At 31.7% G+C, this 60,948-nt stretch overlaps 1 protein-coding gene and 1 pseudogene across 13 annotated transcripts; both read right to left on the reverse strand.

Annotated features, from left to right (window-relative positions):
* Positions 1-13,533: 13,533 nt before the first annotated feature.
* On the reverse strand, positions 13,534-19,604 carry LOC107893825 (U11/U12 small nuclear ribonucleoprotein 48 kDa protein). 13 transcript variants are annotated; one of them, XM_041085091.1, is made up of 7 exons: positions 19,091-19,555; positions 18,145-18,949; positions 17,734-17,848; positions 16,054-16,161; positions 14,832-15,617; positions 14,697-14,730; positions 13,534-13,744 (listed from the first exon to the last, which is right to left on the reverse strand). In XM_041085091.1, the coding sequence occupies exons 2-5, from the start codon at positions 18,762-18,764 to the stop codon at positions 14,916-14,918; spliced, it is 1,545 nt and encodes a 514-aa protein (XP_040941025.1). In that variant the 5' UTR covers positions 18,765-18,949; positions 19,091-19,555; the 3' UTR covers positions 13,534-13,744; positions 14,697-14,730; positions 14,832-14,915. The 13 variants fall into 13 exon arrangements, with proteins under 13 accessions (XP_040941025.1, XP_040941026.1, XP_040941023.1 ...); XM_041085092.1 differs by lacking the exon at positions 14,697-14,730 and having other exon boundaries at positions 14,850-15,617; XM_041085089.1 differs by having other exon boundaries at positions 13,534-14,730; positions 14,850-15,617.
* Positions 19,605-37,292: 17,688 nt separating this feature from the next.
* LOC121212438 (ribulose bisphosphate carboxylase large chain-like) lies at positions 37,293-38,573 on the reverse strand (annotated as a pseudogene).
* Between the last annotated feature and the right edge of the window lie 22,375 nt (positions 38,574-60,948).

Consider the following 60,948-nt stretch of genomic DNA (forward strand, 5'->3'; position numbering starts at 1 on the left):
TAGACCGTATTTAGATCAATTTGTTGTTGTATTTATTGATGACATATTGATTTATTCTCGTGATGAATCCGAACATGCCGAGCATTTGAGATTAGTGCTACACATTTTGCGAGATAAGAAGTTGTATGCGAAATTCAGTAAATGTGAGTTCTGGTTACGGGAAGTTGGTTTCCTGGATCATATTGTATCAGCATCTGGTATCCGGGTTGATCCGAGCAAAATTTCAGCTATTTTAGATTGAAAACCTCTGAGGAATATCTTTGAAATCTGTAGTTTTCTGAGACTTGCCGGTTATTATAGAAGATTTGTGAAAGGTTTTTCGATGATTGCGACTCCGTTAACAAAACTGCTACAGAAAGATGTGAAGTTTGAGTGGCCCGAAAAATGTCAGAACAGCTTTGATCAGTTGAAGACTTTGTTAACTAAAGCTCCAGTGTTGATACAACCTGAATCGAGTAAAGAATTTGTAATTTACAATGATGCTTCATTGATTGGTCTGGGATGTGTTTTGATGCAAGAAAGCAAAGTCATTGCTTATGTTTCGAGACAGTTGAAGCTGCACGAAAAGAACTGTCCAACACACGATCTTAAGTTAGCTGCGATTGTGTTTGCTCTAAAAATTTGGCGCCACTACTCGTTCGGTGAGAAATGTCACGTATACTCGGATCATAAGAGTTTAAAGTATTTGATGACTCAGAAAGATCTGAATCTATGCCAGAGAATATGGTTAGAACTGCTAAAAGACTATGAACTTGTGATTGATTATCATCCAAGAAAAGCTAATATTGTTGCTGATCCTTGAGTCAAAAATCATTGTTTGTTTTGCATGCGATGAATACTCATTTGGTTCTATCCAGTGATGGTTCAGTTTTAGCTGAATTGAAAGCAAGACCTTTGTTTTTACAACAGATTATCGAAGCTCAGAAGATTGATAATGAGATTTTAGCTAAACAAACTCAGTGTGATGTAGAGTCTGATTCAGAATTTAGAGTTGACAAAGACGATTGTTTGAGATTTTGAAATTGAATTTGTGTTCCGAAAAATTTAGAGCTAATTCAGATGATTTTGAACGAAGCTCATAATAGTCAGTTATCTGTGCATCTGGGTAGTACAAAAATGTATACTGATTTGAAACAGTGTTATTGGTGGTTCGGAATGAAAAGAGATATTTCTGACTTTGTTTCTAAATGTTTGATCTGTCAGCAAGTTAAAGCGAAACATCAAGTGCCATTGAGATTGTTACAACCGATTATGGTTCTAGAGTGGAAATAGGATCGAGTGACCATGGACTTTGTTTCGGGTTTGCCCTTATCTCCGAGAAAGAAAGATGCAATTTGGGCTGTAGTTGATCATTTGATGAAATCAGCTCATTTTATTCCAGTTCGATCCGATTACTCGCTTGATAAATTAGCTGAGTTATTTATTTCTAATATTGTGAGATTGCATGGTGTGCCATTGTCTATAGTATCAGACAGATATTCGAGATTCACATCACGATTCTGGAAGAAGTTGCAAGATGCTCTAGGTACTAAATTGCACTTCAGTACTGCTTTTCATCCGCAAATGGACGGTCAATCCGAGCGGATTATCCAGATACTCGAGGATATGTTGAGATGTTACATTCTTGAGTTTGAAGGTATGTGGGAACAATACCTACCTTTAATTGACTTCGCTTATAATAACAGTTTTCACTCCAGCATTAAAATGGCACCCTACAAAGCTTTATATGGTCGCAAATGTCGTACACCTTTGTATTGGATGGAGCTCAGCGAAAATAAGATTCACGGGGTTGATTAGATAAAAGAAACTGAGCAGAAAGTTAAAGTGATCTGAGATAGTTTGAAAGCAGCTTCTGATCGTCAGAAATCATATGTGGATTTGAAAAGAAAAGACATTGAGTTTGAGATCCGCGATAAAGTGTTTTTGAAAGTGTCTCCGTGGAAGAAAGTGCTTCGGTTCAGTAGAAAAAGCAAACTGAGTCTGAGGTTCATCGGGCCGTATGAGATTATCGAGCGTATTGGGTCAGTAGCATATAAATAGTTATTGCCACCAGAGTTAGAAAAGATTCATAATGTGTTTCATGTATTGATGCTTCGATGATACAGATCCGATCCTTCACATATGATTCCTCCGTCTGAAATAGAGATTCAGTCTGATATGACTAACGAAGAAAAACCAATCTGTATTTTAGCTCGTGAGGTTAAAGAACTGCGAAATAAGAAAATTTCGTTAGTTAAAGTGATGTGGTAGTGACATGGTATCAAAGAGGCCACGTGGGAGCCTGAAGATATTATGAAACAATTATATATGAATCTATTCAATGGTAAGATTTTCAAGGACGAAAATCTCTCAGGGGGAGAATTGTAACAGTCCAGTTTTGACCCTAGTCGGAATAGTGGTTTCAAGACCACAAATCTGAGTTAAAAAATATTTTAATATTATTTTTTGTGCTTATTATAAGTGAATTGACATGTGTGAAAGTCCTGTGTGAAAATTTAGCTGTTTGTATGCTTGATTTGCAAAAAGGACATAATCACATAAATGTAAAAGCTGTGTGCTAGATGTTAAAAGTGCCTATTTGACTTGGCTTTATAATTGTGAGGTCTTTATGTGGTTATTTGACCAAAGTTATGATTAAATGACATTAGTAGACATTAGTTGATGGCATATTAATGTTTTAATGCAAGGGTAATATGGTAAAACAATATTTAAATTAATTATAACTAAGACAAAACATGAAAAATAGGCATTATATGTTGTTGGTGCCGAAGATTTAAGAATAAAAGAAAAGAAAAAGAGTTTTAGGGTTTCAGTTAGTTCAAAGCTTAATTGAGGTATGTTTTTGTTTCGATTTTTGATAATTTTTGCGTTTTTGTGATCGTTGTTAAGTGCTCTAGCTAGCCCATGCTTAAATTCATGAAATTGTTGATGATTTGATGAGATGCCATTGATGAATTCATGAGTTTTGTGATGTTAGTTGATGAATTATGAAAGCTTGATGTTGGGTTTACATGTCTTGTCTTTGGATTTTTGATGAAATTGAGTATTTTGGGCTAAATTGTAAAAATGTTATTTTGAAGGACTAAAATGTAAAATAAATAAAATGTATGGACTTGTATGAGAACTAGGAGAATTCGGTCAAGCATGAGTATAAGCAAATTATGTATATTTTGTGATTTTGTGATTTTGTGATTTAGGGACTAAAGTGTCAAAATGTGAAAATGTGAGGGCTATTTTGTAAAATACCCTAAATATGTGTATATAGATTGTTTTTAATTATTTGGTGAATAAAAGGGTTAATTTTGAATACATATAGATCAAGAAAAGAGGAATTCAGACTTAGACCAAGGGAAGTCAAATATTGTAGAGTAAACAGTCCGAGTCGACAATTCAGAGTACGAGGTAAGTTCGTACTTAAAACATGATGTTAAGTATATTTTGATGATTTGATTATATATACATTGTATATATGTTTGGTTTGGATGAATACGATGATAAACTGATGGTAATTGGCACTAAGTGTGCGATTTAAACTAGCTTCGGCTATAGGAGGCACTAAGTGTCCGATACCGACTAAGCTTCGGTTAATTGAGATGGCACAAAGTGTGCGGAATCATTCTAGCTTTTATATGTTATCAATTTAGTTAAAAATTTTGCATTCGAGGATGGCTTAAACGGGCGTGTGACCTTTGAAAAGTTAAAAATTTTTATAAGTTCTGAAACTTTTATATGTTATCAATTTAGTTCCGAATGCACGTTTAAATATCATATGCTCTATTTTATGTTATTAATGAATGTGAATGAATGAAATTTATTGTAATGATTTGATATTTGATATACGAATATTATGAATTGTCTTGTGGGTTAAGTAATGCCTCCTAACCTATTCCGGTGACGGTTACGGGTTAGGAGTGTTACAGACTGTCTTTTTAAGTGTCTCTATTCTTTGAGTTTGTGTGCATGCATACACCTGCATAAATTAAATGATTTTGGGTGAGTTTATGAAGAGAAGGGAGTCTGATTCTGATCTGATCTAGCAGTTTTACTGCATCATATTGTACGGTGATTTATCGCACTGTACTACGTGTGCGTCAACTGTGCTACGTACTATTATCTAATCTGGCAGTATAACTGCAACAGGACTGTATAAGGATTACTGCATTGCTCTGTACATCACATACGCCAGCTCTGCTGCGTATTAACTTCTGAGTGGCTTCGTCCACATATATGGTGTGTCGGGTTGGATGGGTCTTTCTAGGTCCTAAGTGGTGTGTTTTGGTTGGATGAGCTTAAACAACTCTTATGGGGTGTGATTGGGGGATGGAGAGGTATGTTGGCTGGATAGGTGAGTTTTATCACTTGACTGCATTTCGTACGCATCTGTCTATGAGATCTGACTGTAAGATTGGTTGTCTGTATTTTGTTTGTCTGCACAGAACTTGTGTTGAGTTTCAGTGTGCTCTGATTGTTGTGTTTTGTTGGGACGTTAGTCCCAAGTATGCTTTCTGACTCTATGAGTATTTGAGGATCTGTTGAGCTACTGATTGGAATTTCGTTTTTCTTTTGTCTCTTGTTTTTGTTTCGAACTCACACCGAGCTCGAGTAGCTCACCCCCTCTTAGTGTTTCCTTTTCAGGTATCTTCTCAGAATTTTAACGCTAAACTCAGTGTGCGGGTCTTGGACAGTCTTGGTGAAAATTCAATATAAGTTATACCTTCAATTTTATTTGTCATTCAGTTTCGAAATGTAAATTTTTATAAAACTGTGGTACAAATTCTGATTTAAGTTTTATTCGTTTTATTTTAAGTTTTATTCCGCTTATATATACGATATTAACTGTAATTTTTCTGACTGGTTATTAAATGATTAAAAATCACGATTTGACGTATCAGTTGTTTTGTAAAAATTTACCTACGAGCACTTCTGTGATCAATGTGACATCTGGGATTCGGTCTAAACTTCTAGGTTAGGTTTAGGGTGTTACATTTAGTGGTATCAGACCAGGTTTGCAAAAACTCGGTCTGTGTTTTTATGTATCCGTATACGCACATGTTTGTTTTAAAAAGGAATTTTGAGAAACTTTACCACAGTCAATTGAAATTATTTTTATTTCGGGAAATCTTTTACGAAAATGAACTGTCTGAGACTCCGATGTTGGTCCAGGTAGAAATTTGAAACCGTAAGATTAGAAATGTGGATTCTTGTACTTATTTTGTGTTTGCTTTCTGAAAGTGTAGATATCCTAAGTTAGCCACATGACTGATATGGATTCTGAAGGTAAGCAAGGTTGTGAGGAGCTGTTTATTTCTCCGAGACATGTGTCTGTTCAGGAGTTGGAGGACAATTCAATTCTGCCAACTTCAGGTAGCGATAACCCAGAGCTTGGTACTGAGGCATTGACTCGGGTAGTGAGGGAAGTATTAGAGAAAGTGTTCGAGGCTAGGATAAGGGAGTCTAGTGAAATGCTTAAAGATAAGTGTGTGGATTGTGGAAAGAAGAGAGACCGTAGTCCTTTAAGGTTGGAGCTTCAGTCTGCGAAGCGTATAAGAACGCAGTTGGGTGTTGGTAAAGGTTGTGTGAATAGTTCTGGTCATTGGGCGAGCGTATCGATTTGTGGGCACTATAAGAAGCGCCATCCGAGCGACTGTTGGAAGAAGTTGGGGGTGTGTCTTAGATGCAGGTCCATGGAGCATCGAATTAGGGAGTGTCTGAGACGACATTGAGACATTAGTCCCAAGTATGCTTCCTGACTCTGTGAGTATTTGAGGATCTGTTGAGCTACTGATTGGAATTTTGTTTTTCTTCTGTCTCTTGTTTTGTTTCGAACTCACACCGAGCTCGAGTAGCTCACCCCCTCTTAGTGTTTCCTTTTTAGGTATCTTCTCAGAATTTTACCGCTGGACTCGGTGTACGGAGGTCTCGGACAATCTTGGTTAAATTCAGTATAACTTATATTTTAAGTTTCTATTTGTCATTCAGTTTCGAAACGTAAATTTTTAAAAAACTGTGGTACAAATTCTAATTTAAGTTTTATTCGTTTTATTTTACGTTTTATTCCGCTTATATATATACAATATTAACTGTAATTTTTCTAACTGGTTATTAAACGATTAAAAATCACGATTTGACGTATTAGTTGTTTTGTAAAAATTTACCTATGAGCACTTCGGTGATCAATGTGACATTCGGGATTCGCTCTAAACTTCTAAGCCAAGTTTAGGGTGTTACAATTTCTCTTTTTATAATTTTTATAAGTATTAGGGCATACTGATTTACATCCAAATTCCCATTCATTTTTTAGGACTTTTGTACATTGGTTATCACTTAGTTTATTTACTAACCTGTTTATAAGCCTTACTTTGGAAACAATAACTAGTTATTATTTCTTTTGCAAAATTAATCCTATTTCCTATAGAATCTATACTTTCTGAATCTACACCAAATTGCTACGTTTTTCTAAATAAGAACCGTATTTTTTTATACAAATCTTATCCTATGGTGGTGGTAATTTATGAAAATATTATTTTTTCCAAAAATCTATATTTTCATTTTTTTAGTTTTTGATATTCATGAAGAACTTTTTTTAAAAAATCTTCTAAATATTTAATGTCACATAATTTAATTTTTGACAGCACATAACTAGATAGGCTATCTTGATCTTTTTTATCAGCATAGCCACAAAATTATGTTTTTAAAATGTATGTTAATCCTTTTAATGCATCTTTGGGAGTTTGAATCCCGTTGATTAATTGTCCTTTTTTTTTCTTTTCCTTTTTCTTGTTCTTCACATCTTCTTAGGAATTGTAAAACATCTTCTTAAAATGTTCTAACAAAATAATTTAAAAAATTTTCTTTTGACCAAGTGTTGTTGTTTATAACTATAATCTTAGGCAATGCTCAATCATCTATAGTTTTTTCATAGTCTGCTATAGGAATATTTGTAAGATCTAAATATATTCCTTCTTAAGCAACATTTCTTTTATTTAGATCGTCTATTCTATATGGAACTGGTTGGGTAGACGACTCCTAAATTTTTAGATTTTATTTTATTAGTAGCAATATTTTCGGTTTGATTACAAAAAATTCTAGTTATATTTTCAACTTGTTCATTTTTTTTATTAAAGAATCTTAAATAATCATCTTTTAGAATATCTAAATTTAATTTCCTTTTTCCATTAGGATCTTGATCTGTTTGATCAGTTTCCATTAGTTCGGGTATGTTTATATTTTCATCTTCATCTGTTGAAGAATTTTCTTCATCAGATTTATAACTTGAACTTTTATATCTTCTAAGATTATAGAATTATTAGAACTACTACTACTATCTGTAGAATCATAGTTTAGCATATAATGATAATTAAATAATAGAAATAGATCTTTATGTTTTTCATAAAGTTATTCTATAAGTTTTAGATATTCTATTTTTTTTATTTTTATCAGATTTCTTAGTAAATTTATTCTTCAAATGTTCCATAAGTTGTTTATAAGATTGGAAGTCATATTTTTGTTGATAAGTAAAATTTCTTTTCTGTTTTTCAGTGTAACAGCCTGTTTTTAGGGTTAATCGAAACAGTAGTTTTAGGACCACAATTTGAGTTCTAAATATTTATTTTATCATTTTATTAAGGTTTACAGTATGATAGAATGTTTGTGTGAAAATTTCGTAAAGAAATTTTACTGTTTGAGTGGTTAATTTGGTAAAAAGGACTAAATCGCGTAGCGCGTAAAACTTGTGTTCTATTAGCTAAAAGTGTCAAATAGTTATAGAATATTAAAGTAAAGGTCCTTAAGTGATAAATAGGCCAATTATGGTTAGTGAATGATGATATCATGGCAAATGGTGTAATTTTTAATATTTTTAAAGGTTAATTTAGTAAATTGGTAAATAAGGTTAATAAAATAAAACAAAAATAATTTTAAGTTTATTTTCTCATCTCTTTCATCGAAATTGAACAAAGAAAACAACCATGGAAGAGTTCTTTGGTTCGGCACACTATTAGCTTGATTAAGGTACGATTTTAGCTCAATTTTTAATGATTTCTACGTTTTTGAATTCGTTGTAGCTTAATCTAGCTAGCCCGTACCTTCGTTTTCGAAACTGCTATAGATTTTGAATGATGCCATTGTTTAATGCTTGGTTTTTTAGATGTTTTATGATAGATTATTAATGTTTGAAGCTAGATTAACAAGTTTTATGAAGTGATTTTTGACGAAAATGTCAATTAAGGACTAAATTGAGAAAAGTGTAAAATTCATGGTTAGATGTGTGATTAAATTGAAAATATGGGCTGCTAGTAGTATGGGTAAAATTCGGCTAGCATGGATTGTCCTTAAATTGCATGAATTTGCAATTTTACGTGATAAAGACTAAATTGTAAAAATGTAAAACATTAGGGGAAAAAGAATAATTTTTCCAAAATGTGTATTATACGTTAAATTGAATAGTTTAGAAGTTAATATACTGAATTTGATACTATATCTAGATCAAGATAAGCAATTACCAGAACTAGATCGGGAAAAACGAAAAGTGGACGAATAACCAATAGTTTTATTCGAGCAACTCTAGGTAAGTTCGTATAGCTAGAACTGAATTATTAAATACATGTAATTGTTTAAAATGTATGTGTATAAGTTGAATGAATAATCCACTTGAAATTCGAATTACCGGTTATATGATTGTATTACTGTTTACATGAATAGAAGTGAAATGTCACAAATGTTATATAGGTTACATGGATTCGGTATGATCATATGCATTGAGTATGCAAATTGAGTATTTAAATGTATATATTTAATTGAATTGAATTGAATGTATATGATTTGATAAATTGAATTATTGATCATTAAATGTTTAAATGATGAAGTTGGATAATACTGAGCCTCGTTTGAACTTTAGAAAATCGTAGAATACGAGTGACATGTCACTAGGGTTACCGTTTTCGTCGATCTCCTGCATTTGTTGCGGACTCACCACAGCTCTTATGAGCTTACCAATATATCAGCTCGTAAGAGCTTACTGATTTCAGCTCATTGGAGCTTACCGTTTCAGCTTAATAGAGCTTACTGCTCATTAGCTCAAGAGGAGCTTACCGATCATGGCTCGAAAGAGCATAAATGATAATGAATTGACGAATTACCGATTAATACACTTAAAGTGTATCACCCGAGTATTCTTCGATATTCTAATAAGTTCAGCGGGCATAATTACTGTTACTGATCATATGAATAAGATATGTGTTTATATGGATGAATTACTGTTAATACGGATGAATTACTGTTATTACTGATAAACTACTATTTATACGGATGAACTACTGGTTATATGAATGAATTACAATTTATACGAATAGAAATAAGTTGCCATAATGTTATGTGAATTACATGGTATTGATGATTTTATATGCTTATGCATTTGGCAAAATTGGTTGGATTGTATTGAAATGGTAATATAGGTTATAATGATGTATGAACAAATGTTATATATGTGAATCGAGATATAGGTGGTTTAACCACATATATGCCCATTAGTGTACAAGATACAGAATATTTGATGTTATTTCCATGGTTCAACGGAGAAGATAACGGTACAAGAATACGTGACATGCTCGACAAGTAAGTGATATTTAATAATTTCATATGATATGTAAGGGAAAACCGATGAATACATACAGGAATTAACAGGTTCTTATTGTATTACATGTTGATTTTGATGGAGCTGATTTATATGTCCTCATGTTTCTCTAATTCTGAATTAACTGTTAAATTGTATATAGTACATACTAGTCATACGAGCTTACTAAGCTTATTAGCTTACTCTGTTTATTTTTCGTATTTTACAGTGATTTGAAAGCTCTCTCGGGTTGGAAGTTATTGAAGATTTCATCACACTATCCAAGAGTTGTTTTGGTATTTTTGAACTCTTTTAAATTGGAAATATGGCATGTATAGGCTAGTTGATGATATGATATGTATAAGTTATTTTAGCTATTGAAGCTTATATGCATTGATGTGTTTAAGCCATGTGATTTGACTTAACTTAGTTAAATATTGGTTATGTATATGTGTATTAAATATGGCATGTTTTGGCAAGTAGTTGATGAGATGAAGATATGCAAATTGTTTGAATTATTGAATATATTATATGCATATATTGGCTTGCAAGTCATATTGGTTTGGTATGTGTTTGATGGCACAAATGGTATTAACTTGAGCATATAGATGCTTGGATTTTTAAATGGCACATAATGTCTTTTTGAAATGGTTGTTTTGGCTGCCAAATTGAATGAGAGTATGGTGTTATATGTATTTTATAGGTGATTGAATTTGGGTGAGGAAAAGTGGCTTAAATAAGCCTATTTCTCGTCCACACGGTTGAGCACACGGGCGTGTGACTCGACCGTGTGTCTGCTGAAGCTTAGTTAAAATAAGTCAGTGAGTTACAGGGCCTAGACATACGGGCTTATCTATTGGCCATGTGTAGCACACGAGCTGACACACGGGCGTGTGGTCAGCCGTGTGACCCAAGTCAATATGTATGTCCTGTTTCCACACGGCCTATGACACGAGTGTGTCTGGTGGCCATATGATTGTATTGAATGACATATGTGTTAGAATGTTTAAATGCATGAGATATGTATATGTTATGATGTGATAGTTCAATAATACCTTATAACCCTATTTTGGTAACGGATACAAGTTTGGGGTGTTACATTCAGATTTTATATATCTTTTATTTTTAGTAGATGATTCTTCAGAGAAAGTGTCTTCTTCTTCTAACAAACTTAATATTATATTACTATTACCATAATATAAAGGACCTAAATCTATTTCTTGCTCTATATTTTTATTAATATGAACTTGTTCTAATTTATTATTAACTTTAGATAAAATATCTTTAGATTCATTGTTCAAATCTAATTCAGTTACTTCTCCTAAATTATTTATTTGTTGTTCTATTTTATTAACTTTATTATATAACTTATGAAAATATATAGAAGTAATATCTATTAAGCTATTAAAACATTTACTAAGGGTCCGTTTGTTTACATGTAAAAGGTTTTACGGAAAATATTTTTTGCATTTTCCTGTGTTTGTTTCACAGAAAATAGTTTGGTCAACAGAAAATGACTTACATGTCAAAGTAAAATAAGCCCTTTTTTCCTGTAAAATGACTTACCATTTTGAAAAGCGTAAGTCATTTTCCGGAAAAGAGCTCATCTATAGATAATTTTATTTTTATATAAAATTATTTTTAAAAATATTTAAAATATTATATTTTTCAATATTATTAAATATACATATTTAGTTATTTATATTTAGTCATATAATAAATTATTAATATAATAAATATAATTTATTATTTAAATAAATTATTTAATATTTCAATTTTATTTTAATAATAAATTTTAAAAATAATAATTTTAAATAATATTATTCACATATTATTGAAAATATTCAATATTAATATTTTAATAATAAATATTTATTACAATTATAAATATATTAATAATAAATGTTTTGTAGTATAAAGGTTAAAATATCTCATAAATCCATGTATACTTCACAAATTTGTAATTTAGTTTTTCTACTTTTATTTTCAAGAATTTAGCCCCTTTACTTTTCAAATTTAAAAATCAAGTTCAATTGTTGATATCATTAATTTTTTTTGTCAATTTTGTTGATGTCACATTTTTAAATAAAAATACTCACTTAGTAGTAATGTAATTAAAAAAATGACGTTGTAATGAATCTGAATTTAGCATAATATTTTTAATAAATGTAGAAACAATGTAAAATATAAAATTATAGATAAAAATAAATTCTATTAAACAATAAAAAAAATAAAATCTCAAATATATGTTTGTTTAATTGAAAACAACTTTTATGAAATATTTTTAAGAAATCTACCAAACAATAGAAAATATTTTACACAGATTCTTCCAAACACTAGAAAATATTAGCTTTTCTAGAAAAGTAAATCATTTTCCAGAAATCATTTTCCGAAAGTCATTTTCAGTGAAACAAACTGAGCCTAATTGATGAAATATTATTTTCGTTTTTAAAGTCAATATACATAGTATGAGTGCAACTTTTATCCTTCTATAAACAATCAGTTTCTTCCATGTAATTTATCTTAGGTATCTAAAACTGTACATTATCTATTAAGTTCTCTTACTTTAAAACGTCAATCATCTCAACTAGGACAAAAACAGGCAACAGTAAAGCAGAATAATAGACATATAAGTTTTAAGATAAATAATCCTAAAAAGAAACAGAAATAAAAATCAAGGATAGTTGAAATGGATTCTACAATCGAGACAATGGTTTTAAACGATGGCGCCCTCTTAGTTCATTGGCTTGAGATTGCATGAAACTTGTCAATGAGAGTAGGGTGATTGAAATACAAAGCATACATAAATAGAGGAATCGATGTGCAGATCATCTAGCTAACTTGGCACATGATCTTTTACTCGAGGGATATTCTTTTATCTGCAACTCCAAACAACTTATTGTCTTTGCTAAATAGAGCAGGCTAGTTGTTGTGATACTTTTCATTTTATACAAATAATAATAATAATAAAGTGTGATCGAAAAGAGAAATGTGTTGAAATTTGGAACATAATGAAATAATTACATCTAAATATTTTCACAATAAAACTTGGTAGATTTACATAACATACTTTCAAACTTTTTTTGTTTTTTTTATATATATAAATAGGGTACTTGTTATAAAATATATATCATATATAGCTACATTATAGAAAGAATAACATACTTTTTTGTCTAAACTTGACACCTAAATCCACTTTAATATTTTTACTTTTCATTTAATTTGATGACAATTAAATCCATTTTGGTCTATAAATTTAAATTTGATTAAAATTTGATAACGTAATTAAGTTAGTTGATTGAACCAATTGAACTAAGAAGGAATTGTTATATTAGTCCAAACAAAAAGAGTTAATCAATTTAATAAAAAACAACTCAAAATTGATAAAAATCAAGAACTGAAACAAAAACTAAAAGTTGAACAAATTGATCTTGGTTAATGATTTTTAGAAAATCTATGAATTTTTAATTATTTATTTAATATCTTCAAAAAATTATTAATTTAATTATTATTTGTTTAACGATTGAACCAATCAAATAAATTAAATTGAAAACTAATCTAACCAATTCCACTAATTATTTAAATATTATAAATCACACTCTAAAATTATAGTCATTACCTAAAATTTTATATAATTTTTTAATTTTCAAATGATGTGACACAATATCAAACTATCTAATCATTAAACTTTAATATTTTTCAAATTCAAGTATCAAAATGGATAAAAAAACATATAAGTCGAAGTAAATCCCTTTCAGAAATTACTCCCGAAAGAATACATTTGGAGAGAGAGAGTTAAAAGAGGATTGGCAACTTGGTCAAAGGATTAGGAATATGTGCAAAGGCATTTTACGACAACAGATTACCAACCCATTGTAATTTGAGAATAGTGGTCTGCCTGAAACTTCTTCAAACAAACAAGGTAATAAGTACATAAAATTAACATAAAAAAAATTGTACACAAGAATTTACACCAAAAACGAAAACAAAAAACTTTGTTGCTAGTTAAAATTCAGGTGCAAGTGGATTTTCATAGGCAAACAACGCAAAAGATTAAAAAAGAAAAGTAGATTTAATTTTCATTGTCAAATTTCATACTCTCCATCCGTAAGGGCCAATGTCATCCCTTGCCATCTACAAGTAAAGAACATCAAACAGTAAGAAGGCATCCTTTACAAACACCCTATACATGAATGAATGACAGCAATAATATACACATGAAAACATCACAAACACATATGACAACTATTACGATGAGAATGACATGGGAGTCTTTGCCCGAGAATTTAGCAAAATGATAGTTTGCGGCTATCATATACCATAACAAACCTGTAAAATCTTCAATTAGTATGCAACTAAGATACTTCTATGTTATTCAGCATTAGCCCAAAGACATGCATTGCAACCTTATCCTTCTGCTAGCTTTTTAAATATTTATGCTTTCTAAGTTTCAACCATAACACAACAGAAAGAAAAGAATGATCTCAATAGTAGAAAGCCATAAAATAAGTTCACAGCATAGCAACATTGCTAGCAACTTGAACCAGGCAATCAGCTATGTAGAATATGGTACCTGCAACATCCTGAATGTATAGCACAAAAATCGAAATTGACACTAACACAGAATATTTTGAGTTTCATTAACCCAATGCTAAAGACAGACAAGAGCTAGAACAATCATTTAAATCATATCATGTCTTCACCTTAAACCAGATATGAGTATAGTTAACAGTATTCTAAAATTCTTCGTAAGATCTTAAGAAAAAGTAATGCTAAGACTATAGATAAATTCTAAATACATAGCAACCTATAATGATAACAAGAAAATGAAGATATGAATAAAGCCATTAAATATGCTCTTAATGGCCCTCAAGAAAGTTCTAAGATGACATAACTCATGATATTGAAGATTTTAATGTCTCAGAGAAAAAGGATACTGAAAATGCTGAGGCCAAAATTAGGGCTCCTTTGTTACATCAGTTAAGAATCAGAAAAATCAAGAAGCACAGATCAAAAAGACAAAAACAAAAAGTGCCAGCGCTAAACTGGGAAAATAATATACAATAAAGGATACAAAGGAGGATACATATTGAGATATGCTGAAGCCTCATGACTTATTACTGCAAAGTGCAAAGTTATTGAAGTAACCATGTCAAAAACAAAACTATATATAAATAAAATCACTAGATCTGATCTAAAGGATGATAGCTGATAAACTCACCCAAGGAAAGGAACCTACTCAAGATTTGCCACATCAATAAGGATATAGTTCATTTGCAGAAAACCCGCAGCCACATCCATGATATCAATCTGGTCTGACATACTTGCCACCGAGTACATCATCAAACATGTCTTCAGATTCTAAAGGATTATATCTATCATCAAATCCATTTTGTGCACTGGAGCCTGAAGTTTGATTCTCATAGGAGCTCCTTCGATTCTGGTCTCTACTGTCCAACTTCAGGTAATTCTTTTTTTCATGAAAGTCATCAGAAGAATTAGAAACAGAATAAGATGATTTGTAATCCCTAAGTTTAGAAATACTAGATCGACTTCCTCTCTCATAGAGTGTGGCTCTTGTGGATTCTACATCATCACGCTCCCTTCTGTGGCTTCTTCGCCTGTCTGACCCCCCATGACTTCTGTGTCTTGAGGTTCTGGAATGGTCTTCTCTGTGTTTCTCTTCACCAATTCTTCTCCTTTGATCTTCAAGATCACAATGCCTTCTCGATTGCTCAAAATTGTTCAGTGAGTAATTTTCGAACCTTGAAGATCTACTATGCTGGTCATTGTGTGATCTTCTCCCATAATGGTCTGGGCTACCACTCACTGCTTCAGAAATATCACTGGTACTTTTTCTATGCTCACCAGCATTCACAGCATGATCATAAGGAACTGGTGATTCAGATGATAACAACCTTTCTTCATCTGCTCCTTTCACAAAGCAACCAATGCCACCAGCTTTCTTGATTTCCTCAGTGTATTCCTCTATTATATCCCTCATAACCTATAAAAATATATGGAAATAACTTAAAGCACTACTTAAGAACAAGAACCTTAAAATTTAACTGATCCTGCATTTACCTCATTTAAATCCCTTGTTAATAATGACTCCTAAAAGTTATCCTTCTACTAAGGCATATAATTTGAGGGAATATTTTGGAATTTCAACACAGGCACAAGGAATAAAATATTAAGAAATGGAAATTCCTTCGCTCTTTTGAGCACGCATGAAGGCATCTCAATCAGCTGTGTTGAAAGCTCTTTTCTTATAAACACACACACACACACACACACACACACACATATGCACACACAAACACACACTCTAAAGCAATAAAAAGAAAGGCTCATTCATGGTTGAAACATCAGTTAGCAAATATAATATAACAAATGGGGAGCAAAATCCCAGAAGGCAATTGCAGTTCAAAAAAACTTCAAACCTCCAATTTTGTCCGCTTCAATTTCTTCCCACGATATGACATTCTTCGCCTTTTGTAGTCTCTTTCTTCAGCCAATATCTCCTCTCTTGTTTTAGTCCTATTTGTTTCCTTATATAATCAAAAAAGGAATCGTGAGGAAATAAAGTAGTTGATGCAGTACAGTGATAAGCTAATTGAGGGGTAAGCTTACTTGAGATTTTATTTTGAAACTCTATTGTTTAGGGGCTAGTTGCAATATTTTATTGATCCAGAGCTATATTTTAGGCATTTTACAACTACATTAATGTTTAGTATCTTAGTGTCTTTTCCAATCCTATTAGGTTTTGTTTTTGAGTTGAGTTTACTATTTTACTAGAAGTCTTTGAAGTATTTCTTCCAAAGTCCTACTTAGGATCAGAATTCTAGATCTTTTAGGATTAGGCTTGGTAGTAGTATAGTAGCCTATATAATATCAATAAACTATTACATTTAGGGGAAAAATATAAGGATTATGAGAACTTTTTAGCATTATTGCTATTAGATCATGCAATGCAATCATCCTTAGGTGCAACTCCTAGGGGACCCTATGTGTGATGCTTAGGCTTTGTCAGCGTCATCAAGGGCGCTAGGCGCACTCAAAACGCATAGTCCTCTATATAGCCCGAGGCGCAAGGCGCAAAAAAAGCACTCGCCTGAGTAAAATAAGGCACATGCTTATACATATAAATATATATTACATTACATTAGGGTTGGTCTGTTAGTTAAAAAATCAAAAATTTTACATTGCTTTCAGGTCTTCAGCATTACAATAATGGTTAAGAAAAGGAAATATATCAATCTTTGCTCCAAAATTATTGAAAAGAAATTGCAATAGAAAAATAAAATCGAGGAGGAGAAAAAGAATTAAAAGAATAAGAAACAATAGAATAGATTGAAAATAAAGAAAACATGTTTACCTTTTGCTTGGTAGTGTCTGTATCTGGTTTTAACTAATAAAGCTGAGGAATAGTGGGTTTGCAATTAATAAAATAAAGAGAAATAATAATACTTTTGAGTTTTTAAATATAAAAATAAAAATAAAAAAAGTTAAAAGTCAGCTTAGGAATTAATAATATTTCAGTTTTTCTTTAGAAAATAAAAAAGAAAAAAGAAACTTAAAAGTTTATAGTGGGCTTCAATGAGTTTTTGGGTTTTCTGCTGAGTGGGTCTTTGAATTGAAAAAGAAAAAGTTAAAGTTGCCTCTCCACCACTTCACTCTAAATAGAAAAAAAAAAATCAACATTGGCTCACCACTTCACTCAAGCTAGCTAAAGCACAGTAAAAAGCACATTAAGGCGAGCGCCTAGTAAAATCACTTTGCCTGAGAATGTTAAAAACGTATTGGTGATTTTTCGCTGTACCTCAGCACCTAGGTGCGTGCCTTAACAACACTTTTGTTTCTTCCTGGTTGTGTAATTCAAAGAAGGAACCATAAGTGCGAAGCTTAGGTTATCTTTTCTTTTCTTCTTCTCTTATGTTTTTTCTTCTATATTAAACTTCCCTCTTTTGTTAAAAATTCCAAATTATAGTTATCATAAACCTTAGTACCCTAAGCTGTGCCGGTAGAATCAAGTGAAAGATGCTAGCCAATTTGAAAGAGCATAGCTTTAAATTCTAAAGCAAAGTGCAGCTCAAAACATTTTGCAAAATATGAAGTTGTACCTCATTAGATGATGCCTGCCGAGGAAGCCCATCATGATCAATTATGGGTCTATAGTTAGGACGTTTTTTCCTCTCTGCATCAGCTCTCTCTGAAACATAAGCATGCTCGGCCATCCTACACATCAAGGAGGCCTCTATTAGCATGTCACCATCAATTATCCTAACTAATGAGCAAGTCTGAGACAGTGATGCTTTTTAATTAACTAAAATATAATTAAGTTTATTTGTAAACATAAAACTAAGAGACATCATTATAAACAAAATAATAAAAAATAAAAATAATATCGGATTGCAAATGATACAGAACAATGAAAACAATGAAGAAGATAGCATAACGGGGTTATAAGAACCTTTGAGAAAACATAAGCACGCAGATTGTCTTAAGACAAAGAACTGAAAATGGTAACTAACCGCTCATATCTTGAAGGAGGTCGGGAAGCCTGTAAATGCTTTATTTTTCCTTCAAGGAAACACCTTTCATGCAATGCAGCAACTGCTGCTGCTACCTGGGATACAAGTATTGTCCCAACACCAATGCTTCCGTCAACTGTTTTAACTGGTTCATTACTTTGCTCAGTTGGCTCCTCAAGTTTAATTTCCTCAACACCATTAGTAAACAAACTTTGTGACTCTTGTCCCAAATTAAGTGAATTGATCACCTTTTCTTGCATGGGAAACAACAACAACCTTGATGCTCCTTCTAACACACATTGCTTGATCATATTAATTGCAAAGAATTTCCCATTTAATTCACCATACAAAACAGAAAGCTGAGAACCTAACCACATTAAAACTTGAAGCAAAACAGGACATTCAAACATTCTCCTCGCCAAATTCACATCCGATTCTTTCACCTTATCTTCTTTGTATTCCATCCCTGCTTCCACTAACGAGGTAGCTTCCCTCGCAACAGCTTTCAAACACAACCTAACCAGCAAAACGATATGATGCCCCATATACTCATCAATCACAATACCATATCGTGGTGAATTAGCAACCAACCATTTCCTCAAATCCCCTCCTTTCATCATTCTCGAACCCAATATCCCGCAAGCAATATTAAACGAATACGAAGCAGGGTAATCACCCCACCTCTCAACTTCCCTCCCAATGTCCCATAAACCCGAAGCTAAAACCCTTAAACCCTTCCTTTCACTAACCTCACTCTCTCTTTCATTAGAACCCTCAGAACTAACGCATTCAACCGATAAAAAAGCTGGTAAAGTAAACGTGGCTTTAGTGTTGTTATCAATATCAAACAAACTGACAGCACCAGGACAATTTTTGTAAAAGAAATGAGACCCAAAATCAGAAAAGTAATCATCTAAAGAGAGGCAAAGGTCCGAGCATTGCTTACCCTGAAAATAGAGTCTTGGGGATGTAAATGTAAAGCGGATTTGAGGGTATTACGGTAATTTGGGGGTGAAGGTCGATAGTTTGTGGGGAAGGGCAGTGCAGGAAATGGGAGAAAAGAGACCCTGGGGGAAGGAGATGGTTAGGGTTAGAAGGGCAAGTGACAAGGCCAGGGTTTAGGGATGTGGTGAGGGTAGAATGGGAGTCGAGGGTTCGGTGGGAGAGAGAGACGAGGGAGGTGAGGGAGCATAGAGCGGCGGAGAGGGATGGAGGGCAAACAGGATTAGGGTTGTGCGAGAGGGGAGGGAGTGGGAAATTAGGGTTAGGGTTTTGGGAAGGGAGAAAAGGTTGAATTGGAGAAGGATTCATGGAGTTCCTGAATTTGCAGTGACGGTGGAGCACTGCAAAGATTGAAGATTATACCTCTACTTCCTTTTCCCCATTTCACGATTTTGCAAAGTTGTCGATTTAATTTTAGTTTTTTTCTTTTTTAAAATTTTAATCCTATCCGTTAACTCAAATTTTATTAATTAAAATTTAAATAATAATAATTTCTATTTGACGTGGTTATAATTTATGATTTGTTACTATATTATTTTATAATTAATTAAAAGTAAATTCCTTATTTCATAAAAGAAATTCTTTAGTAATTGTATTTATAACTAAATAACAATAAATTATATTTTTAAATAAAACAAATTTTAACTTCAAAGTTCCGAGATTCTTTATTTCATTTTTTCTAAAAAAATATCTTTATCAATTATATTTGGTATTGATGGCTAAATTAGCATAAAATGCTATTTTTTTAATGAAGCCTTTAGGCCGTTTTAAATTTTAATTAAGGAAATAGTTCGTTTTTATGAGAGAAAAAGTAAAAGCACACCCTCAACGATAAAACAAAACGATTTTTTAACCATTGTCGCGCCAAATGGTAAAAAAAATAAAATCCCAATGGTAATATTATTTTTAACCTATAAATATCCCTAAATTTTTTTTTATTCACATCTTTCTCTCAAGCTCTCTCAACTCTCTCAAGCTTTTTATTCAATATTTATTTATTTTTTCATTTAAAAATATTATTTTTAATCATATTATATTGTATTTGTTTGGATCAATTTCTCGAGAATTGACGTCTCTCTAATTTGTTTCGACGACAATCATATTTTCACTGCCCAATTAACAATGGTAAGATAAATTTTAAAATTTTGTTATTTTTTATTATGTTGAAATTTAATTTTTTTTGTAAATCTAATTTTTTTATGTTACAAATATGAAGACAATTGTGAGCTGGAGGCATTCATACATAATACAGGGGAGCCTCCGATCCCTGAAATTAGTGGGTAACTGCAAGAGGTTGGATTCTTGCAGCATCTCGCATGCAAGGGGGCTACAAACTCGATCCCACAGTAATCAGTGCGTTGGTGGAAAGATGGAGACCCGAAACACATACTTTTCACCTTCCATACAGCGAGTGTATAATCACACTCGAGGACGTAGCATTACAGCTCAGTTTGCTGATGGATGTGTCAGTCATCACGGGATCAGTGGTGGTTTGGGGAAAGTGGACTTCTCTACATGACAATGTTGGGGAAAGTCCCAAACACGTTCGAAGGTGGTCGGATATCAATCAACTGGTTGGAGATAAATTTTGATAAGCTTCCCAACGACGCAATGGAGGAGGTCGTACAACAATACGCCCGAGCATTCATCATTAGATTAATCGGGGGCATTTTAGTGCCCGATAAATCTAGAAATTTGGTGTACGTAAGGTGGCTTCTACATCTAACAGATTTCAGTGAATGCACAAAACTAAGTTGGAGATCTATCGTGTTGTCCATGTTATACCAAAAGCTTTGTCGGGCAACGTAACCGGATAAGATATCGATCGATGGTTACCTGCGGTTATTGCAATCGTGAGCCTGATGGCAAATACCATTTCTAAGTCCCAAAGTGATCGACCCATACATGTTCCCGTTGCTGACGAGGTAAACATCATTTATCAATAAATATGTAGTTTGTATAGCAAATGTTTTTATTTATTATATGTTTCGACTAATATATCACTTGTATAAGTGGAACCACGGGCCGAGTTATGTGGGATTGTCTAACGAGTTGGAAGACGTCAGGCTGCTGTTAGATCAACGCTCAGAAAATGAGGTTAATTACCTATCCTTTTCGAACCTATATTAATTACGCAATGATTCATTAAAAAAATCTGTACGTAACGATATTTACAATTCTGCTTTTCAGTTTGAATGGATGTCGTATACCGATCTTGAGATTATATCTTGTATCCCGTCGAAAGTGTTGGCCAATCAGGAGATATGCGACACAAAGGTGTCGCTGATAGCGTATGCGATGGTAGAAATGCACGAATCGAACTGGGTTTTACGGTAGTTCAGGTATAGGCAACAAATTCCACCACCACTACGAGACCTGAAGGTACTAAACAATGTGGACATTCGAGAAAGAATGATGAGGATTAGGTAAAGAAGTACAAAGAGCACATCCAGGCTTGGGATCGTAGGATGAAATACATACCCACCCGCGAACCATTTTTCTCGACGGACACGGCGGCAGTTGATGATTACTTGACATGGTTTAGAGTCATCAGCAAGCCATAACTATTACCATCGGAGGCGAGGCATAAGCAAATTTGGCCGAAGAGGCAACGTTGATTGCCAAAGCAGCGTAAGAGGGAACGCGGTCGCACGACGGGTTCTTTATTGGCTCCAGCAGAAGATGCGCCATCAGTGGCTTCGCAATATTCGGGTCAGTTCGCTCTACTTATTCCCATTCAATTCACTAACCCCATGTTTTTCCACATGCACCACCAAACTACGGACTACCGCTGTACATGGTCGATTCTTTTATTCCTGTAGGTACATATTTTGGGGCATCAACATCCTCCGTATACTACAACCCCATGTCGATGTCGATGTCGATGCCGATGCCCAAGTCAAGATAGATGTCGGTGTATGCACTGCCACCAATGACGATACCGATGCAAATGCCCATACAGTAGTCGATGCCCAGGTTGATGCTGACGTTTCTTGGATTTGAGGCACTTTATGGTTACACGCCTATATTGACCCAAACACCACCTGTATCACTATTTTACCAGGATGGCTCATTGTCGTAACCACTTGAGCAAGAGTGCAGATACATGATAGTAGGCGAGAACGATGAAGCAATCGACCACGGAGGAAGATGATGATGCTGTCATACCCAAAGAAATGATTTCCTAGGGAACAATGCTAGGTACATATTTCAGCGACGATGATGATGAGAAGAAAGTCTACAGGCCCCCACCTCCTGATGCACCTCCGATTGAACCCCAGGTTGTACGCCTGGTTATACACAGAAATCCTCCACACGACCGTTGTTCACCGCTTTGCGGCACACATTCTCCCTAATGACACGATTGAGTATATTTTTTTTATAAATATTGCAATAAAATATAAATATGTTACAAATAAATCGAGGTTATTAATTCAAACAATACATTTGTCTTTGTTAGTATCTATCATGAGTTATGCGTAAGTTAACATTAAATAACAAATTGAACCAAAGGGAATACATGAAGCACGTTATTGAATATGAAATTTGGTAGAAAACAATGTTATCGACGTTGAGGCCCCAACGTATCCTTGTACAGAGAATATGTTGTCTTCGTATGCCCTGGGTTTCTACAATACCCGTATAATTTCTGTTGACCATCTCTTCCCTAAAAATCCATATCATTCTTTATCCAGGTGAAATTCGGGATGTGATGCAAATCCTTGTTTAGTGTCAACTCGAACGGCGCACTGGACACTGGCAGCCACATACTCTCATCTGGGATAGGTAGGAATTCAAGACTCCACACATTGTGAATGAGTTCTAGTTGGTAAATGTCATTGATGTAAGGTGCATACTCAATCTGTACATTCCCACATATATTGCAATTGCATGTGTGCATGGGAATCGAAGTGCTAAGAATTTCTGACAATCGTAAATCCCTTACGTTAGTTTCACACGATAGGATACATTTGACATTTTCTGGTCAGGCCTAGCATGCTCTATTGCCATAGATAATTATACAACCATCACACTCGATACTTGACGCCATTGCAATAGATAGTTATACAAACCATCCCAACTATGATGTAACTTTTCCATTACCTTCTGTTTTGCAACCCACACTTTATAGTACATTGGATTGTACTGGTATTGGCTACGTATGTCTACAATCAGCACCAATATTTGAATCCAGGGATTTTATTCTTTTATTTATATTCCGTTTACCTGACCAATTAACGTTTATATGAATATTAGGATAATTTCTTATGCTTTATTTCTATATTGCATGATTCAGTTATAGAATTGATTAATTAAGTAGATTAATTAACGGAAGAATAGGGGTTGATCATAGAATTAGCTGGCTTAAATTATGTGTACCTCAACCCTAGGATTGACGACCCTAGGAAGTAATCTAGGTTAAATAAGGTCGGGAGATAAGTTTATTGAGTAAATCATAATTTATCTCTGTGGAGAAAGTGAGGTTAGGAGATAAGCTAGTACCTGTCGATTAGTTAATTAGTAGAGGCTAGGAGGTAATACTAGTTAATTAATAACTAATTTCCTAAAAACAACCCGACTTCTAAAGTTAATTTTCTGCCTGTTAATTAAGATTTCTTAATCAATCATAGGCTAAAGGTTCCCATTGTTGACACTAGGAATAGCAAATTACATTAGGTTATTTTAGGTTAATTAATTTAATTAATTTAAATAATACTTTAATTAGGATTCACACTACTACTTCGTGACTCAATTAGATTAGTAATTATTTTCTGTAATAATTTAATAATAAGATTCTCTAATCTAAAGTCTGTAACGTCCCCAACTCGGCCTAGACATTATGGATGAATCGTGAGAATTACATTAGCCACTGAATAGCCCAAAAAAATCCAGATTCAATGTAATGGTTTTAAGTTGTAAAATCTCAAACTTATTTAGAAGAAGATATATATATTTAATATTCAACACTTTATAAAACTAATGAAGACCACTTTGTAGAAAAAAAATTATGCTTGATTTCCAAAAGTCGCATTTATAATTTTTAATACATTTTAAGAAATGCTAGTTTGTTTAATTATCTTGTTTATTTTGATTTTAGTTCCAAAGTTGTTAGGAAAATCATATTTGCACATTTCTAAAACAATTTAAAAATAAACTCTTATAAACCTTATTCAAATTTGAGTTTGTTATCAAAAGTGTATAATGTCAAATCCCCAATTCACACATCCAAATGAAGTATTAAAATCCATGCCACAGTTCGTTTTTAAACAATGTAATAATCAACAAAGTTTATAAAATGGAGTTTAAAAATACTTTTGAGTAAAAATTTGGTGACAGTGCTCCGAATGCAGAGTCCGAGCCCTAACCTCAACAGTTACCTAAAAAGATAGGAATAATTAAAAGGTGAGTTACAAAACTCAGTGTGGTCTTAACACCCAAGCAATAAGTAAATAAAACAATAATTATCAACACACAATTTTGCAATTTATAGTACATATCATATTATCAATTTCACAGTGATATCAGTAAGTATGCAGTATGAAAAAGTAACAGTAAAATTTTCCTACCCATCTATCCTTTACACTCTACAGTAAGAGTTCCTTAGAACCCGTCCAACCCTACACACCATAACAGTAGGAGCAAAAGCTCGAGTGGAAATACCACCAGTAGATATACGGATGAACCGCCAATAGATTTGCAGATGAATTACCAGTAGACATACGGATAAACTGCCAGTAGCACTTCTTCCTTCAACAACCCAAACCCTAATGCATAATATTACAGATTATGGATAACAGTAATGATAACAGTAGTAGTAATAATAACGGATTATTAATTAAGCAGTGACAGTAGTAATTTAATCAAACAATAGAGTCCAACACGAATTCACAAATTATCCACATTATACGGATAATTAAACAGATCACTAGTTTTAAGACAAATATGGTAACAGGGTCTCAATTGAGCTTACGAAAACTCTAAAACAACTTGAGTATTGTACAGGGACTAAACTGAAACATTTCACAAAAATTAAAGTAGAACTGTAAAATAGTGGTCACACGGTCGTGTGGTCAGGTCGTGTGGTCAATAACAAAATCCCCAATGATAGTTACATGGTTGTGTGTTTGGCCATGTAACTAGCTATGGTTGTGTGACATTAAAATACCCTAAAAATATAGTAGCATACAATTGTGTCGAGCACCCGTGTGGGATACACACCCATGTGACAGATCGTGTGACCCAAAAACCATACATGATTTACCACTGATTTTATGGCTAGGACACACACTTTCACCACAAGTTCGTTTGGCACTTCATAAATTCAGATATGATCTGATACCCCCAAATTCAATCCTTCAAATGACATATTCACACAAAATACGCAAGTTAGCAATCGGTATTAAGGCGTTCGGCATAAATCCAAAAGAGATCAGTTAAGCCAAATATAAAAAACAACATAATTCAATTGTACAATAGAAAATCGAGATTTAACCATTGAAATAGATCAGACTTACCACCCTACGACACAAGATAATGATGTTTTCATTGACGGATCTAAACACCAACGAAATTCGAATGAAATGAGGATGATTCAGTAAAGGAAAAGGATTCGACAGTTTAAGAAATTTAAGGTACAACTACAAATCAAGGATGGTTAATGAATACGATGGCTACAATGGTGTGACAGTCAAGAAAAAAGAAGAGAAAGAAGATAAGAGAAAGAGTGAAGAGGAGAAGAGAAAAGGTAGAGAAGGCGGCATAAGAAAGATTATGGAAAAAGAAAAGGAAAATAGTGGTTAGCCTAACTTATGTATGTATTTATATCTAGGGTTGACAGCACCATAGGGTTTTAAGCCTAGCAAGAGTAGCACATGAGAAAAATATAAGGAAGAGGGAATTGAGCTGTCAGATGCCCTTATCAGAAGGTTACAAACAGAAGCCCAACAATATAGCTAAACATAAAAATAAAATATTTTCAATATTTATGAATTTAATCTAGAAAAATTTACCCATACTTTGGGACGTGACACAATCCTTTAGGTATGATCCTTGGAATACTTACCAATGTTCCGTTGTAACACTTCTGTATACAATTTGATATGTTCACTTACAGATACTGCACTTAAATATTCATATTTTCATTTGCACGAGTTTTACTCTAAATGTTCGCACACTTAGAGGCAGTCATCATTATCATCCCATTGATATCAGCATCCAACTGAAATCCCAAACTCAAAAAAGTTGGTGAAGTCCCTTGTTAGTTTAATGGCATGTACCTAAGATAGTCTTTTATATTTTACAAAGTTCATGTTTGATCTTAATTATTGATATACTTGGTATGAAATATATGTGTATATATATACTTCATGCTTGAATCATATAACATAGTACATGAGTAGGATATGTTGTGTTGGCATAAAATTAGAAATTGGATAACTTATGAATGATGGTATAATGATAGTTATTTGAAGGTTAATTAGATAGATGACTAGTTAAAAAAAAGGGGCATGTTTTGATATGAAGATGTTGGTAAGCACTTATTGCTTGGTTAATTGATTGATTGGAGGTTGAATGAGCAAGTAGTATGCATATGATTATTTGTATGTGTATTGGATATGTTAAAGGCATGTAGGGTTCATTGAATTGGCAAGACTGAATGAGTTAATTGATTGGTTTGAATTAATTGGTCGAATGGATGATTTGAATTGGTATACTTGGTGCTATTGTGGCTTGTTGAATAAATATGTATTGTAGAAAGGAAATATGGTTAATTGATATGTATTTAAGCTTGTTTTGGTATGACTTGATAATGATGGATGATTTTGATGTTGCAAGTGTGATGTTTTGAGTTTATTATGCATGTTGAATGGCACTGAATAGGTTTTTAGCTAAGGTGGTAAAGTTTGAAAATTTGAGAATGAATATTGCAAAAATAGAGAGGAACATCGTGACGTCATTCAAACCTTGTTACAATAAGAAGGCCACGTTGCGAAGTCAAATGTAGGTCCTCGAAACGAAGTTGTGCTCTAGGTTACAACGCGATGCAAAACCCTATTGCCACGACGAGACCAAGACAGTGAGTCACGTCGTGATGAGGAACTCCCTCACGTTATAACATCGACCCTGAAATTTTAAATCTTTTCATTCTAGTCCTTTATTAATTTTGTTTTAACTTTAGAGCTTTAGTAAGCTTGTATAAAGCTCGATAATTATTATATTTCATGTTGAATATATATAAAAAAAATTTATTTAAGCATTAATTGCATATTTTAATTCTAAACTAATTGTAGTTGTTCCAGCAACGAATGTGACACACTGTAGCTTGGACCTGGTGGTTGGGTCGGGTATCAGAGTGTTATAGTTAAATAACCATTTTGGTCTTTTAGATCATTGTTATCTAGGTTATCAAGAATTTTTTAATTAAAACTCAATAAGGTTGGATTTTTACAATTTAGTCCTTTAACTTTAAATAATTATTTTCTTGGTTAAATTACTTAATCGAACATCAATATATTTTCATACTAACTTCCTCAATCTTTACTTTTGTCCTTACAGACTTGGTTTACAGAAATAAAGTTCTAAAAGCGCATTTTCTGACACTACCAAAATTTGGATTGTTACAAGTTCAATTTTGATTTTTATAATTAGGTCATTATGAATTACTTTTTAATTTTATGAATTACTTTTTACAAGCTCCAGCCACTAGTTGGACCGTCAGCCCAGTTTCATGCATAGGGTCTGGTTCAATTAGTTTTTAAGTTTTGATCCAATTTTTAAGTTCAATTACCCATTGGTGTAACACCCCTAACCCGTATCCATCGTCGAATTAATGTTACGGAGCATTACCAAACAATTAGAAACACTTAAACTTAATTTCATTCAACAACTTAAACAAATCATAAACCAATCATATGCATACATTCTATCCCTAAATCAAGCCCTCAAGGCCCTAAAAATAACTTATAAACAATCGGGACCAATCTGAAACAATTTGGAAAGTTTAACAAAAGTTACAAAAATTTGAAAACAGAGGTCACATGGCCGTGTGCCTCACACGGCTAAGACCCACGCCCGTGTCTAAGGCCATGTAACTTTCAAACTAGGAACACACAGCTTTGTCCCAACCCCTGTCCTCACCCGTGTAACTCTCTAATTAGGGTCACACGACCATGTCACACACCCGTGTGTCAAGCCGTGTAACACTCGAAATTGCCCCCACACGTCCGTGTGCTAGGCTGTGTGCTAGGCTATGTAACTCACAGACTTACACCACAAAGAACTCATCAGATGGCACATGACCGTGTCGCCAGCCCGTGTGTCTCACATGGCTGAGTCACACGCCCATGTCGTGTGAACAAAAAATGAACCTTGAACAACGAGTTTACCATTTCAAACTTATGTGGACTTTAAGTAATCTATTTACCAGCCAAAAAACCTATTCAATGTGACATTAAACAAGCCAAAAACATGCCAAATCAACATCCTAAGTGCCTAAACAATGTATCCTCATTGATACCAAAAATATATACAATTATACATAAAAAATGAATCATCAAACACAACTTATTAATTCACAAATTAAACATCTAACCAATGTGCCTATTATAAGCACCTCAAACACAACATTCCATTAACACATACCAAATATTTGCATTAAAACATCTTGCCTCATTCACATGTATCATATAAGTTATAAATTTGCACATAAGATCATACTTAGCAATTTACATATCCGAAACATTAGTAATAACATGCAAACCTATTACATGTCATATAATCCGAAATAAACGTTTCAAAAACTACCGAAATTTATGGATAGTGTGACTTGAGTGTCGATTCGATCGTTTAACCTTCCAAGTATCTACAAGAAAAGTAATTAACATAAGTAAGCTTAAAAATGCTTAGTAAGTTTGATGTATTAAAACGATAAATCTTACCAAAGTAAATACAACAAATCAAATAATAGTACAACCATTAATGTTCCCTACCATCCACAATCTTAACTGATAAATCATAAAATTTCAACTCAATACTCAAATATATGGCAAATCCATCAAAATCACTAAACAAGTTACCTTACCGAGATTTCCAATTCGATGAACGACTTATGGATAAGAGTACATCAACAATCCAACCAAAACACACCAGATGCTCATTAGAGCTAATCCATCCGAAACACACCAAATGCTCATAAGAGCTCATCCATCTGAAACACACCAAATGCTTATAAGAGCTAATCCATCCGAAACACACCAATGGCTCCGAAGAGCTAATCCAACCGAAACACACCAAAACAGAAAGTATAACACGAGAGTTCGTAAAAAATACTGAACCTCGGTCCACTCTGAAATAGTCTCCAAAACAATTTCCACTCCAATCCCCCATAACACACCATATCCCGATTGCACTCTACCCCACGTTCAATCCGATCCAAAAATTAAATTCAATAACATTTCTCAAATAACATTTCATCATCAATAATTAAATATATCTATTATACCATTTTATATTATTCAAAAATTCATACAGATGTTAAATTTTAAACCGTACAAACTTACCTAGACTAAATTGTAGTTGTTGTAGAAGTTCAAGGACTATTCCATAATTTTTTCTTTTCCACAAGTATCAACCAGGCCTTGATCTAAAATATAAAATTCTTCAATTATTAGCTTACATTTAACCTACAATTTATACCCTTTTATTTTTCAAAATTACACAATTACCCTTAACTTTTACAACTTTTGCAATTTAGTCCTTTAACCCGAAAATAATCAAATTAATCATTTTTCTCAAGCCAACAATTCATTTGAATATACTAGGCCCTTAAAAGTCCCTACTAAACATCAAATTCACTATCAAACCTTAAAATTTTAATATTTTCACAATTTAATCCCTAAATCAAAATCTAACAAAAATCACTTCACAAAATCACTAAATAACACAATCAAAGCTTCAAATACATAATTATCATCAAAAAAATTCAAGATTCATCAATGGAAACTTCTAAAATTTTTAACATATTCAAAAATGACGGTACAGACTAGTTGGACCTAGTTGCAATGATCTCAAAAACATAAAAATTAAAAGACACGGAATTCAAAAACTTACTCATGCAAGAGGGTGAACTAGTTGAACCTCCAAAACTAAGCTTTCGTGGTGTTTTCAGCTATGAAGAGAAGAAATGAAGAAGAATTGTCTTTTAATTCCTTTAATTTTTGTTTTGATTTTATAAAATTTACCATCTTGCCATTAAATAATGTAATATTTAATAATTTTCATCCATAATGTCGTCCAATGTTAATTCTAGGGAATATTTACTACACTGGTCCTTTATAATTTAATAATCAAGCTATTAAATCACTTAAATGCTATAATTACTATATTTTTCCTCTTTTTCAATTTAGTCATTTTCTTTAATTAGCTATCTAAACGATAAAATTTCTTTGCCAAAATTTAATAGAACTCTAATGACTCCGTAAATATTCTAAAAATAATATTTACGAGTCAACACGATGAAATTTTGTCGTCTCGAAATTGCTAATCTGTCACCATTGAGAATTGGGCTATTATAATTGGGCCCATTATCACTTGAAAATTAATTTCCAAAAATATCATATTTATTTTAATTAATTTTATTAATTTAATTTTACTTAATAAAAAATAAATTTCCCAAAAATCATTAACATTTTCCAAATTATTTTTGAAGAAAAATTCTTTAGTCAAATTCTCTAGTTGAACAATTCTCACAATTGCATAATTTAATTCCACATCAAATAAATCTAATCAAATAAATTATTTCCAAAGTTGTAATGTTTTCTTCCGATTCAAACGTAGTCCAATCAAGCTTTTTTTGAGCTAGCGGAGGCACTAATCGGACATATACAATTAGACTCGAGTAATTACAATCATGTCCAGAAGCATCATTCCGGTAATTCACAATTTATTTAATCATGAAGTTAGTCCACATGAAGTACCATGATTAAAAAACTCCTTATTGTATACTCTTTATGGAAACAATTCATCCAACTGCTTTATCCAATGACATCATCATCTATGTGTTACCCTCATATGATATCTTTGAGTCCTTTGAGTTAAACGCATTCAGTCAATACAATCCTATTTTATCTCATTGTCACCATTGTGTCTTTTTCATGATTAATATAACCACTGTCAACTAATGACTTTGATAAATTGCTCATTTGTGAACAAGCAACCGATGGTCGTATGCCATATTTATTAATCCACACAATGTCAATGAGAAGATATCGTTAACTCTTTAATCAATCTATAAATTCCATTGTTACTAGTAAAGTCATGTCATACACAAGTCATGTACCAAACAAATCGGCTATCGGCTCAATCATCTTTAGAGCATAAGTCTGCACTTATATTAAAGCACATGAGTTATATGTGCATGGTCAATGACTAACTCAGGATTTAGGTAAGTCACACTATGAATGTCACAAGTGAATTAATTCACAAACAGATTCAGAATTAATTCAACTTGGGTCCAGTTCAATGTATCGTTCTTTTAATGACTACATTTGTAACACCCTTATCCCATTTCCGTTGTCGGAATAGGATACAAGATGTTACTATTCAAGTTGGAACAGTTGATAACAATTTATATTCAATAATCAATTTAATTCCATAATCATAAGTAATATTCAATATGAAAGAGACCATTTAGTTCAGGCCTTAAATCGAGCTTTTGAAGCTATAAAAATACATTACGGACATTTAAGGACCAATTCAGAACAAATCAGAACATTTAGAAAGAAATTGAAAATTTTCAAGTCAGGGGTCACACGGCTGTTTGTCCAGGCCGTGTGACAGAGCCCAGCCCGTGTGGTAGAGCCTAGCCCTTGTGGCTCTAACATGGCTCTGCGACTATCCCACATGCCCATGTGTATGGACCGTGTAACTCTCTGATTTGGATCACACAGCCGTGTGTTAGCCCCTGTAACAATCGAAAAACTCTTACACAATCGTGTAGTGGGCCGTGTGTCTAATGGTGTGAAAATTGAATCTATAATACTTTTACACATGCTCTAGGCACATACTCGTGTCTTTGGTCGTGTGTGCCCCAAAATTTCCAATTCCAAACTCAATTTTCACCCATGTGCTTAAGTACCTAAACACATTCAATCACACAATTGCATAGACCAAAACCAACTTTAATCACACTCAAACATGTCAATATCTTAACCATTATGTCAACCAAAGTGTTATCATTAACATCTCAATACATTTCATCTCATTTCACTTCCAATTTGGAACTCAAGTACATTATAAATATGCATACCATAACAACCATTGCAATACAAACTTTTGAGTTATCACATAACCTAGCATTTCATGTATTTAACTATTAGTCCCATTTAGTAACATGTAGATTCTTACAAGTCATTCAAAACACATAATAGCATAACATCTTACTCAAACTAAGTAATTGACATAAGTTATTCATAGGGTCCTAATACATGCCATATACCAAAACTGAGAATCAAAATCTACCAAGGTTTCTAGATAGTGTGATCTTTGACGTTGACACGATCTTCTTAATCTTCAAATCATAGTTTACAAAATGAACCAAATACAGGTAAGCTTGAATGAAGCTTAGTAAGTTCATTTTATAATTCAATAAAACTTTCCAATCGAACATAACATAAACCAATATTAACATAGAGATTCCCATTATACGCAACTTATAACAATCATTACAACCAATTCAATAGTTCAGTATCCTCAGTGGACTTTGTTTGATTTAGCTTTATTTCAGTATATTTGTAGATTTTACTCGTTTGAGCTCCATTCAGTATAACAGTAGAATTTTCTCATTTAAGCTTCACTCAGTATAATAGTAAAATTTACTCGTTTTAGTAGAATCAGTAGGTATGGCTCGATAGAGCATACTTTTAGTATATAAATATTCAATAAGAGAATATTAATAAAGAATATTAACAGAGAATATAAATACTATTAGAAGCATAATTAGCAGAGAATATAAATACTATTAGAAGTATAAATAAATGTACGAACTTACTGTATTGATTTGTAGAAAATTCCAAAGTATAGGGACTACTCCGTAATTTTTCTTTGTCCACGATTACCGTCACGTTCTTGATCTAAACATAATAATTTCATTTCATTAATTAGAATAATAACACAATTTGATCCTTTCATGCAATTAAGTCCTTTTTAGAAATGTACCTAATTGTCCCTCAACTTTTCATTTTTATTCAATTAAGTCTTTAGGCCCTAATCATGCAAATTACCCATTTTTCCTCAACACTCATGATAGTCAAATGTTTTATAACTTCATATCAGCCCCTATTTGCAATAATTTCACCTCAAGTACAAGCAATTTATCATTTAATCAATTTAGTCCCTAACATTAAAAATCATCAAAAAAATCATTTTTCAAAGCAATCTAATCTATCAACAAAGTTTCATATTTCATCATAAGCCTTAAGAAATAACCCCATTCATCAATGACAACTTTCATAACATTTAACAATTTCACAAGTTTATCCCCAATTTAGCTAGATCAAGCTATTACGAATTCAAAAATATAAAAATTACTAAAAACATGCTAAAATTCACTTACCAAATCAAGCTTTCATTTTAAAAACATGAAACCTTAGCTTTTCCTATTCTTTCCGTGGAGAAGATGAGAAGAAAATGAAAATTTCTTCTTTAATTTAGGATTAATTTATTATATATACTATATTTGTAAATATTTCAACTTTCTTAATTAAGCTTTAATAAATCATTAACTAAACCTAATTAAACCAATTAATTAAGCATAACCTCATCAAATTCCACTATAGGTTAAGTTGTCCATTTAGTCTTTTTAATTTAACTACTCAACCTTTTCAGTTTTTACAATTTAGTCCTTTTTACTTATTAAACTATCTAAACGATAAAATTTCTTAACCAAAATTTAATACGATGTTATAGTCCTCATAAATATTAATTGAATAATATTTACGAATTATTTCTTCAGAATTATGGCCTTAAAATCATTGTTTCTGACACCACTGAAAATCGTATTATTACAACATCTATGTCTCTACTCGTGGAGTCAGCTGCTCCGATAGCCAAGACTAGCCATCTCCCCTATTCGAATTGTAGATGGCATAATAATCCTTCTAAATATTTGAATCAAATTCTCACTTTGATTCTTTTACGGGATTATAGACTCGTTTAGATTATCTACTGAAGTAAGTTGTCTTTCTTGTAATTTAAACATTTTTACTGCGCCACATGTTATCAGTTTAAACTTAGACAATCAATGAACTAATATTAGCTTGTCACAATTTCGCTTTGTATGCAAAATATGAAAGACAAAAACCAAAAGATATAATAGGGAAATGTGAAATTAACTTTATTAATTTATTCATCGTTCAAATACATAGAAAGCAGTTACATGTTTACTACAATATGGACACATTTCCCAATAGGTTTGCACTTGCCGAATCTCATTTTCATCATGAGCTCTTGCAATTTCATCCATGGTAGGTGAATGTGGAGGTATTTTAATCAATTACCAACAAAGGTTTCACAATTCTTTCTAACTAAACGATGATAATTAAAATCAGATGTCAAATATGCATAAACAAATTAGGTGGTACAACCATCCTTTTAAAGAAAAAATTAGATGAAATAATGAAAAACACTATAGATAGTAGAACCAACCATATATATATAAAGGAAAAATACTTATAGCTTGTAATCTAAATCTTACCTCCCTTGTAGTGGCTCCAAAAACTTGACAGACACCTTCTAGGTCTACAACCTAAGTGCATGTTATATTCAAGTAACAAAATCTCGAGAGTCCAAGGTCGATCCACAAAAAAAGTTTATTAGAACTTACAAGATTACAAGTACTATGCTAGAAAAATGTATAACACTTAACTTTGGAATGAATGTCAAAAATGAAAGTAGGTGTAAGAAACACTAGAAATAAAAATCAACAAAAGAAATAAAAAAAAACAAATCCTGGAAGAAAATATGCTGAAGTTAGAGATCCACTCTTGATTTCATATTTAGATTAAATTGTAGTACTCAATCTTATCAGTCAATTAGAATCCACACAAAATGGAAGTTCCAATCAGATAATCTAGCAATTTACATCCAACAATTAAGGATAAGCAAAGGTATGTCCATAAAAGGTGTAACACCCTAAACCCGACCTGGACGTTATGGCCGAATCTGGCGATGTCACATGAGAGTAAGTTTGAAACTGCATTAAACTTAAAATAGTTCCAATTATTAACTTGAACTTAGTCCGGGAAATCACATCCTAATCGATCTGATTTAAAACATTACTTTTACGCGGAAGCTTTTAAAACCATTTTCGTATGCATGGTAGTTTTGTAAAATGTTCAGTTCTTTTGAAAACACGAGCTTTCCTACCACTAGTAGTAAAAACCATAAAGCATTTCAAAATCCCAAATTAAGTAAAAATTCGTAAAGGCCTTAACTACATCAAAATTTCCCCAAATAATAATTAAATCATAAGTAAACAGAAAATAGTCCAAATGGAAAACCATGTGGCCACCGCTGAGTCCTCCGCTGCACCGACCCGTCAAGTTTGGTGATTACCTACACAGATTAAATAGAAAAATGGTGAGTTTTCACAAACTCAATATGTAATCCCTACAGAAAACATGCAAATAGGCACATATCAGATCATAATCACAAACAGTTTAGGCCGAAGCCCCTTACAGAAATTATTGTAGGCTTTAGCTCACTCAGATGTAGAATCAGATATATATATATATATATATTTTAGGACCTTAGCCCATCTCAGATACAATATGCAGAACAAAATAGATTAAACAGAGACCTACCCACCAGCCTCTACAGACCAACTCTGTCCAACCCTACACACCATGTAGGGATAAAATCGATCCATCTATCCCTACACACCATACTGTACTGAATGTGGCACATAATTAGATAATTGTAGCTGAGCTACCAGATATCAGGCTTAGGAGCCTTTCAGAATACTTCCTTCATATACATTAACCTAACCTCGATGCAATGCAGCATACAATATATGACATGCAAATATGCAATTAGCATATCATACATACAAATCGGTGAACATGCTAAGGCATGTATAATACATAGTTAAACCACGAAATTAGAGGGTCAAGTAACTCTCATTGACCCTACAGTAGGTCCTAGTCGACTTGGGTGACCCGAGCAACCATTCAAAGTGTTTCAGAAAATTGGGCTCACACGTCCATATGGCTTGCCCATGTGGCCCACATGGCCTCACCGGTTAACACATGGCCGTGTTACGCACCCGTATCTTGGGCACACGGCCTGGCTCGTTGATCACACGCCCGTGTACTGCCACACGGCCTACCACACGAGTGACCACACGCTCGTATGACGTCGACAGTTTTATTTTTCGGCTTTCGTCGATTCTTGTTTTTTATGTTTTCAAGTGTGTACCTAGTTCGTTTTCGCAATAAACATGATCCCAAGATTACTAGCACATATAATTGGCCAACAAAACCAATTAAAACCCCCAATCAGTCACTCAGATCGACAACTATTTGCAACCTCTGTGAGACGAGTAACCTTTAAAAATGACAAAAGTCCTTACCTTTGACTGAACAATGGTGATTCAGCATACTATGACTTCGTTAGGGAAGAATTCCAGTCACTTAATCTTCTCCTAACACAAGACAACCCATTTAGTAGCAATTAGCAGAACCTAAGTAATAATCACGTTTAACTAAACTTACCAGAATACACACCAAAAACACAAACAATAATCGCACCACAACGAACTGAGAAGTGCCAAAGATGAAAAAAAAGAAATTAGCAAAAAGAAAATCGACACGGGCTTGAGAGAGTTGTAATGTCTAAAACTTTGAAAGAAGACTGAAAAAAATTGAAACGAAAAACAAAATCCCAAAAGATAGCCTCCAAATCTCTTAATTATCTCCCTTAACATCCATAACACAACCACTACTCAGAAACCTACTCTAGCACAACTCTTTACCGATCTCGGTCAAAGCAGGCATATGCCAAACGTTAATACCCCCTGAAGCTACGGGCAGAACACCTGGCATAGAAACCCAATCTTGAGTGAAATAAATACCACGACTTTGATCTTTTTCAATAAAATCATCACGTAGTAAATCAACAAAGCCCAAAGTTATGTCCCTTTCTCCTTCAAGTTTACCTACTACTGTACCAGCGTGAATATGATCTCCACCAAACATACGTAAAGCTTTAGCTAGTACACGAAAGTGCATACCATGATTCTTCTGTCTATCAATAACTGCGTGTATTGAGCGATGGATGTGAATAAGTAGACCATTATCTAGACAATAATGAGCCAAGCTAGTATTTGCAGTAAACCCACCTGTTAAGTAGTCATGCATTACGATAGGAACTCCCAATTCTCTAGCACACACGGCCCTTTTGATCATTTCTTCACATGTACCTGCAGTAGCATTCAAGTAATTCCCTTTGATTTCACCTGTTTAGCCTGTGATTTATAAATTGCTTCGGCACAAAATAAGAAACGGTCTCTCCAGCGCATAAATAGTTGGGAGTTCACATTCTCATCATCTTTGGTAAAATCAAGCCCGCCACGTAGACATTTATAAACTGCTCTACTGTAGTTCTTAGCGGATAACCCCAATTTAGGTTTAATAGTACATCCTAATAGGGGGCGACCATACTTGTTCAATTTATCTCTTTCAACCTAGATGCCATGGGGCGGGCCTTGGAAAGTTTTAATATAAGCAGTAGGGATTCGCAGATCCTCTAGACGTAGAGCGCGCAGGGCTTTGAACCCAAATACATTACCCACAATGGAAGTAAACATGTTAGTAACAGAACCTTCTTCAAAAAGGTCTAAAGGGTAAGCTACATAACATATATATTGATCTTCTTCTCCAGGAATGGGCTTAATGTCGTAGCATCGCCCTTTGTAATGATTAAGGCTGGTAAGCTCATCGGTCCACACGGTTGTCCATGTACCAGTAGAAGATTCAGCAGCTACCGTGGCCCCTGCTTCCTCAGGCGGAACTCCGGGTTGAGGAGTTACTCGGAAGGCTGCCAAGATATCAGTATCTTTGACTTCATATTCAGGAGTATAATAAGTCAATTTATACCTTTTAACACCAGCTTTGGATCCAACACTTGCTTTAGTCTCTGTTTGTGGTGACATAAGTCCCTCTCTACAACTCATGAATTAAGAATTCTCACAACAACAAGGTCTACTCGATATAAATGAGGAGTTAATGAAACCTTTTCGAAGAAATCTTTCAAAAAATTATCAACGAATCCGAAAGGTTCCTTATTAGACCATGGTATTTGATTCGCCAAATACATCATTATTCTATATTCTTTCATATGTATGGCGCAACCCGATCCGTGTTTTTCAAGTTTATAATTCCTTACTTTTTTTGAATCAAAATTCTAAATGCAAATGAAATAAATGAAATAGAAATAGATAAATAATATAAAAATAATACTAATCTATGGAATTCTCAAAAAAAAATATAAATTTTAGGGCATTACAAAAGAAATGTCCAATATGATTATCTAATAAGTCCAAGAGTTTAGCAAATGAATCTATAAGCAAATAATGGTGTAATGTGAAAGTTTAATTATTTAAGTTCAGTCCAAAAATATAACATATGGTATTATAAGCATTTGAGAACTTCAAAACTTATAAAAAAAATTTCAAATATTTATTATGTCAATTTTTATATGTCTACAACAAATCAAGGTTAATTTATCAAAGCATTCATTGTGTCATCTATTGTCTATAACAAATAAAAAAAATCTTACTTCACACGTATAATTATGACAAGTGATTGATAATTAATTTTAGCTCAAATGATGTGTATAGAATTCACCTTAATATTTTTCAAGAGTTTCACCCTTTCACCTCAGTATTGGAAACTTAGAATAATACAACAAAATTAAACAACTCAAACTTATATGAAAAAAACATATTAGATATAAGAAACTTGAGATTTTACAAGGATAAAGAAATAAACAAACACTAACAAGAAGATGATCTTGATCTCAACTCCAAGATGCCTCCTATTTTGAAACCAAAGACTATTTATAGAGGTTTTTGAAGAGGAAAATGACAATGCAAAAGAATTGCTAGGCCCACTTCTTTGTCATCTTTTGAAGTAATTTTTTATATGTTAATTGATGACTTCTTTTGTCCAAGTTAACGACTCCCAATGAGAAAAGTCCAAGAAAGTTTATTGAAGATCTGCATATTGTACATTCATTGTAGAAATTTTAGCTCCAAATTCCAAGCATGTTAGGAGATATGACCCAAACACGAAAATGCATCAAAACTATCCATCAATATGAAACTTGTAACTTTCTCTTTACTTTTGGATTTTTTCATGATGCATTTTGGTATTAGTTGTAACAACTCGATTTTCAGTGATGTTAAAAAAATCAGTTTCGGAGCCCTATTTTCATAAACTAGGTCCTCAAATATTAAATATAAATATTTACAGATTTAGTAAATTAGCATATTAAATTTTGGCCCATTAATTTTGTCTTTTAATTATTTAATTTAGGTACAAGGACTAAATTGTAAAATTCTAATCACTATAGGTTTTTAATTGACCAAAAACTTAAGGAATTAAATTGCAAATAACCAAAGGTCCAAAATGGCAATTAAAGCATTTTGGAAAAGATGCTAGTGGAAGTTGATGGCTTAAACATTAAAAACTTGATTAGTGAGTTAATTAACTTTTGTTAATTAATCTTAGTTTAATCATGGTATAAAACCATTTTCAGTGGAAAGAACTAAAGAATTCTCTTCTTTTCCTACCTTTAAACTATCCATCATAATAGAAACATGAAGCTTCAAGGGTTTCAACTACCGGCTACTAATTAGGTATTGTAATTAAGTCAAGTTCTTGTAATTTTTATGTTTTTAAAGTCATGAGACTTAATTTAGGTAGCACATGTATAAATTTGTAAAACTGTTACAATTTTTGAAAGTTTTCATTTCTTGAAGAAATAGGTGTTCAATTGATAGATTTTAAGCTTAGATTATGAAAAATAACTAAATTATAATGTTTAATTGTTAATTTTGTAAAAAAGGACTAAAGTGAATAAATTGTAAATTTGATGTAAAATTTCAGTAATAATAGGTAGTAGATAGTCCTTAAAGGATTAGTTGAAATTAATTTTCAAATCAAGGCTCAAAATTGAAAGATATGATTATTTCGATTTTAGGTACTAAATTGAATAAAATGTAAAATTTTAAGGGTATCAAAAAAATGAAATTATATAGGTTAATTCATGTCATTGCATACTATTTTAATGTTTAGCATTGAGAAATTGTATAGAATAATTATATAGATCAAGAACTGGATCAAATCAAAGTTAATTGAGGAAAAGTGAAAATTGTAAATTCGTTCTTAAAGATTCAAATTGTTTGGTATTTTGGCTAGGTAAGTTCTTATGACATTTATAACTTATACTGTATGTATTTGAATTATATATATGTGTTTGATTGTAAATTAAATTAGTTGTGAATTGGTAAAAAGGTGATAATTGAACTAAATTGAAAAGTGACGATTATATGTATAATACATGCCTGTGTGAACTTAGTAAAGGTTAGGATACGAAGGACATAACAATAGGTTTTGTGTGTGCTTGTATGAGGTTGATTACAGATGTTACTGGGGTCCAACATTTGTTGCGGATATTCATACATGTAACACAGGTTTAGCTCGGACGAGTAGCCTGATGTCATTTTAAAGGTTTAGCCCGGATGAGTAACTTGACATGTATATATATTTAGCTTGGACAAGCAATCAAATGTGTCATTTTAAAGGTTTAGTCTGGACGAGTAACTTAAGACAAAAATAGATTTATCTCGGATGAACAATTGATGTGGTGTGGATACTTATGTATCTGAGTCCATTTACTAGGGCTCACTGGGTGAAACGGTTTATATGATATGAGAAATTGAAATGAGAAAAAAATGAAATGAACTCGATGTTCAAATGAAAGATTATTGAATGATTTGAGTATAAAGCTATCGATATATATGTGATTACCAACTCTTGGATTGAATGAGATTTGAGTTATTTATCTATTATGACATGAAATGGCATGTTAAATACTTGTAATATTACATGGTTTGATTATATGTTAAAACTCACATTGTTGAAGTTGTGATTTGCCATGTCTAGCCAAACTATGCCAAATTAAGGTAGCTTATTGTATATAATTGAAAGATAAGGTAAGTTTTGTTTAATGCTTATGAACTTACTAAGCATTTTATATGTTTAACTTGTTTGTTTTACCTTTTTCCTTGTAGATTGTCACATTGTAGAACATATCAAGTCGGATCACCTTGAAGCTCACACTATCCTATAACTGAATCAATAGTTATTCGATCATTTGGAATGCAGGGTTGTGGCATGTATATAAGTGTTTGGTATATATACCTTAATGTATAAGATGTCTTGATGAGTTTGGTAACTTGTGATGACTTGGTATCTTGATTCATATATGGAGATGAACTTATATGCATTTCATGCTAAAAGATATGACAACCTATACTATATGTATGATATATGGAATGACATAAATTAAAGAAGAAACTTGAGTTGTTAGCTTGGTTAATGAATGAATGAATTACACATGTATTTGAAATTAGGTACTTTGAAATGTATTTGTAACATGGAACTTATTTTTGATGGCTAATGTTTATAAGTCATATATGTGCTTGTAATTGAATTCAATTGGTAAGTTCCAATATGGTTTGACATAAGTACTAATCGGTATTTGAATAGTTTGGATGGATTGTTTGAATGGATGATACATCCATGGAGGGGTGAAATTTATTAAATTCCATTCACTGAAGCATCAATTTTCAAGTTTGGGAAATCATCAGACTTGCGATGACTTTTTGGACGGGATCTAGATATTTCTTGGTTAAGATGTCTCATGGCATTCGAAGACCTATATCTTATCTTTGAAACGGGCCTTGAATCACTCAATTTTGAGTTTGGGAGCTCAAGTTATGATCGTTTTAGTGAAGAATGCATAAGCAGAATTTTTGGATGGGATTATGATGAGAATTACGAGTTTCAGGCTTTTAGTTTAAGTTTAAATCATAATGGGTTCGGGTTTTAAGCTTAATTTTTATTATATATGAGCCCAATATTGTATTTATCAGCTCTTATTATTTTATTATTCCGATTTTTTTATAATTATTAAGTATTTTAAGTTATTTAGGAGTTTTATGTCAACAAGAAAGTTTAATTTAAAACTACTTCTTGTTTAGGTTAATTAGAGCTCTAATATACTAAAAGTTTTATTTAGCTAGCCTATATAAAGGCTTCTTCATTTTTCATTAAGGAGACAATTTGATTTTTATTAATAAAGTTTTTAACTTTAGGAGTTTGTTTCTTTGTGCAAGATTTCTTTCTTGTGATTTTTTAATGTAGTTTTCTTCTTGATTTTCTTCAAGGAGTCGTGGGAATTCATTCCTCACCCTTTAATTTGTCAAGGATTATTTCTTAGAGTGTTGATTAGAGTCATTAATTAAGTTTCTTGAGATTTATTTATCAGAGGGTTCAATTGGACATTTATCCTTTTATCCATCATATCCATCAGTTTACTCATCCATCTTCCACTTTGTTCTTTTTTATTTTATTTCTATTTCTTATTTATTTATGATTTTATTTTTTTATTCTCAAATTTATTCTTTTACTATTTTCGATTTCTTTATTACTAAATTTGTTTATTTCTTCTTTTTAGATCATATCCAAATCTTTCCTTTTTGAGTCAAATAACTTGAATATGATCCTTCTTCTGCTTCCTCTGCCTCAACCCATATCAATGGAATTTGATGGAATCTACGGAAATGGATAGTTTATAATAGGCTGAGCTAATATTGAATCAGTTCTAAATATAAATGGTTAAATGACTTGTTTTGGTATGAAATGTTATGAGTTTGAAATGTTTTTAGGTGAACATATTGTTTGGTTTGATTGGAAACTTTGAAATAGGTTCCAAATTATTCATTTTTACCAAAAACAGAGCCCACGTCCCGATGACCAACCTACCTCATCGCAATGTTGGTTGATTGTGAGTCACGTTGTGATGTTGAATGCCTTGAGGTCACGACGTGACAAATTGTTTGGTGACATCACGATGTCGACCCTAAATTTTTAAAACTTTGTAATTTAGTCTCATTTCGTGCTCAGGTTGACAAAAGAGCTTTCATAAGCTCGATTAAGACCCGAAATTGATTATTTCACCTAAAATTAATGTGATTAACATTGAATTGTATGTATGGATGATTATATTATTGTGTATTTGACTGAAGTTGCACCGACAACGAATGTAACATTCTGTAACTCGGATCCAACGGTCAAGTCTGGTAAGGGGTGTTACATTGGTGTTCTGATATTAGAATAGATCTTCAAATTCCCTTTCCAATGATGTAAAGTAAACATAAAATGGAGTTTTGGAGCTCAAGAAATGATCAAAACACTAAGAAGTGTTCTGGTTGAAAGTTTTGAATGTGTCTAAATTGCAAATTTTGAATCTTTAAGCATTGGATTGTCACTCATCATCTTTGATCAATTTTAGGCTTAGTCCATTTAATCTTAAAGTTCCATATATTGGCATATTCTTCCCAAACATGTTTTACTTGCAAATTTCACATGGAATATTTTATTGGAACTAAATGTGTGAAAAACACTAAAAACACACAATATTTACAATGCAAACATAAAGACTCAAATCACTAAAAGTAATCTGAAATATATAAAAAATATTCAAGAAACTAAGCAAATGTAAGTAAAATATAGCCCAAAATAATCATATGATGATGCCTCATCAGTTTGTAATTAAAGAAATGTACAATTGATTAATACTCATCAAATTACTTGTACACAATGTTAGTACATTTGTATGTAGACTCTATTTAATTGATCAAGTCATAATTATTCAATTATATTGGTAGTTAGAGGAATGAATAATTGATCAATATTCTTAAATTAATTAAAATTTAAAACTAAACATCAGTTATCCAAAGTTTTGATATACTTTACTATATAATATTGAATTCCAAACATATATACTCAATGTTGTATTAAATGGATGAATTGATTGGATCAATGATTGCACGATTAATTATATAATTTATTTAATTAGATGAATGGTTGTATAATTAATGTCACAATTCACTTGATTAGTAATTAGAGGGATGAATAATTTATCAACACACTCGTAGAATCATTGAACCAGTTAAATCAACATACATACGAATGTGATGTCATTGCTTGTATACATATTTCTCTTATTACAAATGCAATCTAATAAACTATAAAATTAACCATACAATCATTGATTCAGTTGAATCGGTCTATGTACTAATATAATGATATAACTTATATACACTTTTCTTTTTGTTATAAACATAATCAATTGTATAATCATTGATTCAATTGAATCAATTTACATGCAAATGATTCGATTGCATAATTCAATTACATTAATCTCAGAAAAAACACAATTGTAAGAAAAAACTTGATTTATATAGAACGGTGATTAAAATTTTTGTCAAACACCCATTTATTTTGGGTTCAAACCATGTTATCTCTACTCTATTCCTATTATTATATAAAAAAATCACATATAAAAGAAATTATAATAAATCATTAGCCAAGGACTAAGTACAATCATGCTAAAACGTGGGAGGTTTAATACAAAATTTACCCTTTCATATTTTTTGGTTTATGTGTATCACCTTTAATTTTTTTTCATAAATGACATAAATAAATGAATTATTTACGAAAATGACCCAAGTGCAAAATCTTGTAAAAAATAACTTATTTTCTACCGTGCATGTTAGTGTCGGTCATCTCACCACCGGCGTCACCCTTCATCATCCCTTAATGATTGTCCGGTCTATAAAAAATGATTGTTTTGGTGCTGACACTGTGTTCGTCCACACTAATATATATTTTTTTAAATACACTTAAAAAATACGGATATTTCAAGATTAGAAAAAGAAAAAAAATATTTTAACACTACAGCAAAATAGACTTTTAGCGGCGCTTTTTTTAGCCTTTAACGGCGCTTTTAAGCGCCACTAAAACTTTTTGCGGCGCTTTTCAAAATGCCGCAAAAAACGCCACTATAGGTACCGCCACAAAATTTTGTGGCATTTATTTAAAAAAAATGCCGCTAAAAGTCATGGCTTTTAGCGGCGTTTGTTGGAAAAGCGCCGCTAAAAGTCATGGCCTTTAACGGCGTTTGTTGGAAAAGCGCCGTTAAAAGTCATGGCCTTTAGCGGCGTTTGTTGGAAAAGCGCCGCTAAAAGTCACGGCTTTTAGCGGCGTTTTTCTGGCAAACGCGCTAATTTTGACAGATTTGCTATATATTTTTTCACTAATATCCAGCCCTTCCTGCATTAAAATCCAACCAAATACAACAAATATAATATAAAATGCAGCCAAAAATAGCAAATTTAGCATAAAAATACAACCAAAAATATTAATTCTAAATGATACTTCAAATTTAACAAAGATATATGATATAATTAATAAATAAAGTATAATTTAAAATATTCTTACAATAATGTTAAACGTGACAAAGTTAAAAACATTCTTACAATGAGAAAACTAATGTCTAAGATGGCGGCTTTTGCGATTGCTGAAACATCTGCATCATCTGCTGAAGCTGTAGCTGGAGGTCATCGTACTTTTTGCTCTGCTCTGCTGCCATCGCTGCTACCTCTGCCTCCCTCGCTGCTGCTGCCTCCCTCTCTGCTGCCTCCGCTCTAAGTTGTTGCTGGAGTTCTTCATATTTTCGTTGAACCTCGAAAATTTGCTCAACCATGTTCGCTTGCATCTGAGCTATCTGGTCTCTTAACCTCTGAACTTCAGCTTGAGCTTGACTTCCGGAAGGCATGTATTGCTGGGAGCCAGATCCAAAATATTGGGTCGGGGTAACACCAGATCCTTGAAATCGAACCCGACCGTACCTTTCAAGACCCAAAACTTTAGTGATAATTCTGTTATCAATGTTCTCAAGATTAACAGAACTATCAGTCGAAGCAATCGCTTCATATTCCGCCTTATTCTCCTTTAGTTTCTCCTAAAAAAGCAAGTAAACAGTTAGAAACGAAATATATAATAAAAATGAATGCAACATAACTTAACATTATTTAAAACTACTAACGATGAATTGAATTAAACAATTATAATTAAAGATTATAAATATTTAGAATAAATCAAATATTAAGTAAATATACCATAATTTCTCCAGCTTCGGATGTCATAGGAGATCCATCTTTCTTCCTATGCGTAATCTCAAAAAGCTGAAGGCGTCCAACTTTTTGTCCAGATTTGACTTCCTACAATATAGTAGTAAAAATATTATTTAATAGTAGAAAGTTATTAATATTTGAAAGAACTAATAAATTCATAATACCTCGGCCTCAGCTACAGAAGCAAAACTTCTCGACCCTGCCGTGTGCGTGTATTTTTTTTTTGCCTGCTGCTTGTTCCAACACGCTCACGGTCCTACATAATGAAATTATTATTACGTATATAGTAAACACTATATATAAGAGTTTGGAAATACGCAATACCTCTCCTTTCTTTGAATTCCAGAATCGAACCGCATCTTCCCATTGGTACCTCAGCATTCCCGGCGGGACATTTCTTAATTTTTCCTCGAGGCTTATGTCTTTCTTAAAATATTGTTTTTTTAAAGTGCTTTTATTGTCTCTCCATTTTTTACCCAATGCCTTCTTGATATAATCATCGGAGACCTCAAAAGCAAATCTCTCCTAAAAAAACACAATTTTAGAATGTAAAAATAAATAAAACTTAAACCAAAGTATTATAAATTACATTAACATTTATTTACCTTAATATTAGCGAGAGCCTGATTTTTGTTGCTATCAGGCATGTGATGCCATGATTCATAGTTGATGGGCAACATATTGGCATTTCGTGCTAAAATGCCCAAATAGCCTGCTAAAAGTCGAGCTTCAGATCCAACAAGCTGACCATGAGTATTTCTACTTACTTTGACACGCTCGACAGGATCTAAGTCGTATAGATCTCTAAGCAGCGTACATCCTCGAACTCTGCGTGTCCCACCACTTTCAGCTGAAAAATGATATACTATTATTATATTAAAATTGACAAATAAATCAATAATAAAAGTCAATACATGTAAAATGAACTTAACATTACTTTGAAATTCTTCAGGCTCGTCAAGTGTCTCCGGCACATTCGAAGATCCAACAACTGTCTGCTGTTCATTATTTCCTTCTTCTGAATTTGGAGTATTCTGGACAATACTTAAATCTCGTAATCTTCTTCTACGCATTTTTCCTGCAATACACATAAAATAGTTAAAGTTTTAGTAACAAATTACAACAATAATAGTACATATAAAGTAGTTAAATTATATAACTTGACCAAGATTAAAATTATAATATTACATATAATTAAAAAATCATAAAATCTTACTACATCATTATTCGTAAATATCTTCATCCACATCATGTCGAACCCATTGATGTTGTGTACTAGTACTAGGGATATTTTCATCTAAGTTTTGTTCTGGAAAAGGTAATGTTTCTGATCTTTCGACAATGTCATCTCTATTTCCATTACCCATCTCTATTTCGACAATAAAAAAACGACGACGTTTTCATATGAACAGAATAACATTTAGTGGCGTTTTATCACCAAGCGCCGCTAAAGGCGAAACTATTCCGGCGTTTTACCCTAAAACGCCACTAATAGTCGAATAAAACTACATCGTTTTGATATAAACAAATTAACCATTAGTGGCGTTTATACCTTAGCGCCGCTAAATCAAACCTATTGTGGCGTTTGAACCAAAAACGCCACTAAAAATCCATAAAAACTACACCGTTTTGATCTAAACAAAATAACCCTTAGTGGCGTTTATAACCTTGCGCCGCTAAATCAACCCTATTGTGGCGTTTTAACCTAAAACGCCACTAAAAATCCAAAGAAAACGGTGTCGTCTTGTATAATAGAAAACCCTTTAGCGGCGTTTATTCCCTAGCGCCACTAAATCCAATTTTTTTAAATCTAATATTTAAATATTTTAAATGGTTTAGATTAAATATTTTTAAATATAAAAGCATTAATTGATTGTATAAAATTTATCTATTATCTCTTACATAATTTAAACTATAATCATAATTTTAATATATTAAAATTAAGATTATCTCTTTTACAATTATATAAGAAATTATTTAATATATAAATTACAAAACACTAATTACTCTAAAACTTAAACCCCTAACCCTATCCCCTAAACCATGAATCATAAAATATAATCGATCTCTAAACCCTAAACCCCTAACAGTTAACCCCTATCCTCTAAACCTTATAATCTCCAACCCTTAAACCATATAGTACCATAAACCCTAAACTATCATTTAAAACTATTAATAAAATTTAAAGGTAAACTTATAATTTAAAACGTTTTCCACAAAATATCCCTTCAATCCATTAAACAATATAACACATTATTAATATATAAAAAATATTTTTTTATCAAAATCAAGATATCTATTATCGATAACAATAATTAATTATAGGGTTTAGGATTAATTTAATTATTGACTGTGATTCACTTGAGATTAATATACTATATACCCATGGCCATTAAACTTAAACCATAAAACCCTAAACCATAGATCTTAAACCTTAAATATTAAACCCTCAACCCAAAAATAAATTTAATCAATATTAAGTAATATTGCTTCCATAATTTATTATGAACATAACCTTTACATTAATATCTATGTATATATACACATCAACATCCATATGATGTTTTTTGGGGTTTAATTAGGGTTTTAAAGGTTATAGTTTAGTGTTTAGGGGGTTTAGTGTTTTAGGGGTTATAGATTAGTGTTTATGTTTTTTGGGGTTTAGGGTTTTAGGGGTTAAATGACTTTTAGCGGCGTTTTACCAAAAACGCCGCTAATGCTCTGGTTTTTAGTAGCGTTTTACACAAAGCGCCGCTAATTCTTTGGTTTTTAGTGGCGTTTTACCAAAAGCGCCACTAATGCTCTGGCTTTTAACGGCGTTTTTGGTAAAACGCCACTATTGCTATGTTTTTTGGCGGCGTTTTCTGTAAAACGCCGCTATTTCTATAATTTTTAGCGTCGTTTTAACTAAAAACGCTGCTATTGCTTTGCGTTTTACAATTTTTCGGCGTTTTTTGATAAAATGCCGCTAAAGCCGTATTTTCTTGTAGTGTAATAGGAATTAGCTTTTTTTGTTGTAGGCATTGGTTCAATTAAAAAATATATTTTTGTTTTGTTTTGTTTTTTTTTTTGGTGTGGACGTACTCTTTGTTGGCAGATATGTGGTTGTAGAAAAAAAAAATTCAATGTGCTCTAGTTATAGGGAGCGGTGAAAAGAAGAGATGAAAGAATAAGGTAAGGCAAATGCATTAGGAATAACGATATACACTTGGGAAATATAACAACTAATGATAACAGTAACAAAAATTAAATAATTGTAAAATAAATAAGATGCGAACATGGTCAAACAAAATGACAAATCAAAATAGTTTCAATGTACTTTACTTAATATAAAAGATATTCTTATTCTCTAAAAAACATTGTATATGAGAATTAAAAGTTTAAGGAATTAAATAGTTTGGAATGAAATTTTTGTTGTAATTAAATTTCATTAATTAATGTAATTAAACCATTTAAACGTTTAAAAAATCATGAAAAATTTTAAAAATATTTCATGTAATTAAACCATTTAAATGTTAAAAAAACCCATTAATTCATGCAATAAAAAGTTGTATATAGTTTTTAATATAAAAAAATCATTTAAATGGTAAATAGTTGTATATAATTTCCATGCAATAAACCATTTAAACTTTAAAAAAACCATTAATTTCATTAATGGTTTCATGCAATTTAATTAATGCAAACTTTTTAAAACTTTCAATTACCTTTTCAATGGCTTAATTAATGAAATTATTTAATATAATTAAAAGACATTGCATTAATTAAATAAATGTACCAAATTTTGCTTCAATACAAGGAATTGAAGAGTTAAAAAAAATAAATAAAACATTAATGCAATTTTGCATTAATAAAATAAACGTACAAGATTTTACACCCTAATTTTGTAATAATTAAAAGATTTTTTGTTAATTAAAAGATTTTTCATTAATGAATTTTTATTGTAATTATACATACAATTTAATTTGTGCACCACAATTATTGTTATTATTTTATTGTAATTACCTATGCAATTTAATTGATGTAGCACAATTTTACATTAATTAAAAGATTTTTCTTTAATTAAATTTTATTGTAAATATTTATGCAATTTAATTGTTGCACTCCAATTTAACTCAAAGACTTTGTCTTCAATTCTTTGTCTCCCTCTTTCCTTCTTTTCTTTACATCGATCCCGACAATTAGAGCACGCCAATAATTTTTTTTTCAAAAATCACATTGGCGTCAACACTAAAAAAGCAAAAAAAAAAAACATTTTTAAGAAAAAATTGAACTGATGCCAGAAACATGAACACTGTCACAAAAAAAAATTATTTTTTTAAATTTAAATTGGTGTCTGTAACGAGAAAACTAACACCTATTCAAATAAATTTTAATCTCAAAATACCAATATTTTAAAAAAAATACTTATTGATACCAACAAATATAGTGTCAATAAATAAACCAAACAATCATCGGGGGATGTTGGAGGGTGGTGCCGTGGTGAGATGGCAGTACCAATAAACATTGAAAAAAACATATCATTTTCATACAAAATTTAGCACTGAATTATTTATATACATAATCAACTTATTTGAGTGAATTAGAGAAAAAAAAAAGGCCACTTTTAATTTAGGGTTTGTAACTCTTTTTAATCTTTTCTTATAGAGTCGTTTCTCCTCCCTTGCTCTCTATCCTTTTACCTTCTCCAACCAGAACATCCTCTCCTCCCACGGTTTCTCTGCAACCTAAAACTCTGTTGCTGCCAATGGCAATGTTGTTCACGTAAATGGGGTTTGTCAGCAAGAACAAAACATAGACCCCAGAAAGCTTAAAGGGCCAGTTCTTTCTCTCTTCTTTTCTTTAACCTACCCAAATACTTCCTTTTTCTTTTCCATATCGCAAAGATGTTGTGTAGGTGATTTCAAATCGTTTATCTGCTCAGAAATTAAGAGTCAGGAAGCTTCAACATCTTTGTGATATGGAAAAGAAGGTGGAGTCCTTAGAGGTAAACTTAATCACTTTCTAGATTCCTTCCATATCTAATTAATTTCTTACGTTGATGAAAATTTTTATTGTTTTTTAAAAAAATCTTTTCAAACTCTAGTTGTTGTCCTCTCCTCTGCTGCAAATCAAGCAAGACAATGGTGGATGGTAAGGCACCTGAACTCTTATTTTCTCACTTTTATTACTTAAACTAAAGAAAATGGAGTAACATCAAATGTTAAGGAAAGAAAATGTAAATATAGTTATGTGTAAGGTTTTTGTGTTGTTGGTCCTGTTTTTGAAAGGTGTGTTGGGTAAATTTGAGTAGTTGTGCTTCCATTTCATGATATCAATTTGTTTAATTTAGAAAACTACAAAAAACTGGTATTGGTTTCGATTATGTTTAAAATCAATACGTAAAGGGTGGGGATTATGGGTAGTTAGAGAGAGAATGTAAATGTTTAGTTTATATTTTAATGGAGTATTATAGGTAGGAAGTTGGAACCCATCGTGTTCAGTATTTTCTATTTATTCATTTAAAGCTGTTGTTGGTTGGAAAGCATCTGAGAGGCGATGTTTTACATGCACGACCAGGTTGGTAATGTTGAAATTTTGATTTGTTACTTTTTCCAAGAATGCTTGTTATGTAGGAAATCATATGCCATCAACTTGTTGAAATCTATAGTGTTGCTTCTTTGAAAATTGGTATGGAGATCTAAATTTATCAATATTGGTATGTCCACTTCTTCACCTACCGAATTAGAAATGGGTGGATTCCTACACAAGGAAAACGTTTGGCCATCAACAATTCTTAAGTAAAATAAACGTTAAACTCCGAGAAGCATGGATTTTATATTAGTTTTCTTAGATCAAATGCAAAAAGGTTAATTTGAGTTGGACCGATTACGATGTTTATCACAACACATTGGTTAGGGAAACCAAATTATATCTCCCATGTTTCATATGAACAAGCTTTTGCCTAGAAAGACCTCGACACCACTGCCATTGCCTGGCCTTCTCATAACCAGGACTTTGACAAAAAATTCTTCTCTTTCCCATTCGGTGATTTTTTTTTCTTTTGTCAACAAAAAAAAATATCTTCCCTGCTTCAGGGGCTGTATTTATTTTTGTCGTTTTAGCCATGGTAATTTAGCTATTGAAAGTAAAATATGAATGACGCAGTGAAGAGCTGAAGACGAAAGAAGAAATTAAATATGAAAACTCCAAAATTTCTTCTCTCATTCCATTTACCCGTTTTCTTTTGACTGATTCTAGTGATAAAGAGGAAATAGCTAAAGTCGGAGGAAAATATATAGGAGTGTTTTTATTCAAAATAGGTGTTAACCGGTTGAAGAGATTTAAAGCAAAATATGTATTTCTACTATTTAATTATTGAATTTATTTCTATTATTTAATTATTGAATTAAATTTATATTTTGTACTATTTATATTATTAAATTGTTTAATCATATTGAATCATTATCAATTTATGTTAAAATTTAATGATTGATGATGCTATAAAATATTGTTGGTATCAATTTCACATTCTATTCTTAAACTAACTTTTATTAAAAAAATTGCATTTTTTACATTTAATATTTTTTTAATTTCAAAATACATGATAATAAGAATTAAAAGATAATTGAAGCAACTAAGCAAGTAAAAAAAAAACTAATCCGTATATAAAAAATTAATAAATAAATTATGAGAGGATAAAAGTTAATAAAAATTTTTAATTACGGTGAATGACAGTGGCTATAAGGACCTGAACTTAATTTTTTAATTTAACTTAAATAAATATATTCCATTCAATTCGTTTTAATTTAAATTTTATTTCACTCAACTCGAATTAAAAAAAATTAAATAAAATTAAAATAATAAAATAAAATTTATCAACTCAATTAAATTAAAATTTTTTTATTCGATTTGGTGAAATGATGACCGTAGTGGATAATACTGGAATATAGCATGCATCATGCCTTTCTTCAATTTAGCAATAATGGCTTGGATTCCATCCACTTGGTCAGACAATTTTTTGCTAATTTCTTTATTGTTTCCCATGGCTCGATTGAGTGTTTTATAATTTCAACACACTTTATATCATGCCAACTGTTCTTGTCTGTTACTTTCCTAATAAAAAAGAAAAAAAATAGTATGAATAAGGTGTGAAAATTTAGTAAAATAGAACGAGAAAAAAATAGTGTTTAAAAATATTAATTTCCTTATCTACATAAATATGTTGAGTTTGATTTTGTCGTCAAACCACTGTCTAGAACGGAATTTAATACGTAAAATAAAAGTAGGAAACGTAAAAGAATTTCAAAAGAGGAAGGTTAGATAAATTTTTAAAATTATATATCAATATAATATTATATATAAAAAGAAAGTGATTCATTTATTTCTTTAAATTAAAATTAAAGTTTTATGGTTATAAAATTTATATATCTAATTGTAGAATCTCTAAGTTCATATATATTTGATTGACTACTTCATTCCATTCTAGTCCTAAAGTGAGAACTTGCAGAAAAAGAATTAAAACATATGTCAATTATGTTTGAAAAATATAATATTATGATATCATAAGGTAGTACAAAAGGTTTTTTCGAAGAGTAGTCTTTTATCACAAGTTTGAGTTTATAATGTTATTTATAAGGTGGGAGATGTGAAAAGTTAATTTAAAATAATGATTTAAGCATTTGATTTTATAAGAAAATATTCCATTAAAGTCTCATTAAATATGGATGTTTATAATTCTATTAAAGTTTTGAGATAAGACTCTAGTTTATTTTATAAGCACGAGAGTACTTAGATGTTTCAATGAAACAATTAAGAAGGCTTATTTACTTGAACTTCATTCAATCTAAAGGAGTATATAAAAAAAGCTGTTTGTAAGTGAAATTTGAATATGAGAATTTTTTTTTATAATTTTCATTTATAATTTATTTGTTACTTTATTTTTATATAACACTTCATCATCACAATTATCTTTCTTTTTAACTATTAACACTTCTAAGCCTATGGTTTTAAGTATTAAACGATAGAAAAAAACAAAGGTGACCAAATTTCTTGATATCACTTCTCACTCCAATCTCTTATACTTTTGTTTTTTCTTTATCCTTAAATTTTTATATTATATTTGATAATCTCGATAAAGGATTATGTTTTTAAATGCCAAAGTTTTATAAGAATAATGTACATGTCTCTTTTAATTTCTCTTACCTACGATTATTCATGAAATTTTTATACACATCTTTTATCGTGAATCATACTAACTAAAAATCTATTTACTTTAGTAAGGCATAATTCTTTAAACGTGCATGCAACTAATATTATCAACCATTCATTTTATTAATGTTCTACTGTTTATTGATGTTTTATATTCTAATTATCATTATTTTATACTATCTTGCATAATGTCAAATCTTGAGTGGTTCTTGACATATCATGCAACAATTATTTGTCATGGGTGTTAAATGTTAAAATTCACTTAGATGCTAAAGGTCTTAAGAATACAATTATCCAAGGTACTGAGGCATCTAACAAGATAAAAGTTCAAGCTACCATCATCAATCATGAAGGATTGAAAACATAATATTTGACTATAACAGATCCATTTGAATTGTGGAATAATTTAAAAGAAAGATATGAGTATTAGAAAATAGTAATTTTATTTATAATTAGATGCACCTGAGGTTACAAGACTATAAAATAATAAGTGAGTATAAATTTTGCAATATTTAAGATAAAACCAAACTTTATCCTACGTAAAGTTGCTAGTACGATTAAATTCTGGGTTTGAAATCACCACTTATATAGCTCGTATTGGTCATAATTCACAAATATTTTACTATAAAAGATCCATTTGAATTGCATAATAGTTTAAAAGAAAGATATGACTATAAAAAATAGTAATTTTATCAAAAGCTTGTTATGATTGGATGCACTTGAGGTTGCAAGATTATAAAATAGTGAGTATAATTCTGCAATATTTAAGATAAGTTATCAAATAAAATTATGTGGAGAGAAAACAACTGATGAGGACCTATTGGAGAAAATTTTCTCAACTTTTCACGATCTAATGTGCTCTTGCAGTGGCAATATTGTGAAAAGGATTTTAAGAAATACTCTGAATTAATAACATTCCTTTTGGTAGCTGAGCAAAATAACAAGCTATTAATGAAAAATCATGAAAGTATGTGGATAAATCAATCTACTCATTCTCACAAGTGAATGCAACAATAAACAATAATTATAAAAATGAAAGAAATTATGGTCATGGTTACTGTTGCGGTTGTGGATGTGGATGTGGCCATAGACGTGGTCGAAAACACTATAATTATCGTTATCAAGGTACTAACAATTATTATGACCACCAAAAGAAGAATAAAAGATTAAAGAAAGAAAAAAATGATGGTCCAAGCCAAGCAATCCTTCGAAAGGCACTGAAAATTTGCGCCACTGATGTGGTATGAGTGGGCATTGGTTGCATACCTATTGTATGCCTAAACATCTTGTAAAGCTTTACTGAATTTTCATCCAAACCAAAAGAAAGAATATTGAAACAAATTTAGCTTATCAAAATGATAATGTAGAGGCTAATTTTTCTCACAGTGATGATGGTTTTAAACACTTTGTTGATATGACCTATCTTAATGTAAAAGATTTCTTTAAGGCTAGAAATGAAAAATAATTATAATATATAATAATATGTTATATTTATTTGATTATTTTATAATTCTTATTGTTTATGTTTGTTTGACTTTTGTTTTGTTATAATTTTTGTGTGTTTATAATATCTCTTATGATGTGTTTTGTTTTAATGAAGAATATGGATTTTTTTGGTTGAAACTAAGGTCAAGAATGAAGACACATTTCTTGCAGAAAGTGCTACAACGCATACAAAAAGATATAACATATTTTTCACATTTAATTGCAAGTAATGAAAAGGTCAACACTATATCTAGTAGTGCAAATTTAATTAAAGGCTCTGGAAGGTTTACGATATTATTACCCCCAAAAGATAATGTTTATTAGAAATGATGCACTATTGAGAAATTTGTTAAATTTCAAAGATATCCACAGAAATAGATATTATATTGAGACTAAAAATGAAAAAAAATATTGAATATTTGAAAATTATAACATTTATATCTGGAAAGAAATGTGTTTTGAGAAATTACCTGTCTTATCTTCAAGCTTGTAATATATAACAATTAGCACAATTGAAACACATGTTGTAGTAAATCGAAAGCTTACAAATTCAAATACATTTACTATTTGGCATAATTAGTTAGGCCATCCCAGGTCATCTACAACACGAAAAATAATTGAGAGTTCACATGGTCAACTATTGAAAAACGAGAAGACTCTTTAATTTAAGGAATTCTCATGTGCTACTTGTTCTCAAGGAAAATTATTACGAGAGCATCATCATTAGACCTGATCATAGGTCGGACCACCCGATCTGGCCCGAAGGCCCGCTCGAAATGTGGGAGGGTTTGGGCAACAATATAGGCCTAAAAAATGGGCTTGGACAAAAAAATAAGGCCCGTTTAAAAAATAGGTCGGGCCTCGAGTAAGACATTTTTGGCCCGGGCCTGGCGAATTCACTAAATGACAAAAAAAATCTATTTTTTTAATGTTATTTTCTTATTATTTTCTCCCTATTTTGCTACCATTTTACTATTATGTTGCTACTATTTTGTTGTTATTGTTTGGATATTGTATAAAACTTATTTTATTGTTAATTTTGTTATTATTTTAAATGAATTTGTTAATTTTGTTATTATTTTAGAGACATTTGCTTGTTAAGTTGCATTTATCTTAGTGTTATTTAAGTCTGCATATTTTTTAAAATTTATTTTAAATTTGTTGAGAAATATTTATTTTGATGTTTTTAGTATTTTTGATGTATTATATATATTTAAAAATTATATAAAAATAATATAAAAAATTAATACCGGCGAGCTGGGTCGAGCCCGAGTTTTAGCATTTTTATCTGGGTCGAGCTTGGGCAAAATTTTAGGCCTATTTTTTGGGCCGGGCTAGGCTCGGGCATAATAAATAGGCCTAAATTTTTAGTTGAGCCCAGCCCGAACCCTGCCCGGCCTAGCCCATGAGCACCTCTAATCACCATTTAAGATTGGGATAGAATCCCTTACATTTTTGGAACGTATTCAAGGTGTAGAATCCCTTACATTTTTGGAACGTATTTAAGGTGTTTATTTTGGGGTATAAATAGATGCATCTACAAGATGGTTACATGTGTGTTTATTGTTAACTCATAACCTTGTTGGAAAATCGAGTTTGAAAAATGTGGTGGAAAATAAATTTAGGGAAAAACCAAAGTTCTAATTTTTTTTCCAAAACAAGAATTTAATTGTGATATTTAAAGTAAAAAACATATAATCAAAATTGTACCTTTTTTATTCGTTTAGAATGAACATTTTGACCGACTAGTCTTCTTCGCTATATTTAAGCTCATGTCTGCCGAGTTTGGGTTCGATTCGAATCTGAAAATTTTTCACAAAAATTATCAGTAGGGTAATTTTGTAATTTCTATAAACTTTTAGGGTCAATTTGTAAATAAGAAAAATATCTCTAGAAATTTTTTGAAATAATTTCTTCAAAAAAATTTCTCTCAGTGTGTGTAAATAATGACCCAATGCTCTCTTTATGTAGGGAGAGTTCAGAGAGTTCAACTATAATTAAACTTAATCACTTTAAATTAAATTAATAGATAAATATTAGATTAGATTTAATATTCAATTTTATTAAATTAATAAAATATTTATCTATAAGATAAATATTAAATTAAATTTAATATTAAGATAATCACTTTAATATTAAATTAATAAAAGACTATTAAGATAAGTATTAAATTAAATTGGCATAATGCCAAAAATAGCCCCTAATGTTTGGTTGTTTAGTCACTTTGGCCCTTTATGTTTTTTTCGAAGCACTTTAACACCTAACATTTTTTTTGGTCAAATTGATCCATTTTTAACAGATATGCTGACGTGGCCATTAGTTAACTAACGGTCAACACTAACCGCTAATGTGGCAGTTCAAATGTAATTAAATGATAACGTGACACTATTTTGTCTTATATGCCACGTCAACAAATGATTTTAAAATTATTTTAAAATCATCATCATTATCATCATCACCACTTCTTCTTCTCCATTGCTCATCGCCATCGTTCATCATAATCACCATCTCCATTGTAAAGCTTCCAGAATACTTGTTCCCCAAATCTGATGGCTTTAAATCCTGTAACATCGAAGCATGTTTCCCAACAGAATCTTGCAACAAAAACAAGTTACAACCCCCATTATCTTCAACTTCGGTTTGGTTGTTTTTGTTTTTAAAAGGCTTATTCCATATTGTTTTTAGAAGGCCGTCCCATTATCTTCAACAAAATAAAAGCTTAATGCACATTGTTCTGCATTTGAATTCATTGAGTAAATAGCTCATTCAATATTATATAGACACCGAAAGATTAATTTTGATTATTGTTCTGCATCTGGTTGGTCTAAGCTAAATTTTGATTACAAACAAGTCCCTACAAAAAAACTCCAAAACATTATTTTTCTTTTCTTTCTTTTTTTATTTAAAGATTACAAAGCACCGAAAGATTTACTAGAAGTTGAGAACCAAGCGGTGTCAATTACACAGTGTTCCTACAAAATAGAGCAGAATCCAACGGTGTTCTTGTTGAGATTGCCGCCTAGGACGCAACATGTTTCCTCAACCTCGATTTGGCTATTTTTGTTTTTAAAAGCTCCATTATCTTCGTCGCCATTGAAGCTCACTTGCAAAAAAAGAAAAAAAACTAAAAAAACTCGATCTTGTTGTAATCAAGCAAATGATTTTTTTTTATTTTGATTCAAATCCAGATGGGGAAATTTGTTTTATCTCTCCTTTTCCTACTCCCTTTTTTGGAATCTTTCTTGAACGATAACAACAAACATGTAAAGATAAAGTGAAGATTTCATATACATTTCAGAGCCGAAATTGGCTCACATTATATCTTTTTTTTTTCTTGATCAAAGTCTATTTAAATTCAAAGATAAAAAGTTCGAAAAATAAAAGCAAATATAGATATTGATTGCATTAATGCAAAGAGATTTTATTTTTCCACCTATTTCTCTCTGGCTAAATACCTTTGATTGATTTGTTTTCCCTTTAAATAAATGAACGATAGAGAGAAACAATGGAGAAGAAAAAACAGTGATGATTATATGATTTTAAAATAATTTTAAAATCATTTGCTAACGTGGCATATAAGACAAAATAATGCCACATAACATTTAATTACATTTGAACCGCTATGTCAGTAGCTAGTGTAACGGCCATGTCAGTATCTCCATTAAAAACAAACCAATTTGACAAAAAAAAGTTAGGTGTTAAAGTGCTCCGAAAAACAAAAAGGACCAAAGTGACCAAACAACCAAACGTTAGGGGCTATTTTTGGCATTATGCCAATTAAATTTAATATTAAATCTATTAAAATAATATTATTTTTGGAATAGTTAATCTGAAATTGAATTCTCTGGTAGAGTCCCAATATGAATGTAATTCTTCCACTGCTCAACCATCGAAGAATCGTTGCCGTTGACTATTTGTCGGCCACTAGAATGTCACCGTCGCAGCCGCCAACACCTCGAGATAGTTCGGTTTTTACAGGTTTGGCCCGGGCTAGTGACAATGCGATTGGTCCGGTCTAGCCATTAGTTGGACCATCAACCCAATTTCACATACCAGGTCTGGTTTGACAAGTTTTTGGGTCTTGGTCTCGGTTTTGGGCTCCCAGGCACAATTTACAATATCAGGTCCAATTTTCAAGTTCAATTGCCCATTGAACTAATTGTTTGACTTGAAAATTAATTTTCAAAAATATCATATTAATTTTATTTAATTTTATTTGATCAAAATTAATTTTCTCCAAAATCACTTAGATTTTCCAAATTAAATTTTCAAGAAAATTATTTAATCAAATTATCTGGTTAAACAATTCTTACAACCGTCCAATTTAATTTCAAATCGAATAAATCGACTCAATTAAATTATTTCCAAAGCCATAGAATTTACTTCTAATTCAGATGCAGTTCAATCGAGCTTTTGTTGTGCTAGCAGAAGGACCAATCAAAGATATACAATTAGGCTCTAGTAATTGCAATTATGTTCAGAAGTATCGTTTTGATAATTTGCAATTACTTGATGGAGTTAGTCCACAAGAAGTACAATGATTGAAAACTCCTCATTGTATACTCTTTATGGAAATAATTCATCTAACTACTTTGTCTAATGCCCTCATCATGTGTGTGCTACCGTCATATGATATCCTTGATTCCTTTGAGCTAAATCTGTTCACTTAATACAATCCTATTTTATCTTATTGTCACCATTGTTTCTTTTTAATGAATAAAATAATCACTGTTAACAAATAACTATGATAAATTACTCGTTTAAGAACAAGCAACCCGTGACCACATTCTATATTTATCAATCCACAC

Source organism: Gossypium hirsutum, chromosome A13, assembly GCF_007990345.1.
Source record: "Gossypium hirsutum isolate 1008001.06 chromosome A13, Gossypium_hirsutum_v2.1, whole genome shotgun sequence".
NCBI classification, from domain to species: Eukaryota; Viridiplantae; Streptophyta; class Magnoliopsida; order Malvales; family Malvaceae; genus Gossypium; species Gossypium hirsutum.

Bases quoted from the DNA above. Each gene is read 5' to 3' on its own strand.
- LOC107893825 (XM_016818926.2), bottom strand. From the start codon at position 18,764: ATGATGAAAGGAGGGGATTTGAGGAAATGGTTGGTTGCTAATTCACCA. The intron at 17,849-18,144 runs GTTAGTTACCAT...CTTGATGTGTAG, and splicing joins CCTCCTTCAAGATATGAGCG to GATGGCCGAGCATGCTTATG. The intron at 16,162-17,733 runs GTACAACTTCAT...TGATTATATAAG, and splicing joins GGCAGGCATCATCTAATGAG to GAAACAAATAGGACTAAAAC.